This window comes from Mustela nivalis, assembly GCF_964662115.1.
Source record: "Mustela nivalis genome assembly, chromosome: 7".
NCBI classification, from domain to species: Eukaryota; Metazoa; Chordata; class Mammalia; order Carnivora; family Mustelidae; genus Mustela; species Mustela nivalis.
The window spans coordinates 11,644,510-11,716,028 of NC_139026.1; the positions used below are offsets into that span (position 1 = coordinate 11,644,510).

At 44.3% G+C, this 71,519-nt stretch overlaps 1 protein-coding gene and 1 long non-coding RNA gene across 8 annotated transcripts in view; one reads left to right on the forward strand and one right to left on the reverse strand.

Moving 5' to 3' along the window:
* Positions 1-689: 689 nt before the first annotated feature.
* Positions 690-30,840, reverse strand: HMGXB4 (HMG-box containing 4). 6 transcript variants are annotated; one of them, XM_082740354.1, is made up of 12 exons: positions 30,619-30,691; positions 25,914-26,012; positions 25,110-25,258; positions 24,787-24,865; positions 24,565-24,679; positions 23,067-24,022; positions 10,502-10,583; positions 9,443-9,507; positions 8,361-8,466; positions 7,743-7,912; positions 3,339-3,461; positions 690-2,842 (listed from the first exon to the last, which is right to left on the reverse strand). In XM_082740354.1, the coding sequence occupies exons 6-12, from the start codon at positions 23,952-23,954 to the stop codon at positions 2,798-2,800; spliced, it is 1,479 nt and encodes a 492-aa protein (XP_082596480.1). In that variant the 5' UTR covers positions 23,955-24,022; positions 24,565-24,679; positions 24,787-24,865; positions 25,110-25,258; positions 25,914-26,012; positions 30,619-30,691; the 3' UTR covers positions 690-2,797. The 6 variants fall into 6 exon arrangements, with proteins under 6 accessions (XP_082596480.1, XP_082596478.1, XP_082596479.1 ...); XM_082740352.1 differs by lacking the exon at positions 24,565-24,679 and having other exon boundaries at positions 30,619-30,695; XM_082740353.1 differs by lacking the exon at positions 24,565-24,679 and having other exon boundaries at positions 25,140-25,258; positions 30,619-30,692.
* Positions 30,841-69,036: 38,196 nt separating this feature from the next.
* Positions 69,037-71,519, forward strand: part of LOC309869377 — a 5,774-nt gene continuing 3,291 nt past the window's right edge. For both annotated transcript variants that reach the window (XR_014314141.1, XR_014314142.1), the window contains exons 1-2: positions 69,037-69,212; positions 70,911-70,969. This is a non-coding gene — a long non-coding RNA (uncharacterized lncRNA). The remainder of the gene's footprint in view (positions 69,213-70,910; positions 70,970-71,519) is intronic.

Here is a 71,519-nt window from a genome sequence, read left to right on the forward strand (position 1 = left end):
CAAATCACTCCTTCGTAGTCACTCAGCAGTCTTGGTCTCTTTCTTGTAGCCTCTCCATAGGTCAGCCTTCCCATTGATCGAATATTCCACTATTCGTGACTAGTAACACCTTGGGTTTGCATTGAAATTTGTACCTGGAGAGGTCAGATATCCATATAATAAATGTTCACAGAGTTACTAGACACTTATGTCAGGCTGGCCGGCCACAGGCTTGGGGGTGGGAGTGACCTTAACACTATTTTACTGCTGGGACTTCAGACGCCCATTAAGGACTAAGTGACTTATCCAACATCATTCATTAAGTCAGGAGAGGGCTGAAACAGCATGAAATATATCACATCTAAGCACACAGTTCACATATGACCCTTAATACACAACTGCTACTTTCTTGTGTTAGGCCAACATATGGTGTACACACAATTTCATTTATCAGTGAATAGAGCTTCTCTTATCAGAGGCACTGGTTTTTAGCTTGCAAGAGAGAAAACACGAGACTCTACAATGTAAAAGTGAATAGAGACAGAACAAGATGTATGTTATGAAAATGGCTAAGATCAGAAACTTGGCCTCTATTCCAGACAGATTTTTCTTTTTAAGTAAATCATAGTGGGACAGAGGTGGAAAATGACAGTTTTTAGAATTGCATAGCAACTTGGTCAGCAACAGGGAAAAGATACCTGAGACCGGACTACAAATATTAAAAATGTGATTTTTAATAATATAAGTACAAAATTTTATTTCTTTATACAACTGTAATGGGATTTGGATCAAACCACTAGAATTTAAAAAACAAAATAAAACAATGATATAAAAACTGCAAGAAGGTCTGAATCCAAAGTTTTTCCTCTAGTAGTACCAAATTCCACAAGGTACAGACTATTATACAAATGTGTACAAATTTAAATACAAATACAATAGGGTTGGGGTTTAAAGGAAAACAAACCAACAAAAAGTAGGTCCTCATCAGGATTTCATTAATGTGCACAAATGACAAGGGTAGGATTGACTTCTTCCGTACTAATCCAAGTCTTCAAGGCCCCTCGTTGATATACCCTGTGTCAAACAGGAAACTTCCATGGGTACAGATGAGGCGTGGCACAGGGTCTCACACAAAATCAAACCCAGATTTCTGCTCTTCTTGATTTTGGTTCCCAAACATACCCATTTCCTTGTGTTTCCCCAATTAAACTTCACAACCACTCTGAGCTGAGGGCGATCAGCAGCCAGAGTACAGTCAGGAAACAAAGCCCCGGGACCACACCAGCGGAAGAGGAAAGGGAGTAAGTTAGACGCAGGCTGGCTGCCTGGTCCTCAAAGATCTACTCTGATGCTGTCGTGCTCCGTCTAGGCCCGGGGAGGAAAGCACAGTTACCCCGGAGCTTGGTTTTGGCAGGGAATCTCACACCAGATTGAAAAACAGCTCCGAAGTGCTCAACTGTCTTCTTTGGAACTGGGAAGCAAAAGTCTAGTTCTTTGGAAAAATGGGCAGCTGCGAATGGTAACATTCCTTTTAATTATGCTTTCTTGACATTATTGAATAATAAAGCATTAGAATCCCGACATAATGATTCCTTTTTGAGGCACGATACCTTAAAATGTGGATGATTTGGAGTTTTCAGAGGAGACCAGAGGAAAGACGGAGGGAAAAATGACAAATCTGCATCTTCCACATGCTGTTGCTGGTGGAGACTTTTGTTATTAAATTATATATACAGAAATTTACAGGATAAATTAAAATCTAAGAGATTCTAAAGCGTTAAATACACATAATTAAAACACATTCACACGCACACATAAATAAACCTACATGAGAATCGAGTACTTTTTTTTTGCAATTCACTTATGTGTGGAATGCAGAACACTGGGTATCTATCTGTCCACCAGGGGAGCCAACGGGATGAACCCAAGAATCATGCTGGGCAAAGTTCATCTTCCCCAACCATCCAGCAACTAAGCAGCAAAACCTGTGAGGACTCAGTGACTAAGCTAATGCCGCCGATGGAAGATACCAGCAATTAGTTCTGCAGATGGAATATTCTGGGTCATCTCACAATATATGCAATTCAACTTGTGCAATAACAACTTTACCCTCTCCAAGGTGTTTTATGCTGCTGGGGCTCACGTAACTCCTTGGCCCCTACTGAGGCTGCTAATGGTACCAATGATTACAAGAAATTTTGAGACACGGACACCTGTGTAGCAGGAATTGGAATGAACCCCCTACGAAGTTCACCTAAGCCACTGCAGTAACTGTAAGATGGGAATGACTTCATCACTTCCTACCTAGGTCACTTCAAATTGAAAGGCTTTGTATGTTTAGTCACCTGGCATCTTCCCATAATCTTTCCTATTACATTTCCGACTGTAAGACAGGTAAGGCAAATGGTCAGTGATGGGTCTGGAGGTACAACTGAGTTTGGAAAAAAATCACATTTTAGCTGTCCATAAAGAGATGCCCTTGGCACCCAGAACAAGCCCCCAGCCCCCAAGTTACACTGATTTTTAAGGCAGATTTATCCACCACAGGAGAAATAAGAATCCCAAGCCCATATTCTTGCCAAGGTTTCTTCTTGGCTAAACCTTTGCCATTTCATAAAATTATTAAAAGCAAAGTAGTTACAGTCCTATGTATATATTGTACATTATATATATATATATACATATACATACATATATATGTATATATATAAAAATTTAAAACCTACACCCGGAGGCCAGTGAAGGGATCTGGAACAGTCCTATATACACAAACCAGCAATGGGGGAGGATAAGGTCTCTGTCCCGGGACTCCACGCTGTCACAGTCCAGGCATGATGTAAGCAATGTTGTCTAGTGTGTTTGACTGCAAAACAAAGGAAAAGGTTCAGCTGAAGAGTACTCTACCTTAGTTCCCCGAGACCTATTTCTTTGTCAGGGGAGAGAGATGAGAAGGGAACCCGAGAGTTAGAGAAAGCAGCGGGAGCGTGAAGCTGGCAGCCTGTTCTCTGCTCTGCTAGAAGCTTCTCTACTGGCTCTTTCCCATTAGTCGTTGTGGAGAAGAGGCAGAAGACTCCTGTACTTTCTTTGTGCAGAAGACCAAACAGGCCACAGAGGAGTTGAAGCCCCTCAAGGCTGGAAGGCTTCCCTCCAGAGGACTGTTTAGGGAAATGGCACGCTTTCTAGCTGCGCTGAAGGCCCGGCCTGCACTCAGCAATACGGTACCGTGTGTGTGGGCCAAGGGACAGAGGGAGCGCCATCTGCCAGGAAGCCATGTGAGCCTGTGTCCGACAGAGCTCATTAAGGCAGGGCCTCTGTGGCTCCCGAGGGGTCTGGCTGAAAAAAATCCAAGGACAACTCACCAAGACCTGTTTGGGACAGCCGTTCAGTTCAGGTAGTTGTGTGGTCAGACACGCCAAGGGGCCAAGCGCGCAGATGATGGAATCCAGAAGCACTGACAAACTGCCGGACACGGCCACCATGCCCTGAAAGGAGAGCAGGAAGGGAGAGCAGGCTGTAACTCGGGGCCCACTGCTGACGCTCCCTCCACGTTCTGGTTGCTTTCCTCATGTTGGTCTTTAAGTCCTGCCAGTTCTCTGCAATTTGCAGCAGAAATGAGAAGGTATCTGCTATGATAACTCTGCAGTTGTTTAAAAAGAAAACTTTCACAGTACGTTTCCAGGTTCCTTTCTGTATTCCTAACTCACCCTCTGTGCGACCTAAGGTCAGTCACTTAGACTAACCTACTCCAGAGAAAAGATCTATGAAGTTCATGTGTGCAAAAGTACTTTTCTTTTCTTTCTTTCTTTCTTTTTTTTTTTTTTTTAAAAGATTTTATTTATTTATTTGACAGAGAGAGACACAGCGAGAGAGGGAACACAAATAGGAGGAGTGGGAGAGGGAGAAGCAGACTCCCTGCTAAGCGGGGAGCCTGATACGGATCTGGATCCCAGGATCCTGGGATCATGACGTGAGCCAAAGGCAGACGCTTAACGACTGAGCCACCCAGGTGCCTGCAGAAGTACTTTTCTTATGAACTCCATGAATATAGCTCAAATGTGGTAACGACGAAGGTTCTATAGCCCTACACACTAACATGTGACACACACATACGTGTACTTCTCGCTTGGGTGGCTCAGTGGTTAAGCATCTGCCTTCGGCTTGGGTCATGATCCTGGGGTCCTGGGATCAAGCCCTGCATCAGGCTCCCTGCTCGGTAGGAAGCCTGCTTCTCCCTCCTCCCTTTCCCCCTGCTCTTGTTCCATCTCTCGCTGTGTCTCTCTCTGTCACATAAATAAATAAAATCTTAAAAAAAAATAATAATTAAAAAAAATATATATATTATTTATTTATTAGAGAGATGCAGAGAGAGCACAAGTAGGCAGAGCAGCAGGCAGAGGGAGAGAGAGAAACAGGCTCTCCACTGAGCAGGGAGCCCGATGCAGGGCTTGATCCCAGGATCCTGGGATTATGACCTGAGCCGAAGGCAGCTGCTTAACCAACTGAGCCACCCAGGCGCCCTAAGAAACAGACTCTTAACTATAGAGAACTGACAGTTACCAAACGGGAGGCAGGCAGGGAGATGGGTGAAATAGGGGTTCGGGAATGCATTTGTTGTGATGAGCACCAACTGATGTATGGAGTGTTGAATCACTATCCTGCACATCTAAAACGACTGTTTCAAATTAAAAATGAAATTACTGCATGGTAACTAACTGGAATTTATTTAATTTTTTTAAAAAAAGGTTTTATTTGTCAGAGAGAGAGCACAAGCAGGGGGAGCGACAAGTAGAGGAGGAAGCAGGCTCCCTGCTGAGCAAGGGGCCTGATGCGGAACTTGATCCCAGGACCCTGGGATCATGACCTGAGCCAAAGGCAGACACTTAACTGACTGAGCCACCCAGGCATCCCAACTAACTGGGATTGAAATAAAAACTTACAAGAAACCCTGGTATGGAATCTCAATATGCAAAACAGCTAGAAGATCTGGTTAAAGTGGAAGTGGGGGTCTACGGCCTCACTGGGGCTCCTCTCATCCATCTTTGTGGAAGACTCGAACGTCAAGAAATAGATGTGCACCATTTTCTGGTTTTGGAAGGTCTCTCTCCAAAGTCTCCATGAGACAAAACCCTCCAGATCCTTTCAGGCCCTGTTAGAAGAGCACTTCCCTTTGACAAAATCTCTCCTGACTCCCCCTAACTCTCTTTGTTCTCTAGCTACCCTCGCTGTATCAGTTCAGCACAGAGCAAAAGAGGGAGACAGAGTTAGGAGTAACGCATGCTGGGCTCTGCTACAGTGTGTCCACTTGTCATAGTCACTTAATTTTACTAGATTCCTAGTATCCAATCTGTAAATAAGTGACTTGTAGACATCAATGTTCCTTAAAGCATAGTATGTAATTTTAGGTAGCATATAGGCGAACACAAATTATTCTGACATATCCATTGTGATGTATTATATTAGAAAAAAATTAGAATATCAGACTTGTGATATCAAGGATATCATTGTGAAAGCATGGATAGATTCAGTAAAATAAAAATATAAGGTAAATAACTGAGTGGTGCAAGGAAACTGCAAAATTGTGAGAATGTATTCAAGTGACTGATGCCTGGGAAAAAGCAGACTGGAGAGGGACGGGAATTACTGCTAATGGGTGTGGAGTATCTTTTGGGAGTAAAGAAAATGTTCTGGAATTAGGTAGCAATGAGGCCACAATTCCATCAATATACTGAAAACCGCTAACTCCTACAGTTTGAAAAGGTAAACTTTATTGTTTGTGAATTAGATCCCGATAAGACCCTTTGTTACATAAAATAAAGTGGGCTAGGAAACTTGTGCAAGTCTTTCCCTTTTCTAGGCACATGTATGTGTAACTCTCTCCAAGCAGCTGCTCATAGAAGCTGACTTGTTTTAATGGTTGATTATGTATATGCTCTACCTTTGCAGTGAAACTGTAAGTTTCCTAATGATATCACCTGGAAACCATCAGGAAGTGAGTCAGATTTTCTTTTCTTTTTTTTTTTTTTTTTTAAAGATTTTATTTATTTATTTGACAGAGAGAGATCACAAGTAGGCAGAGAGGCAGGCAGAGAGAGAGAGGAGGAAGCAGGCTCCCTGCCGAGCAGAGAGCCCAATGCGGGACTTGATCCCAGGACCCTGAGATCATGACCCAAGCCGAAGGCAGTGGCTTAATCCACTGAGCCACCCTGGTGCCCGAGAGTCAGATTTTCTACTTCCCCAAGTTTTGGAATAATGCCTAGGTACTCAACAAATATTTGCTAAACTAAATGGAAATATCAGGGAAAGTGTGGAATATGGAAGGGGCATAAAACAAATAATTTTTACTTCTAACTTTAGGAAACTAAGAATCATAAATAAGGATCCCAGGATATTTTATTCTGGAAATATCTGTATCTATTTAAATATCTGAACCTTTATGAAAATACCCTAGTTGTTTTGAAACCTGCTAAGTTATTGAAATTAGCCACAAAACTTGGATAACCTTCATCTTTTGTGGTCTTTGGCATTTTATTTGTTGAATAATATTAACAACACAACTTTGGGGCACCTGGGTGGCTCAGTCAGTTAAGCAGTTGCCTTCAGCTTGGGTCATGATCCCAGGGTCCTGGGATCGAGCCCCACATCAGGCTCCCTGCTCAGCGGGAGTGTGCCGCTCTGCCTACTTGTGCTTGCTATTTCTCTGTCAAATAAATAAATAAATCTTAAAAAAAAAATACAACTTCCACAGAGAAGCAAGTGAATAGCTTCATATTCCAACACTGATTTCTCAGCTTAGAAATGGCTTTAGTAGCAAAGACTGACTTCCTTGCTGGAATGTCCTATTAGGGCCCAGTGGAAAACTGAAATACTACACGACTGAGTTAGCCAAGGGGGCAATATGATTAGAAACTGAATATGGTAATAGAAATGGAACATGACAGCTTTGCAGGTTAAGTGATTTTGAAATTGAAGCTTAAAGGGACAAAGATCTCCCTAGGGCACACAGTGCTGTATAATTTAACACAGAGTAATGAAGAGCTTAAGAAGCTCAATTTCCCTATTTGCTACCTATTTTCTTTCTTTTTAAGATTTATTTATTTATTTTAGAGAGCAGGAGAGAGAGCATGAGGGGGACAGGGGAGGAAAAGGGGCAGAGGGAGAAGGAGAAAGTTTTAAGCATTCAGAATCTGCATTCAGCGCAGAGCCCAATATGGGGCTCATTGTCATCACTGTGAGATCACAATCTGAGCCGAAACCAAGAGACGCTTGACCAATTGTGCCATTCAGGTGCCCCTTGCTACCCATTTTCAAAGTAGAAGCACTCTTAATCCCCTGTACAGTTTACTCTGTCTACCCAAGACCTTACTGGAAATGTGCAGAAAAATTCAAACTGTCTTCTAAGTACAAGTGATTAAAATTTCCATGGGATTTGTATTCATTTTTCCCATTGCATGAGAAAAAAAAAGATCAAAATAAGTTACAGGATCATATGTTGATTATATCTCAATAAAAACTGGGGAAAAAAAGTTATAGGAGATTGCAACTCCTTTCTGTGCCATTGTTCAATGGTGTAAGCATAAACTTTGAGAGCTAGGAGGAAGAGTCCAAATCTCTGGACAGTTCTACTGGTGTATATTTTCTTCATCATTGTCTCCTGAGCACCTGGAATAATCTAGCACACAACAGGAGTTGCTCAATGGATGCACATGGAAGGAGTAAATGGACTCATATCCTGTAAGAAACAAGTGACTGACAGTCACGTTCACCTCGGTTTCCTGCAGGCGGTGTCCAATGAGGCTTAGGGACTCCCCCAGCAGCTGCAGATGAGCAGCGACATCAATGGGCTCTGTCTCAGGGGCTTTGGCTGGAGAGGCTGGCAACAGCATGGTGGTAGGCGGGGATTTCTTTTGGGGTGACAGTACTCCTGCAGAGGAAGCTGAGAACAGAGATGAAATAGAGAGAGAACGCTTGCCTATGGCTTAGAACATCACAAAGATAGTCTTCCTGCTTTTCCCCCTTTTATGAGCTATACCAGGCATTTGGCAAAAGTAGGGACTGTGGGCCAAATCTGGCCCAAGCCTTGTTTTTGTATAGCCCGTGAGCTAAGAATAGTTTTCCATTTTTAAATGGTTGTAGAAAAAATAAAGAATATGTGACAAAGAGTGCCTATGGACCACAAGACCTAAAGTGTTTACTCTGGCCCTTTACAGAAAAAGTTTGGTGACTTCTGATTTACATTTTCTAAATTTATTTTTTGCAACCTATAATATTCGGTAATAACATCTCAGTATCAAGATCTGCTTCTGACACAGGCTGCTCTCCTGATTCCTAGTAAAGAAGCAAGATTCACAACGCTCTAAGGAACAGAGGGTCGCAGTCACTACCTTTCACTTTCACGGGAACTTCTGAGCAGGATGCTTTTCTTTTCACAGTTGTAGCTTCTGCTTTGTTCTGTTTGTGTTGCAGATACTGAGCTTTTTGCTTCCAAATCTGCAGTCAGATCAGGGCCAAAGAAATTATGATAAATGAAACAGGACAAGACACAAAAGGGAAAGCAGTTATAGGAGAGGAGAGTGAAGGAAAGAAAGGAAAGCCTGGAGGGGGGGGTGGGGGCTGAACAGCAACTCTGAAGCTGAAGGTACTGAACAGGCCTCAGATGCTGACCACCGTGCTATCTTAGTAGAGGACTCTTTAACGTTCCCCCATGCTAACAGGCAGGTCTTGGCATGGATTTTGAGATTACTTGCAGGTCGAAATGTAAAATCATGGGGTAAACATGTGGCTCAGTATGCTGTCCATGGGGTTCAATATGCCATCCTACTGGATGGCAATGCCAACCATAGGATGACAATGACCCGGAAAATGGGAACGAAAGATAACCTAACCTGGGTGACAAATACTTTCATTTCACCCAGATGAATTCCCAGATCACCTTCACATCACCTGGCTGGAGAGTGACTGGGAATGATTCCAATAGGACCAGTTTCCATTGTTTTCCTGGCTATTTGATAGTGGGATGGATTATTTGGTAATGGCCGATGAGGAGAATGACCCGGAACCGGTTCACCTAGTGAGCACAGCCCATAATTCTGATCAGCAGTAACCAGGAGGAGGTGGCCTTCCTCCATTCATATCTGGTCTTACCAGTGGCTGTTTGCAGGAAAGGGCTGATTTTAGATTCTCTTTTGACCCATAAACACTGCCCAAGTGAGGCCATCTTTTGGCTCAAATATAAGGTTGTTGGAAAACAACTAGATGAGGCTAGAAAAGACAGCCTTCCTGCAGCTGACTCCTCACTAGAGTAAACTGGCACCGGCCAGTGTTAACGCCCTCTGCCAAACCATTTTCTATTGATTTGTGATTTTTTCCCACTGTTTTCACTGTTGGCTGGATGGGCTATAGGAGAATGACACATTTTGGAAGGCATAAAGCAAGGAAAACCGTGTTTGTAAGGAAGTATACTTACCAGTTTGTCCTTTTCTGGCAATTGCTTCCACACCTCAGCCAGTTTTTTACTAAGTTCCCCAAAATCTGGCATAAAAGAGTAAAAAAAAATGTTAACACAGTAAAGGTTTGACTATAAACCAAACAGAAGATTGATAAGAGCAAAAACCAGAAAAAGGATTTTCTAAGCTCAGATTTAAATAGCACAAGGTTCTTCTATAAAACCGAACTAAAACCCCATCACTTTTCTTGACTCTTTTCTCTTGGGAGGGAAGGGGCTATTTTAGTGGTCATGAGACAGGCTCAAATTCTCACACATCTATTCTCCAGGGATTTCTCCCTTAAGCATCTTTCTGGTGTCTTTCAATTTGATCTCATTTTACAGAGCTTATCCACTTGGGCTAAGGAAAACTTAACGTTATATGGAATTTGATAAAAGCTGTTAGATTTTTAGCAAGTTTCAAAAGCAGAGAACCAAAGAATTTCCCTCGAGTGGCCCAGAAGCGCAACACTGCCCTTCCATTTGTATGGCAAGGTCAAGCTTTAATAAAGCTCTCACATCTCTTACGGCACTTCATGTGTGCCTCCTAACAACCTTGACGAGTAGGTTGGGAAGCTATGGTACACATTAGGCAAATGAGATTTGTAGAGGTGAAATGACTTGTCAAGGTCTGTGGCAGAGCGTTTTTCTCACCTCACTAACTTCTGACTCAGAGACAAATATGAGCAATGTTAAGTCCTTTTGCTGTAACTCACACCCAAGGGCCAGATTAAGGGAAGGATTAGCTAAAGGATCTTGGAGACAAACATCTGCGGCTTCACATAATGTACTTCAGAATATTTCATCTTACTCAGTTTCCCATTTTATCATTTTAAGAGCTATAAACAGAAAGCTTATCTCTTTTATGGATGGGGTGGACCGAGACAAAGTCTAAAGTGACTTCAGAACTGTGGGGAAAAATGAGATTTGTGTTATTTTAATACAACAGGAAGAAGTTGCCTGCCGACTGGCTGAATTAACCGCACAGCAGCAAAAATACAAATGAAGAGTAACAAAACTGAAGACCGGAAATGTTCTTACCTATACCTGGATGGTCAGCCACGATGGTTACGCGATACTCTTTACAGAACACTTGGTAGGCTGACATGTTCTTCTTTTTTGGCTAGTGTCACAAAAATAGAACAGAGTAAGACTTCATTAGAACACAGGTCAAGTAACCCTGAATCCACAGTTACAAAACAGAGAAGAGACCTATACTTTTTCATCAAGGGAAGAGTTCTAAACCCCTAACCAGCTTCTTAAACAGGATACTCTTTAATTATATTTAATTTGTAATTATATTTAATATTTACTTAATAAAAACCACTTGCTACATGACTAGATTTTTCAGATTGTGGCCACTATTTGATGATTACTTGTAAAGCCATTCATTCTTCCTACACACAATCCCATGTTACATGTTTCTTTGAGAACTACGTGCTGAGAAAACCTTGATCCAGTCCTGGGCTATTTTTGTCTTTGAAAAGAAGAACCATATAATTTCCCTTTACTTTGGGACCAGAAGGCCAAGAGCCAAATCTATGTTACTTTAGTTCCTCTGGTTTTGATTTCCAGTCTTTTACTAAGTTTCCTGACCTTGCTTTTCCTGTTACTTGTAGTTTATCATTATTTTATTACTCACATTCTTGTGGTACAATGTAAGAAGTAAATAATAACTGAAGACAATTCTTTGGTAGTCAGTGGAAGATGAATCCCTCTCGCTTCAACAAACTGCTTTGTGCATGAAACATGCTTATTCTTCCCTGTATCATGACACCTCCACAAACAGGGAGGGAAGAGTGACAGGATTTAGCAAGGTAATATAGCAAAATGGAAAGAGCCCAGGCTTTGGATGCCACCATGACCATACTATTTATTAGCAACACAAACTGCTTCATCCCTGAGCTTTAGTTTCCCTGTAAGTGAAACATGGATAATACTATTTGAGGAAGAGGTGGGAATTAATCAAACAGTGGCTGGCACTTCGGTAGGTACTTGGTAACATTATTACAGTATTATTTCTCTCACAGAGAGAATTCCAAGATGGCTCCCAGGATTTCCACCTGCTGGCTTACATGTCCTGTATAATGAATGCCTTCCTGGTGAGTGTGGGCAGGGCTGGTGAATACGATGGGATATCACTCCCATGATCGTTGTTATATGGCAAAAGGGACTTTGCAGACAGAGTTAAGGTCCCTAGTGAGTTGACCCCTTTTTTTTTTTTTTTAAATTAATTTATTCATTTGAGAGTGAGCACGCATGCGAGAGGGCAGGGGAAGGGACAGGGAGAGAGAGAGATCTTAAGCAGACTCCGCACTGAGTGCAGAGCCTGAATGCGGGGCTCCATCTCATGACCCTGAGATCATGACCTGAGCCAAAAATCAAGAGTTGGATGCTTAAGCGACTGAGCCACCCAGGGGCTCCATGTCCCTAGTGAGTCGAGTGTGAGTTAATCAAAAGGGAGAGCATCCTGAGTAAGCCTGACTTATCCTGGTAAGTCAGAAGAGCCCTTGAAAGAGAACAGACACAGCAGCAGACACCCTCCTGCTGGACTTGAACTTGAGGAAAACAGTTGCTGCGAGTTCTGCAACCGTAAGGAACTGAATGCTGCCGAGAGCCTGAAGAGGACAGGACGTCTCACCTCAGAAGAGAACCCCTGCTCTGGCCAGAACCAAGCAGAAAACCCAGATGAACGCTGTCTAGACTTCTGATCCAGAGAGCTGTGAGATGATAGTGGATGCTGTTTTGCACCACCAAATATGTGGTAATCGGCTAGGCTACAATGGAAAACTACTATCAGTTCTTTTCTATTCCCTCTGCATTTTTCAAAATAGAAGTTGTAGCAACCACAAAGCCAATACAAGCCTTTTTAGAAAAAAACTTAAATATGGAGTGTTGGTGAAGGATAATAAGGTAAAATCATTTGACCTCAACTGATAAAGAGAACAGCAACAAGGCTTTTACTTTAACCAATTCATCTAAATAATGACGGTTTTATTTTTGGTGTTCTGGTGAAGCTAGTTTTAAGATGCTACAGAAGTAAGTTCTGGGTGCTGCATCTTTGTTAATAGCTTGGGAGCAGCTGCATAACCACAAATGTTCCAAGGCTCAATTCCTTCAAATTCCCCTTTATCGGGCTCCAGATACAACGGGATGGCACTGCACAGAGGGCAATTCATGTAAGTTCTATATTTGGCCATTTGCACGTGTGAGAGATGGACTGATTAGTCTGGGTGATTCCATGAACCTACTTCTTGGAGCAGTGTGACAAAGAGCATGAATCTGCTTTCCCTAGATAGTTCCTATCCATCTCTTAGTGTGTGCAACTCACTACTCAAGTGTGATTCTGATATTTGTAGCTAACAACTAAAAAAGTAATAATTATGGCTCCCGAATCTATGCCAATGATTCCACCTGGTGCTGGGAAGAAACCAGCTGCACTGGGCTGGCATTCTGCTGGACGCAGAGTCTGTCAGCCTTAGCTGTGAAGCCGGCCTTCCTAGGGGATTTTCAGGGAAACCTGGACTACTTAAAATTCTCACCTTATGTGCTGACCTTAGAACTTAAACACCATGCAAAATGCAACTCCCCTCTGTGGACCGAAAGTCTGGAATTCAAACTAAAGAGTCCAACTTTCTTGAAGGCACAGAGATTGTTCTAAATGTAATTTAGTAGTTACAAATATACAAACAATGGATGATTTCTATGCATATAAAATATTTCTACATGATTCCAAAGACAAGGCCAGGAATTCCACTCTAGACTTTCCAATGCAAGAAAATACACAGTACTGCAAGTGAATCACACTGGTTACATCTGGAATAACAGGACTCCCCTTAATACAGTGGTAATATTCCAAAAACTTGGGTACTTTATCATATACTTTATTATTAGTAGCAAACGACTGCCAACAAACCCACTTACTAAATGTGACTCACAATGTTGTAATTGTACATCCAGAAGCTCCTTTTAAGTGTTTGATGACATATACCACAATATCAAGACCTTTCAAAGAGTAACTTTTTAAATTGTCAAAAGCATATTGTAAAGCAGTCATGATTAAGTCTTGGGAAATAGAACTCTTGGACAGTCTGATAAAAATCCCTCTTCAAGCCCACCCAAAACTCTAGTCTAAGAGTTTTTGAAGGATAAAACATCTGGGGCCCAAGGCAAAACATAACTTAATCTTAAATCTTAAAAAGAAAATCCTAAAAATAAACCTTGGTTTGGGGCACCTGGGTGGCTGGCTCAGTTGGTTAAGACTCTTGGTTTCAGCTCAGGTTATGATCTCAGGGTCGTGCTATCGGGCCCTGTGTCGGGCTCCATGTTCAGTGCACAGTCTACTCAAGATTCTCTCTCTCTCCTCCTCCCCCTCTCTCCCCCCACCAACCTTGCACCCATGTGCAGGAGCTGTCTCCTGCTCTAAAATAAATGAATGAATGAATGAAACCTTAAAGCAAAAACAAAAACAAGGGGTTCCTGGGTGGCTCAGTTCATTAAGCAGCCAACTCTCGATTTCAGCTCAGGTCATGATCTCAGGGTCATAAGACTGAGCCATGCATAGAGCTCCACACTGGGCGTGGAGCCTGCTAAAGATTCTCTCCCCACCCCCGGCCCCGCCCCCACTCCCAGGCAATACATAAAACAAACACAAAACAAAACAAAACAAACCACCCAAAAAATTGGCTTTCTTCTGCTGATGTCAAGAACCCAATTGCCTCATTGATAGTAATACTATGTAAGAGGCCGTATAAAAGCATTGTCTGGAGAAAGTGACTTAAACCTTACAACAACCCTAATGAGGTAAATTCCATTAGTACTGCCATTTTATTTTTTTAATTTTTAAAATTTTTAAAGTAATCTTTCTGCCCAACACAGGGCTCAAACTCATAACCCTGAGATAAGGTATTGTATGCTCTACCAACTGAGCCAGTCAGGCGCCCCATTACTGTCACTTTAAAGATGAGGAAACTGAGCTCCAGGGTCCAACAGGTAGGAGAGGCACGGCTAGCACCTGAACACAGGCAGCCTGGCTTCAGAGCCCGTACTTGTAACCATGATGTTCTTCTCAACCAATTTGACTGAGATCCCTAAATCTGATCTGGCTAAAAGAATAGGTGCCAGAGAAGTAAGGTTTTCACACCAAAACTTTTATTTGAACCATTCTGAATGGAAATCTTTCCAAAATATATTCTATATGTCTGTTAGGCCTCATAACACACCACTGTGTATAACTTAAACAACCTTTCCGCATAGTGGAAAGAACATGGATCGTGCAATCCCAAAGACCTGGGTTCAAGTTCCTGTTCTGCCCCTGAAACAGGAGGGTGCCCTGGACATGTTATTTCACTTCTTCAAGCTTATTTCTGTGAAATGGAGATGATACTGTCTTCACCTCACTGGGTTCCTATGAAAATTCACTGATATACCACAGATAAAACACTTAGTGCAATGCTTAGAACCTATTACAAACCATAGATATAGCTGTTCTCGTCATAATGTACTAATTATGACTCAGCTCCACCACCCTTTCCTAGAAGGCAGGCCTGCAGCAATTCTTCCTGTCTCTCCATGCTTACTCGAACCTTCTGCCGGCATTACCTCAGTCATGCGGACTTCCTGCGCTTCTCTGAACATCCTCTGCCTTCTGGTATCTCAGCACCTTCACACACACCTTTCATTCCTCAAATGAAATATCTACTCCTCGTTTCTACCAGATAGTTCCTGTTTGGCACTAAGATTCGGTTCAGATGATATGGCCCGCCTGAGGAAACCTTCCCTGACAGCCCAGGCTTCCCTTGTACTCCCTCGGCACTCCACACAGGCTCAACTCCTCTCTTCCTACACCGAGAGTATCCTTTGAGTTGAAAAGATGCTGGCTGGCCAGGCAACTTACTCATCTTTAATCCACAGCACCTGGCCAGTGCCTGACACAACTTAAGTGCATTAGAAATAAGCACTAGACGGATAACAAAGTCTCAGAATTGTGTGTGTGAATCCACAGGCTGGGTGCTAGTTCACCCTTCTGCAACGAACAGAACAGGGGCAGGGAGGTCATGTGACTCATCTCTGGCCAGAGTTCCTTTCCCCAGCACCCAGGAAGAGCTCTTCAGAGCTGCAGGAAACTTGTTTTTGCTCCTTGCATACCCTGTTTTCTTTCTAGATCTTCACAGTTGTCCAAAGAGGTGAGATAACTGCACAGTCGGCTTCCTACGAGGTCAATGTTATATTATAAAACAAGACAAAACAAAAACAAAACCATAAGAGCAGTCTCCTTGCTTGGTCTAATATGCAAAATGACCATATGAGAAAAAAGCTTTAAAAAGATGTTTCCAAGCACACTTTATGCTTTGGAAGACCAAAGCATAAAAAACATAAATTGTAACCACGGCTATTTACGGGGCCAGGCCCTGTGCAAAGCATGTTCTGTGTAACTGCTGTTCATCTATACCGCTGTGTTGTACAAGGGAGCCGTGAGCAAGGACCACCAAAGGACAAAGCCGGTAAGCAACAGACCAGAACAAGGACCGAGTCAGTGGTACTCAGAGCCCAAGATGTCTACACTTCCTCATACTCGGTCTCTTCAACTTAGAAACAATGTCCGTATGTCCCAGTGGGACAGATCTCAGACACTAGCACACGGCGTCTGTTTCCTTTGACCTAGAACTGACTTTTAGCTTTGATGAAGACACCTGGCACTGGACGAGCATCTCTCGAAGATTTAGAAGGCCTTGGAGTAAGCTGAAAGACTGGGCATGGGGTTAAAGACACCTCAATTAAAATTCCAGCTCTGTATCTTTTCTTCTCAGCTTCTTCCTCTGTCAAATGGGGCTACTGATACCTATCAGTGAAGACTGGAGAGATGCCAAATGCCGCGGCTGTCATATGCCTAGACACACACTAGATGGGAGCTCCTGACTTTTACCATTCAGTGCTGTTGTCACTCACCTAGGGTTTTACCAGAGGGAGAACGTGTGTAATAGCACGACAAGTCTAGCTACAGCCGAGACTTCAGGGTATCACTTGATCCACAACAATGTCTGAGGGTGCCAGACACCAGGCCACTTGGCTGGCCTCAGCTTGCTTAGAGGAAATATGAACGTTCTGGAAACACACAGATAACCGGAGGCATGCCTCTGAAGTGGCAACATCACAGACACTATTTTGAGTGGCTGTGAATGGGCTTCTATTGATTTAGTAAAACCCAAAGAAAGGTATCTTTGCAATGTTACCGGATCCTGTTCCTCCAGTACAAAGACTTCCACTATATGGGGATGACCTCAAAGGGGACATCATCAAGGTATTACCAGATGATTGCTCCCCTCCTTCCCAGAAAGCAGGATTCGACACAAACCAACACACGGGCAAACAGATAAAACCACAAAAAGCCCCCCCCACCCCGCCCCAAGACAATACTCAGCACGGAGAGTGTTATGTTTCCCCGGAGACAGAGCCCAGCCCCCTTGTCTGTATCAAGATTCTCCAGTGGGAGCTCCGCCCCTGCTGCCTTTGCCTCTCATCCCTGCATGGACTCGGCCAGGCTGGCTCCTGTTCTCCCTGCTGCATTGGAGCTCCTCAGTCTCTCTACCGGAGTCCAGTCTGTTCTCGAACAGTCTACTCCCTCACTTCTGTGACACGGGCTGTTCTCTGCTTTCTCCTCCCACACCACTGCTCCCCCTTCCTTCTCGGGTGCCCCATCGTGCGCGTTCTCCGGGATTCTGTTCTGGGCTCTCCTCCTTCTTCCCTGCTCACGGGTTTCATTTAGTGCACAGGAACACTCACTCCAGCTCTCAGCCCAGCTTCAACTGCTCCAATGAGTTCCAGGTCTCGCATTTCCATGGCTCTCTGGAACGTCTCCCGTGATGACCGTAACAATTAACTTTTACTGAATGTTCATGAATGTGCAAAGCCAGAGTCCCCGAACTCAGCTGGGTGCCCATGTGGGTTTTCATGCTGTACTGTGGCTTTTTACCATAGCCATCCCAGAAGACCAGCTTTGAAAAGACATGGCATTATCGAAAGGAATGGAACATGGTAAGATGTTGCAACCATGAACTATCTCGAGCTAGTAGATCCTGAGGTTATCTGACCGATGATGCCACACACTGCTGTTTCTCTTGAAAATTTAATATATTTAAAACATCCAGTGGTGCCCCTTTTGAGTTGGCTGTGGCCACAGAGGGCCTTGGCACACATTAGGGCCCTGGTTCAAACAAGCCTAGCAGGTAGGTCTGTTGTCATCCATGCCTTCTAGATGGAGAAGTTACACAACTTGCCCAACAGCACGGAGTTCGTAAGTGGCACAGCTAGGATTTGCACCCACGTGCTTTGGCTCCCCAGCCCACACTCTTAACTTCAGATACGCTGAATCTCCTGACACTTATATTTTAAAATCTACCCTGACTTACCTTCTCTGAAACCAACCACGTTTCTCAATTGTCTATTTTTTTTCTTTAAGGGATTTATTTATTTATTTGACAGACAGCGGGAGAGCGAACACAAGCAGGGGAAGCGGGAGAAGGAGAAGCAGGCTTCCTGCTGAGCAGGGAATCCAGTGCGGGGCTCAATCCCCAGGTCCTGAGATCATGACCTGAGCCGAAGGCAGACACTTAATGACTGAGCCACCCAGGCGCCCCCCTTGCTTGTCTATTTTCGTTCCAGTCCCGGTCATGGGACCTAAAGTAGAAAGGGCACACAGAGGCTTTCAGCGTTCCTACCAGTTGGCTTTCCCACCTCTGCTCGCTGTAGTTGGAGGAATGCTATTCCTGAAACCTTCCTTCCTATCTCCAGGTAGACTTTTAGATAGCTCTTTTTTACTGAAACAAAACCAAGAGAAGGATTTTTTTTTTTTTTTTTTTTTTTAACTCCACAGGATGGGGCACTTAGGTGGCTCAGTTGGTTAAGTGTTCGATTTTTGATTTTGGCTCAGGTCATGACCTTGGGGTCATGAGACCATGCCCCGTGCTGGAGCCTGCTTGAGATTCTCTTGCTCTGCACCAGACCCCCACTCCTGCTTGTGCATATGCATGTGTGCTCTCTCTCTAAACACTCCAAAAGCCATAAAACAAACTCCACAGGAAATTTTTATGCACAGGTCAGGTTTTAAAAAGCATGGTGTATGTTCCATAAATACTTGCTTGATGAATAAATGATTAAATTCCGAGTATGACTACCTCAGGTTCGAATAGTCATGATCAAATACTGATTCCTAATAAAATTTTTGCTATACATAAAAATACCCTTCTTGGGGCGCCTGGGTGGCTCAATGGGTTGAGCCGCTGCCTTCGGCTCAGGTCATGATCTCAGGGTCCTGGTATCGAGTCCCGCATCGGGCTCTCTGCTCAGCAGGGAACCTGCTTCTCTCTCTCTCTCTGCCTGCCTCTCTGCCTCCTTGTGATCTCTGCCTGTCAAATAAATAAATAAAATCTTTAAAAAAAAAAATACCCTTCTTCTTCTTTTTTTTTTTAACTAGCAATTGCTAGCCACATGCGTGAATTATAAATAAGTCCTACACTGGAGGATATTATAATTTTATTTTCCAAGGCACCTAGGTTCAAAACCTTAAGGGCCATTTTCATACTCATTAATGCTTCTGTGTTCCCAGACTTAAGCCTTATAGCCAGCTCTTGTCCGTTTTGCCTTCAGAACCTCTCCTGAATCTGTTTCCTCAGCTGTTTCTATCAGGCTTTTTTTTTTTTTTTTTTTAAAGATTTTATTTATTTATTTGTCAGAGAGAGAGGAGTGAGAGTGAGCACAGGCAGACAGAGTGGCAGGCAGAGGCAGAGGGAGAAGAAGACTCCCTGCCAAGCAAGGAGCCAGATGTGGAACTCGATCCCAGGACGCTGGGATCATGACCTGAGCCGAAGGCAGCTGCTTAACCAACTGAGCCACCCAGGCGTCCCTTCTATCAGGCTTTTACAGCACCTGAAGTCTCAGGCTATAATAACCTCCTGGGTGGTCTGTTACAATCCTTCCTCAGTCTCCTCCATCCGCTGCAGTGCTATCATTTAATTCCTAAATGACCGCTGAGAGTGTTTTTAAGTCCTGCTCATAAGCCCCGAGTGCCTGCTGCCAAATTCTTAATTCAAGACTCTCTACAGTTTGCTCCTGACCTACCTCTTTAGTATTTACGTTTGCATCCATACATTCATTCATTTGACATCTACCACAAAATGTCTACCGCGGACAGTGAGGAGTTGAAGGTAAGAGTAAGGTGACTACAACAGTCCCTAAGGAGCTTAGTCTTTAAGAGGGGAAACAGAATATGCACAGAAAAAGATCCAACATAAGGGACAGTAAGTGCAGTGACTTCCCAGAGGAAAGTGTATGGGGAGTCAGAAGGTAATTCTGACTGGAGGGTCAGGTTATCTTGGAAGAGGCGGCTTGTGATTAGGTCTTGAAGGCAAGGCAGAGCTTCAACTGATCCAAGAGAACAAAGATCACTACAAAAACACAAGCACAGGAGGAGCGGTAAGAGTGTAAGGGCCAAGTTTGGTTTCCACACAGCGCGTGTGATGCAGACTAAGAGGTAGAGCCGAGAAGGGAGGTTTAGGGCTAAATCCCAGACAATTATGAATGCTTGACCAAAGGTTCAGACTTTGGTATTTATTCATTCAGCAAGTATTTATGGAGTAAGAACAACAGGCCAGACTGCGGGTTCAGGGCTGGGGATGAAGTGGAGAGCATGACAGACACGATTCTGGTCCTCCCGGAGCTCACATTCTAACGTGAAGGAGATAAAGATCCATTAAAGATGCCAAACCACACGACTGTCCACATTAAAGCTGTACTTAAGAATATTCTGGCATCCGTGTGTACTAATTACATTGGGGAAGAAACAGAAAGGAGGCCATTTATGACATTAAGTACAAGGACGGATGAGGCACAAGATGGGGCAGTGGTAATAGAGGACATAAAGGCGTGGAAGTTATGAAGGAGAAAGAGTATCAGGCTCAATGCTTGAGTGGACGTAGTCAGAGGAGAGGGAAAGCAGGGAAGAGGGAGATGGAAAAATGAGCTCTAAGACTGGAAAAAAATCAGGAACAGTGAAGACTGACTGGAAGGGGTATGAGAATGCTATTTCTGATGATGGTAATGTCCATATCCTGACAGAGGTTTGGTCACACAGGTATGTGCAATTGTCAGAACTCACCCAACGGTATACTAAACGTGTATACATGTGAGCACAAGTAAATTCCACCAAAAAAAAAAAAAAGCCCTGGAAAAAAATACTGCACTTAAGTTAATGACATGCAAGCTCAAGTGTTTGGGTCGGGGGGGAGTGTATGGTAGCTATAATTTCCTTCAAAATACATTATAAAAGATGGATTGACGTACAGACAGATGTGTGATAAAGCAAATAGCAAAATGGTAACTTAAGAATTTCACTGGGTGGCATATGGTGTCCACTTCGATTTCAAAGCCTTTTTTTTTTTTTAAAGATTTTATTTATTTATTTGACAGAGATCACAAGCAGGGAGAGAGAGAGAAGGGGAAGCTGGTTCCCCGCCGAGCAGAAAGCCCGATGCAGGGCTCGATCCCAGGATCCTGAGATCATGACCTGAGCTGAAGGCAGAGGCCTTAACCCACTGAGCCACCCAGGAGCCCCCGGTTTCAAAGCTTTTTGTTTGAAAAATTTTATAATGAAGTATTGAGAAAAATTATTCTAAGCATACAATTTTGAGTATGGGTGACCAGAAGGACACAGGGGACACAGAAGCAGATGGTGCAGGAGATGCAGGTTTGGGAGGCTGGATGATGAGCTAATCAGGGGCACAGAGGTCTGAGGAACCCATGGCATCCAGATGGAAGTATTTATCAGGCAGTTAGAAACGCAGGACTAGAGTTCACTTGTCCTGCTGTGCGACTGCCTACACATCTTTTTGCCTTCTTGCATTCCCTTCCACTGAAATCCGTTTTCTTTGGTAAGCTTTCTCTGACCACCCTGCCATCTTGCATTCAGCACTGTAAGATTAGTTTATGGCATTATTCATGTATTACTAGAATGGGAGTTCTCAGGATAAGCAGAATCTTACACAGACTATACATGATTTCATGAAGCAATTTTCAAATAAACAAATGCGCAACACCTGACCTAGTATCCAACTATCTAGTTCTTTACGCTCCCACTCATTCTTGGCTCAGAAGGTACAGTTCCGTTTTTAATTTCTGAGAAATACATAGTTAAAAGGCACTCTTTGGGGCACCTGGGTAGCTCAGTCAGTTAAGCTTCTGCCTCTTGGTTTTGGCTCAGGTCAGGTTCAGGGTCGTTGAGATCAAGCCCCTCATCAGTCAGAAGGAGCACAGAGCCTGCTTAGGCTTTCTTTCTCCTCCTACTTCTATCACCGACCCTATGTGTGCACAGGTACACATATGTGTGCCCTCTCCCAAATAAATAAATCTTTAAAAAAAAAAAAAAAAAAGGTACTCTTTGTAGTGGAAAACACAACTTACACCTCAATTACAGACCGAAGTGAAACTACCATTCCCAAATTCTTAATAGACTTGACTTTCTCCTTAGTAGCTCCTCTTTCAGACTTTATCTGACATTTTATTTTGCAAGGACTCTAAAAAAGGGAAGAAAATGATTGTCCTTACGTGGTGAAACGGACCTTTCTGACCTTTTTCCTTCTCCGACTCTGAATTTCTAATTTTTTTTTTTTTAAAGATTTTATTTATTTATTTGACAGGCAGAGATCACAAGTAGGTAGAGATGCAGGCAGAGAGAGGGTAGGAAGCAGGTTCCCCGCTGAGCAGAGAGCCCGATGCGGGGCTCGATGCCAGGACCCTGAGATCATGACCTGAGCCGAAGGCAGAGGATTTAACCACTGAGCCACCCAGGCGCCCCATGAATTTCTAAATTTTTATAAAATTAATATATTACTTTGATAATAAAGGGGTAGCTTATTTTTTACAGAAAACCTTTAATGACATGGTCACCAGTCCCTAAGTACAGCTGCTAGAAGATTTCTCAAGTTGCAGGAAAGAAGTTAAACCAAGGTGGCTGGTTTCTCTTTCTTATCGCCTCAGCAATCAGTGCGATCCCTGAGGTCAGGAGCTATGTCCTGCCCAGCTCTGCACCTCTCTCCATCCACTGCAACACTGGGCCCAGCAAACAGGAAGCACTCACATAGTGAAAGAACATGCATTTGACACTTGGAAGAATACCAGTAAGTGACCCACGGAGGTTAGTGCAAAGCCACTAACTTGTCCCATGAACTTGGTCATTATTTCCCTCATTTTGAAGATGTGTTTCTCAGAATGAACTCAGAAAATACCTCTTCATCTCTCTCAATTGCCCCAGGCAGACAGCGCTGCTCAGTGAAAGAAACCAAGTTTGGCTCCTTCTGTGAATTCCAAGTTCAACAGGATCCCTAAACCTACGCTTAGCATGATGGGAGAACAACTCTATTAAGAAAACCCAGGAAAAATTAAGGTTGCTCCTGTCTTTGCACCAGAGAAACTCGGCGACTGGCCCTATTTTACATCTCATGTCATTCCATCAGATTGGCCTCGCCACGCTCCCTGCTGTTCACCTCAGCTGCCTAATTCCAAGTCTGTTTACTACTATCATCTCTTAACCACCACACTTAAAAAAATGGTTTACCTTTTCTCCTCTGTCTCTTTCTCTGTCTTTTTCCTCTTTTTTCTTTTTTTTCTCACCATGCCCGTCTGTGTGGAGGCTGGGCAGTGGCTGGGGAGGGGCAGCGGCTCCAGGGTGGGGGATGCTGGGAGGAGGGCCAGGTGTCACTGCGACCTCTCCCACGGTGGCTGCTGCAAGGCCTGAACTTCTCTTGGACTTGGAGTGCCGCCTCTCTTTATGCTTCTCCTTGTCCTTCTTCTTTTTGCTCTTCTTGGACTTCTTTTTCTTCTTGATTTCCCGGTAAGAGTCGTCGATGACTAACTCCCCAGCCTCTAGCTCCCCACCAGAGGACGAGTCCGATTCTACTAGAATAGGTTCCAGTCCTGAAAGATCAAGGTTAGCACTGTGGGATTCTGGGAACTGGGAGCCATCCACCCCACAGCCTTCGGGGCCGGGAGAGGAACGCGGGTCTGAGGAGGACTTGTGCTTCTTCCGGGCTGTTTTCAGAAAGCTCTGTAACTCGTGTCCTAGGAGTAAAGCACCTTGCTCATCCCGAGCTGATTTCTTAGAGGATTTTTTCACAGTCGCTTGTTGAGAGGGGTACTGAAAAGGCTCCTCATCAACTGAGCTGCTTCCCTTCTCCTTTGGTGAGAGAATCAGTTTCATCTTCAAGCCATCGGGCTCTCGAAGGGTCAGTGTCTCTGTGTTCACATAGAGCGGTTTCATTTTTTTGGATTTGTGGGAACCACCATCCTCCAGGGACAGCTCCCCACTGCTTCCACTTACTTTCTTCCTGTGGTGTTCCTTTTTACTCTCTGAATGACTTGAAGAACTAGAGGATTTCTCCCCCGTCTTTTTGGAGGGCTTGGAGCCTGTTGCCAGCGGGGAAGTGATGGCTTTCAACAGGTCCATGGCTGTATCGGCAGACTGCGGGCTGGACTTTTTCTTTTTCTTCTGTGACGACTCCAAAGACGAAAGGTCTGGAAATAATCAAAGAGAGTAATGTCCACACGACAAACCAACTTCCACCAAATTTCCTCTCTCACCAAAAAAACTCAACTAACAAGAGGAAGAGGCTAAGAGAAATGATTTGAGGGAGGCCCTTCCACTGATTCCTGATGACGCCCATGTCCTTCTTGGCTCAGTAGATGTTGCCTGACCCTGGACACAGTTCTTGCCACTGAGTTCGCTTCACTGAGTCTTCACAGCAGCCAGAGAGGGGAGACCCAGAAGAATGGACTAAGCTGCGGGATTACGAGCAGTTACAATTTAGGTTACACTGCAGACAGAGTGTCATTTGCTTCCACGTTCAGGACAAGCCCGTTCTAGTAAAGGGTTAGTCTCATCAGCTGTGCGCATAAGAGAGCTAAGAAAAACTGGTCTTCTGAGTGGATAGGCACTGGACTGAGAGGTAACCCACAGGTGCAGGCCAGAGGGCCCAGGACTACATATGGCAAAAGGGATGCTAGGTAACAATGGGCAGAAGATAAGTGGATGATTGGGGGGAGAAGGAACCTGGTACCTGGTGTATCACAAATGAAGACTGTTCTTCTATGCTGAATCCTCCAAAATACCAGCCCTCCACCTCTCTCCTCCTTCACACTGGTTTATCGGCACTCAGAACAAGAACCACTGTCCTGTTAAATAGGCCACTGAGTCAGCAACATCTGGATCCCTTTCCCCTACCCCGACTCCAAGAACCAGTGATGTGCTCATCCCACCTGCTGCCCCTTCCCCTCCTTACCTCCATAGTAGTAATCATCAGAGGAGTGCTTCCTCTTCTTCTTGTGTGTGTCCGTCCCCAAGAAATAAAGCTCACTATCCTGGAATTGAAGAGGAAGAAGAATTGACCACTGAGTAAGATGATGAGGCAACAGCAGTTTGGAACCAATTTTGTTCTTTGATTTCTGACTTTGGAAAACAAAGTAAAACACAGGAAAACTTAAAAGTAGACAGCGAACGATGTTTCTCTTTTAAAGTTTTAAAAACACGCTTCTTTCTTCCAGTACTAGGAAACAGGACGTGAGATGGTTAAAAACTCTCCTAACTCCTATGTTTAGAATTTACCTTTAACTTCTTCTTGGAAGAATTTCTGACCTGAGCAGCGATTTCTTCCTCTTCCCTTAAAAAATCTTTGTAAGAACGTTTCTTTTCTCGTTGGCTTCGGCCAGCGGCTAGTCCCGTGTCCTCAGAGCTGTGATCACCATCAAAGCAATCTGAAAGCCAGATTCATTTGGGGAAGGAAAGGAGAAAGGCAATTAAGTGACAACCAGATCACCACGTATGTAATGCAACAGTCCCTCCATTTCCAAGTTAAAAATCACATCTCAACAAGTCCACTGGAATACTTGGCTAGGATCCAGGGGGACAAGACTATTTCTTGATGACCTGGCTGCAAATACAAGAACCAAACCTGAAGAAACAATGCTTCCACGCTATGCAAAGGCCCCGTGTGCATCCTCAGACATGGTTTCTTAGTTGTGATTTGGCAGGTGGACACAGACTTGCAGAGGTAAGGCTGAAAAGAATAAGGATTCACGTGCTGTGCTGCTCTGTGGGAGTCCAAAATGTGATTCCTATCCCCAGACTCCTGCACACTGGAGCTGGCAAGGACCACGAGTGCTGCAGGGGATCGCCCCAATAGACTACAGAGACTTATAGTTCAGACTCTCAGGTTGGAACCCTGTCCTGGTTTTCGCTTCCATGGGCCCAGTCTGGGGGATGATGTGGAGGCTGGGTGTCAGAATACTGCTCTGGACCATCACTTGGGAGTCCAGGCTGTGGTGGCCAGTCCTGGTCTCTATGTCCATGGGCTGCAAGGATTGAAGAGGAAACCCTCTTTGGAATGCTGCTCAGATTAAGGGGTCATACCTTCTTTCTTCACGGAGTCATCATAAGCCATGGCGGTCCTGCAGGGCCTTTGTGAATGTGTCACTGTGTCCAGGATCCTTCCGGTCTACAGGACCAGGTCTGAGAAACAAAGAAGGAAAACCCTCCTGTAATGCGAAATCACTGTGGAGAAGCAACCTTCCAGATGGAAATGCGTAGTGATCCAAGGGCAGCAAGATACAGGGAGTGTCTTGTCACCTCCTCATTCTGTTTGTAAATATACTGGGGTTGAAACTGCAGGAAGTGGTACTGGGCTTAATTTGATTTGATTTATGAGTTACAGTTATGATTTGGTGAAGTATATAGAATACCTCCCATGTAATAAAAAATAACTCAAAATGAGAATTCCTGAAATGCCAACAGGACTGACAACAGTGAGATGGCAAATACTGACATTAAGTCAGAGGGACGGGTTCAATATGGTGACAAAATGCACAGATAAAGCAGGATGCAGAGGAAGACAGATTACAGCAAACATTCCAGACCATAAAGTCCTACCATGTGGATCGGTGACAGGCTAAAATCTATTGTATTACAGTTTAAACAGAAGTGATGATAACATCATAGGGATAGTAAAGACATTTAGAGTGTAATTTTTTGGTATGCATTTTGTTGGCCTGTATGAATTTGCTTAAAACTGTAGACATGTAAAAGCAAGGACACTTTTTCCATTAGTTGGTCACATGACAGCTTTCAAGGCTGTCAGGCCTTTTTTAAAGGTTAGGTGAAAATAAGAATTATCATTTGACCATTGGTGGTGAAATTTTTATGATTATTAAGGTTTTCATTGATTTGAAGAATTCTTGTAATTTAAATGTTCTAAATATTATTTTGAATTTGTTAAAAACAGTTTTTTGGACATTCAAGTTTATATGTCACTTTGACTTTGACAATGACAAGCCACAGACTTGTCACAGCCATAGAGTACACAGACTGTACTCTAAGGTAAAGTTCTTCAGGTACTTTAAGGACAGACAATGTTACAAATCCTACAGGAAATCTTTACAGGAAATTTAAGAATGATATTCTAAATATATTGAAAATGTTCTCATCCGGTTAGTGAAATGCTTACAAGGTGATCAGATTGCTTATTTATTTACATTTTATTTTACCTTCATCACTACATGGAGAATCTAGAAATGCTGAAGGGCTCTTCAGTGAGACATTGCCAGTCCCTTCATGTGGGTATGGTTAATATTGAAGTATGTAACTCTTGTGAAAGAAAATCTGATTAACAAGAGAAACTCTCCTAAGAGTTACATTTAAAATAAACGAAAGGAAAAAAGATTTAATTGCACAAGTCAGATAAAATCCAGTGCGCAGACATGCCTAAGTTGAACAAACAAAGAGAAAAAGCAATTACCAAGAATGTTTTATAAGGAACGTTAAGAAAAGTAACATAAAAAAGCATTTCTCCACTTCCCTGAGAAGGAGAAGGAAGAATGGACTTGGTCAAAGCTAAGAATCTAGAGTGAAGCAAAGAAACCAAAGGGATTGAATTATTTTAGTGATAAACCAGAGAACTGCTTGCTCTGAGGGCTTTTCATAGGAAATGAAGGGGATTTAAGGTCAGAGCTCATGTAGAAATATGAGGCAACGTACATCATGTAGCTAGTTTTTCATGCCCCAGCATTCTCAACTTTCTCAAACAGAAATTACTGCCCTCCCTTTTCCACACAAGTGGTGCTGACTCCAAAAGTGGTGAAGGAAGGGGGAATGTCATAGGGAATCATGTGTATTCATTTGAAAATCTTATGCCCTCTCACTGGCACAATATACTGACTTTATTAGAAAAATGTATATAGGTCCCATTAGTTTTCGTAGGCTGGTAATGCCAAGAAATGCCACAACTTGAGACCTGAAGTTAAATGTTTTCATGCCAAGTAAATTTTGGCTACAAATGTTTGATAAGGAAATACTCTTAAACATTCAATGTCATAAATATGGCCACTAACCTGTCGTCAACAACAAGAAAATGCACTTCTAAATGAAGCAAAGGCAGGCCCTGAGACTTACAGGCCAGCTTTCTTTTTAGTAACATCAAAACTGATATAAAACAGAGTCGAACAATCTAACAGTCAGAGCAGGAATAAGCATTTCTGAAGACAGTATGAGAAAGAAAACCATGATGTGACCTCTGAACCACAAAAAAATGTTCATGGTTTCTTAACTGACTGCTCTGAAAAACCACCAGTGGATTTAAAAAGTTGTGAAAAGGAACAGGAAATCAGGAGTTGATCTTCAGAGGCACAGGCAACAGAGAAAACACGTGCTGAGCACTATGTATTGGAATTATGCCTGCTGCTGTTGAAATTGTCATTAAAACACTGAAAAGCATTTTAGAAATTACAGGATTAAATTACCTGTAGAGAAAAAAAAAAAGAGCGGGGCCTGAAGGCAAGGCTGGTTCCCTAAAGAACTGGAGCAGTCAAGAATTTAAAGAACTGAAATTGAATGCAATGGACTACACCACTCACAGCTTGGGCAGGCTGATGGGCCTTGAATTTTTAGGTTCTTTAAAATCAAGATATTATTGCAGCTCAGGGGTTAGTTTTGGTTACTGACTCATAAAGGAAAGATGAAACCAGATAAAGAAGTCTCAAGCAATAGTTTGGAAGAAAGGCAGAGTTAGGACAACATTTATATTGGATCAAATGACCCCCTGATATTCTTTCCAGGTCTTGAATATTCTCCATGGTAAGTTCAGAGTTTAGGGTTAGGCAGCGCATTCTGGGATTAACGAAAGTGAAAAACATTAGGTTTGCTTTTCACATTAGAAAGCAGAGGCCATAATTACATTAAATGTTGGCAAAAGTAAAATAGGTATTAAAACCCATTCTCCTGAATTCCATCATTTTGGAGTGTATAGAATTTAATGTTGTCAACTTCAAGAGGCAGGGATAGTTTTACGATTATGTTCCTCTTAGTGTGCTAAGAAATGACAACATTCGTGAAAATTCATTATTTAATGTTGGGTATGGAGGCCAGAAACATGCCATCACAAAAAACGTGTACTCATGCAATGTGCAAATTGTTGAATGGCTCTTCTGGGACTCTTCTTCAGGATCTGAAAAAGGGGAGGCGGAGCTGCTGTTCCACGTGTAGAGAAGCATTTTGTTCAGGCACAGCTTTCGGGATTACCAACGTGATGAATGAAAATGCGAAAATCATCAGGCATAGTACTTTCTTATCTTGCAGATCCAAATGATAATTATTGGGAAAAAAAAAAAAAAAAGAGTTTCAGAAGGTGATTTGTTTGAGGTAATCTGAGCCCCAGCAATCGCTAACAAGCTTCTTCATTCCGGAATGTAAATGAGTGTTGAAAAAGAGGGAACATATTAAGCCCCTGATCTGAGCAGTAAGCAAAGTCCTGAATTCCGGGTCTAGTCCAGGAATGAGAGCCTTGTTCAAGAGTCGGGGTTCTCTTCCAGCACTCCCTCCACGAACTCCCATTGCCTGGCCATGTAGAAAAAGGAAGGAAGGTGCACATCCAGCTGTTGCCAGTTTCCAAATTGTTGCTGTTACTGTTTACTTCTGGGAGAGCGCAGGTGCTGTCCTGTCATTTTTGTAGAGATCTCCTCCAATCTCAGAACACCGAGACTCCGAATTCCTGCCACTCCCTTCTCCAGGAACCTACCTCTGCAGCACTCACAGCCCCTGCCAGCTCTGGAAACTGCGGAGATCCCGACAGCCTGGGACGGGGATTGAATCCTATCAGTGCAAGGCAGCTAAGCGGAACCACGACCACCGCACAGATCGGCTGGCAACACACATTTCCAAAAAACCCACCAATACAAATTTTGACAAGCTTTTGTCCAATCAACAGGCTTTCCTTTGAGGTTTTTTTTTTTTTTTTTTTTTTTTAAATTTGTTCTGCTATAAGGGAATATAATCAGCCACCTGCTTAACCGGCAAAGAGAGGGGGGAGATGGTGCTCCTCTGATGCATAATATAAAGTAAATCTACAAGTAATAGCTGTTGGGGGAAACGGGCCTGTACGGAGATCGCACTACGAAGGCACGTTCCAACTGGGTCGCCCGCAAAAAGGACACACAACACCGGGTTATTTATACAGAGAGCCCCCAGGACCACCGCTTGTGCGGTCCTCACGCAAACCAATGGGATTCTCCCGGCCGTTTTGCAGCAACAGCTAGTTCAACAAAGCTCTGTGAAGAGGAAAAGAAGAAAGCTCCTCGCATCCTCTCCAGCCAGCCGAGGGCCCGGCCCTCCCGCCGCACCGACCCCGTGGCCCTTTCGCCTTGACAGCCCGGGGACCCCGCGCCTCGGGTCCCGAGCCGCACCGCGGCCCCGACCCGGTCCCCGCGTCCCCGGCGGCCTCCCGGCGCCCCCGAGGGCGGAGACGGCCCCGGCAGGGGGAGGGGCGGCCCGTGCCCGCAGGCCCCCGGGGCGGCCGCACGCCCCCTCCCGGCCCCGCAGCTTTCCCGCCTTCTCCATTTGAACAGCTCCCGCCCGCCTTCCTTCGGCGGCCCGCTCCAGCCCCTTCCCGGGGGCGGACTGCGGCCGCTACTCCAGTCCCCGGCTCGGCCTCTGGGGTAGGCCGCACCGGGCCTGAAGCGCCCCAGCGGCGGTGTCGCGGGCCCAAGCGGCGGGTGGAGGCGGGGCGGGGCCGCTGCCGCCTCGGGGAGGGGGCCCAGGCCGGCCTCGTGGGGGCTCCGCTCGCCGCTACCTTCACTCGGCTCGCCCGGATCCCGCCTCAGCGCCGCCGACCGCCGCCATCTTGGAGAAGGAGAGAAAAGCGCGAGCGGCCAGGGAGCCTCAGTCGATCCCAGAGCGCAGACTCCGGCTGGGGAAGGGGAATCCCGCTCCTGACAGAGTGCCGAGTGCATCGAAAGAAGCGCGCCGCTGGCTGAGCCAGGGAACCCGAGTTGACTGAGAATTTTCCAGCTTGGGCTGGAAGCTTTCTGAACATTATAGCGTTTAATCCTCATGGCATCCCTGTGAGGTAGGTTTGGTCACATTTTGCAGATGAGAAACAGGCTCAGAGAGGTTAAGTGACTTGCCCAACCGCACACAGGTAGTCTTCTGATTCTTAATGGACGCTCTTTCCACAAGACCCTGCTGTTTCCTTCGGGATATTTTTGTACCTAAATTCTCTCTCTGCGAAACCTAGATCATGCAGATTAATAGCAGCGGTGCTTGTTTGGAATTTGGCATTTATGTTTGGGTGGTTGGCATACTTCGGGTGAGGTGGAAGGACATATTTTTCTAACAACGCATCATAAAATAACTTCCATGGCGAATCCTCTGCATTTCTCCTCACAAATTATTTGCATTTAAAAGTTAGAAACTGTTTTTAGGCAAATGAAGAGATGCCACACACAGGAGAAAGAGGGGTTTTTGTGACTGGCTCTGGAAATTACTGTGCGAAGATCCTGGTTCTCTGTGAAGACAAACTTATTTTTCTAGAGCAGTTTATTCTTCTTTGGCTACTTTGTAAGGTAGCGAGATCCCCATTGCTAAAGGAATTCAAGAAGAGGCTAGGGCCTTGGTTATTGGAGAATGGAGAGGTTGGAGATCTAGATTGGTTCCTAGCATTATGAACCCCATGAAACTGTGCAAAATTAGGGGTTTGTGCACATGGGTGTTTTTCAGGGGTTAGAGCCTATCAAAGATTAGGAATCCCTATCTTAGAAGGCTTTCCAGTCCAGAATTGCATGGGTGCTTGAAGGGGATGTAGTAATGCTGCTCAATTTGCAGATTTAGAAATTAAGACCGAGAGAAGCAGATGATTTGACTTAGAACACACTGCTTGTTAGCGATGGGATAAGGATTAGAAGCCTTGGACTCTTCGTTCAGTGCTCTTTTCACCATGTAAAGCTTTCTCTCCCTCTGCGCTGAGTAGAATATTGGATTCTGTTTAATCATTGCTTTTCAGTTGTGAGATGTTGAGATGTTCAAAGAAACATTCAGAGTGGCTGAATTTATTCCCGAAAGGTAGCTGTGAATAGTAAATAAAGGTTCCATCCCACTCACCGGAAAGATAGTCAATAAGTTTCACCAAAACATATGGGATTGCTGTTCTGGGACACCTTGCCTGACATTAGGCTTCCCTCTGATGTACTGAAGAACCATGAGAACGTATTTCGCCCCTTGTTCTTCAGTATCGGTCAGGATGTTTTCAGTTGCGAGTGATGTAATCCCAATTTAAAATAACACACCAGCAAAGGAGAATCTATTGGCTAACATGACTGAAATGTCTAGTACCTGGGGGCATGGTTGGGTCCAGGGAGGACTCAAGTCTCTTGACAGAGGTGCTTTCCTTTGAGTTGGCTTTATTCTCAGGTTCCAGGTGATGATTCCGCCTCTGGGTTTGGCCATCCTTCCAACCACCCGTGTCCCTGGACAGGAAGTTTCTTCTACCCGTTTGTTTTGGGAGGCTCTCGTTGCCTGAATTGCACCCTCAATCACTATGAGCAAAGGTGTGGGGCATGCTGATGAGCTAAATCAGGTCGCAGGCACACCCCTGCCAAAGCAGGATGAACTCAAGGAAAATCAGAGGTTATCATCAGATGGGGAAAAGAGTGCTAGGTAGGGAAGTACAATAGGTGTCCACCCAGCTCTACCAGTAGCGGGGACACTGCCTGCCTCAGTGTCCCGTTTGTCCAGTTCCTTCTTTTATCCCACCTGAGGTTGGGCATATCAAGTTATTGCCCATCTTAACCTCCTGAAGACCTGAAGTCCATCTTTCCTCAGTCCGTTGCCTTCCTCGAGTCTTGTATCACTGTGTGTACGTTCATTCATTTAACTAATACCGATTGGAAGCATGGCCTGCTTCAGGCACTGTCCTGGGTGTTCAGAAGAGAACAATGAACAAAACGGAGAGTCTTTGACCCCCCCCCCAGCCCCCCTCCCCCCTGAGCTTACATTCTAATTAGGGTGGGGGGCAGAAAATAAATAAATAGGGACCATGTTAGGTGGTGATCAAAGGTAGAGATCAAAATGCCAGGTAGGGTAAGGGATACCAGGAGGGAGTGGAGGTGGGGATTGTTATTAAAACGTGATCTTCTGGGACGCCTGGGTGGCTCAGTTGGTTAAGCAGCTGCCTTCAGTTCAGGTCATGATCCCAACGTCCTGGGATCGAGTCCCACGTTGGGCTCCTTGCTCAGCGGGGAGCCTGCTTCTCCCTCTGCCTCTGCCTGCTATTCTATCTGCCTGTGCTCGCTCTCTCCCTCTCTCTCTCTCTGATAAATAAATAAAATCTTTAAAAAAATGTTAAAAAAAACAACAACAAAAACAAACAAACAAAAAAAAAACAACGTGATCCTCTGATGAGGTGCCCACCGGGGACTGGAGGCTGAGGCTGGTGGCTTAGTCAGTAGTCAGCTGGCCTGCTAGTGGTGAGGGCTGGGAGGCCGAAGCTTCTGGAATGGATGCAAGGCCTTCCTCTGAGCCCTGATGGACTCAGCCTCTCGACTGAGTATCCTGCCATGGTTCTTTTGTTTCTGCAACTTGCAAAGGGAGAAAGGAAGATGGCTTGGTAGCCCGAGGTGGGGAGGGGCCTGGTCATGGGGGGCTTTGTGAGGAAGAGCACCTTGTCCTGTGAGGACATGAGGCTGGCATCTGAGATGGATGAGGATCGGGTGCTCCCTGGGGGCTGGGGCTGTTCTGTGACCGGCTGGACTTCAGTAAGCTGCCCAGCGCCTGGTGGAAGAAGGTGGCCTTCAAGTTGTGCTTGGTTGGGATGTTTTCTTCTTCGGATTGTTTTCCTGTGCTTTGCCCTCTCCAGTTGTGTTTGGAGAAGCTTTGTTGTATCAGGCCCAATGGATATGCACAGGACAGGGCCCTTTTGGCTGAGTGATGGGACCTAATTAAAACTACCAGAAGCAACAAGAAGTTAATGGCTCATGTGAAAAAGCATTAAGAGCCAGAGAGAAGCTGACTGGCCTGGCCTCCAGGTCTGGGGATTAAGATCCCTCCCTCCCAGCTCTGTTCTCTCAAGTTGGCCATCCTCATGGGCCTGGAGTCACGGCCGCAGGTGGCCCAGGCTTCTTTGCTTCCAGTCTCCTGACCAGAGAGGGAAGAGGGCTTCCCCACACCCGCTCTGTGGGAAAGAATCGTAGGGAAGAACGATTGGTTGGCTTGGGGTCACGTGGTCATTCTGTGATGCGCTGGACTGTTCTTGGCCAAACCCGTTAAGTTGGAACAGGGTGAGAGTCGCTCCACGAAAGGCCAGAGGAATCTCTTCTGGGATGACAAATAGTAAAACCTCTGCGATGAGGCAATGATGCTCAGTTCCTGCTTTTGAGCAGCTCCGGTCTTGTGTGCCGCCTTGATTCGGCCCCTCCCTAGATCCCTGCCCCAGCCACACTGACCTCCCAGTTCCCCAAGCAGGCTGTGCCCTATTGTGCATCCACGCCATAGTGCACACATGTCGTTGTGTGTACTGTGTCCCTCCACTCCACTGCTTTTGCCAGCTCAGCGTCTAGAAAGCTCCTATGTATTCTTCAAGATGTAGCTTGAATGCCCCCTCTCCAATCAGGCTCTATGTTCCCACACACATGATTACATGCAGCTCCCACCCCGCACTGCAGTCATCCTTTGACACACGTCCTTTCCCAGTGCCTCAAGGATATGATCTTCGTCCCTCCAGCCACACGGTAGGTACTCACTGAGTCCTTTTGATTAGCTGTTGTTGAATGAAGAGTGGGGCAGACCATTGTTCCGGGGACTCAGGGCGATGGAGATGAAAGCTGCTTGGGAGAGTGACAGAAACTGTGGCAGCAATGGGTTTGGTTTGCCCACTCCCTTGCTTGTCTTCTGTAGCAGATGTCAGTGTCCAGACCTCAGAAATGGCCATGGAACCCCAGCCTGGTAATCATAACCAGCAGCTTGAGCTTTCCCAGTGCTGGATCAGGCTGTCCGCTGCCCCTTCATGCTTTACCATGTGAGCCAGGGATTCCCCCCCCCCCCCAGACCCTTGTTGTGAGCTGGCTGGGGGCTTCCCTGTCCCCTGGAGCCCAGAAGAGCTCCCTAGTCCCTGGGCTCCAAGAAGGAAGAAGCCCTTGAGCTGGTCTGTGTCTGTAGAGTATGGTTGGTGGGATAGGGTGGGAAGGCATTCTGGGTGGAAGAAACTGGGTAAAAGGAGGCAGGGAGGCTCAGGGCTGCATCACATCTTCAGGATGACAAGCAGTGGGGTCAGTACTGGGCGTGCTGGGGAGGGTAGGGCCACACAGAGAGTTCATACTTAGTCTGGAAGGGCTGGGGCCAGCACCCGCCCTCTCCTTCCCACTTGGCTGTCTCTCCCCCACTGCACATTTCTAGCTGATGGTGGTGACCCTCTGTTTCTTCTTTCCTTCCCCCCAACCCCTGCAGGAAAATAATTTTAAACTTATAAGTTCAAAGTGCAAATATTCGTGTACCCATGAATTCCTGTACTCCCAGATTAAACAAATATTAATATTATATATAATATATATGTGCATATATATAATTTTTAAAATATTATATTTATTTGAGAGAGAGAGAGTGCGCAAGAGAGCAGGGGGAGGGAGAAGCAGACTCCCTGCTGAGCAGGGATTCCCACCGTGGGGCTTGATTCCAGGACCCTGAGATCATGACCTGAGCAGAAGGCAGAGATGCTTAATGAGCTGAGCCACCCAGGCTCCCCTATTCTACTTATATTGGCTTGTTTTAAAATTTTATTTAATTTAAAAATATTTTAGGAAAGAAAACATGAATACAGTTTGAGTCGCATCTCTGTCTCCAGTCCCAATAGCTCATTCCCTTTCCTCTCTTCTCAGAGGAATTTAGATTGGTGCGTGTCCTTCCTCTCCATGCTCTGATCACGTATATGAGAGGTGAGAGTAGCCTAATTAATGGTTCAGGGCATTAATTCAGGAGCCAGACTTACTGGGTTAAAGTCTAACCCCATTTCGCTTCCTAGCAGTGTGAACTTGAACAAGTTCTAGATATCTCTGGGCCCTTATGTCTATCTTCTCAAAATTGAAATAAGGAAAACAAAACCCTTACACATTAGTGCCTGATACCTGGAAGGGGCTGTAGGTATTAGTTACTATTATGCACAAATAACACATGGTGTTATGTTGGATTGCACTGTACCATCATTGTTTCACAAAGCTGGGTAAGTGTTATAGAACCATTTGGTAGCAATTTGTGTTTTTCATTCAATGTACCACATTTGGGAGACTTTGCTTCTAGCCAAATTGGAATAACAAGGACCAGATTTCTCTTACTGCCTGAAACAATCGACAAAAATATCCAGACAAAATATAGGAGGTAAGGGTTTTCAGACCTTGAATATCATGCAGCACAGGACAGCGATCCCTGGGATGTGGAAGACAGACAAAGTTAGCCCTGTGTTTGCACTGGTTTACTGCCTAAATGTCCAGACCTCAGCGTGGGGAAGGGAAGTATAACATCAGGTAAGCCTAATGGTCTCCCCGAGTTGCGGAGATGGAGCTGGGAGTTTGGAGAGGTCAGGGAGCCTGGGATTTTCAGGCAGAGCGTGAATGAGGGGAGCCCTGCCCAAAGAGAGCTTTTGGGCACTATAGGGAGCCCCTCTTGAGTCTTCTGCTGAGGATCAATCAGTGCATGTGTGTGAGGAAATTATCTAAAGCTAGGGAAAGAACTCAAAAGGATTAGAGAGAGTGATTCCTTTAGATCATGCAGGGCTGGGAATAGTTCAGATTCTCATCAGCCAGAACTGAAAAACCTTGTAATTCATGGGATGTTTTGCAGAACACTCAGTTTTGGGGAAAAGGTAGCCCAGAATAAAAGGCTGCTTTGATCCCACCTAGCAAAACTTAGAAGCAAACCTTGGGAGGATCAAACTGTTTCTGAGTAACTTAATTGTATCACAGAACAAACCCCTGGACTATCTATAGGGATACAAAATACCCATTGCATGTCATGCTAAAATTCACAATCTCTGGCAGTCAATAAACATCACCAGGCATGCAAACAAGCAATAAACTATGACCCATACGAGGAGAAAAATCAATCAATATAAACAGACCCATAAAAGACACAAATGATAGAATTAGTAGACAAGGACATTAAAACAGTAATTATAACTATTTTCCATATGTTCAAGAGGAGAACAAAGATCAAACATGCAAAACAGGGACACGGAAGATATAAAAAGGATTCGGGAAGTCCCCCAGGTCTGGGCAGATCCTCCCACTAAGTACAACTAAAATCCCTAAAAACAGGGCTGCCTGGGTGGCTCAGTCTGTTGGGTGTCTGCCTTTGGCTCAGGTCATGATCTTGGGGTCCTGAGAGCCAGCCCTGGATTCAGGCTCTTTGCTCAGTGGGGAGTCTGCTTCTCCCTCTGCCCTTTCCCCTGCTCACGCTCTCTCTGTCTTTCTCTCCAATGAGTGAATAAAATCTTACAAAACAGCAACAAACAAGTGTAAGAAGACACTGAAAGGTGGGGAGAAGAATGTAGATTTCAGGGCCCAAACAATGTGTCCTTCCTTTATCTTATACAAAAATCAACTCAAAATATATTAAAGACTTAACTGGAAGGCTTGAAACTATAAAACTGCTAGAGGAAAGAAAATACAGGGGAAGAGCTCCTCGACATTGGTCTTGGCAAGAATTTTGGGGGATAGGACACTAAAAGAAAAGGCAACAAACGCAAAAATAAACAAGTAGGACTCCAAACTAAAAAGTTTCTGCACAGTAGAACAAAGTCAACAAAATGGAAAGGTATCCTATGGCATGGGAGAAAATAATTGGAAATCATATACACACACAAACACACATACACACACATATTTGAGGGGGAAGGGGCAGAGGATGAGAGAAAAAGAGAGTCTTAAATAGGTTCCATATCCAGAATGGAGACTATTGCAGGGTCTCACAACCGTGAGATCATGACTTGTGCTGAAATCAAGAGTCCGACACTTAACCGACTGAACCACCCAGGCACCCCTGCAAATCATATACTGGGTAGGTGTTTAATGTTCAAAATACACAAAGAATGCATGCAAGTCAGTAACATAAGAACAGATAACCCGATTAAAAAAATGGGCAAAGGACCTCAATAGATGTTTTTTCAAAGAAGACCCATGGGTGGCCAACAGAAGCATGAAATCTTGCTCGGTGTCACTAATCACCAGCGAAATTCGAATCAAAACCACACTGAGGGATCACCTCACACCCATCGGAGATGGCTATCATCAGAAAGTCAAAAGATAACCAGTGTTGGGAGGACATGGAGAAGAAGGAACCCCTGTGCTCTGTCGGTACAAATGTTAACTGGTGTAGCCAGTGGAAAACAGTGTTCCTCAGAAAATTAAAAATAGAACTACCATGGGCCCCAGAAATCCACTTCTGAGTATATTCCCGAAAGAAATCAAGTCATAGACACCATCTCAAAGAGATACCTGCATTTTCATGTCCACTTCTGTATTATTCACTATAGCTAAGATATGGAAACAGCATTGGTGTCTGTTGACAGTTGAACAGATAAATGAAGTATACCTACCAGTCTGTCTGTCTGTCTATCTATCTATCTATCTATCTCCAAGGACATTATCTGAAATGAAATAAGCCAGAAACATTTATATGTGGAAACAAACAAACAAAAAAACAACAAAAGAAAAAAAAGAAAAACCAATACCCCTTCCCCCAAACTCAAACTCCTCAAACTTAGAGTAATAGTGGAATGGTGGTTAGCAGAGGCTGGAAGTGGGTGAGGAAAAAGGAGGGATATTGATCAAAGGGTACAGACTTCCAATTAAAAGTGGCTGAGTTCTGGAGACCTAGTGTAAGGCATGGTTACTGTAGTTGGTAACAGTGTATTATGTACCTGAAATTTGCTAAGAGAGTTCTTAAGTGTAAGGACACACACACACACACACACACACACACACACACACATTGACTATAGGAAGTAATGGATGTCTGAATTAGTTTCATTGTATTCATTGTTTCACAGTGTATACATATATCAAAACATCATGTTGTATACCTTAAATATATGTAATTTTTTTTACTCTGTCAAAAAAAGAGAGAAAGTCATAAACTTGCAAACATATGTAGAGTTGTTCTTAATATTTCCTTATTCTTTTGGTGTCTGCAGGGTCTCTGGTGATACCCCATTTCATTCCTGGTCGTGGCATTTTGTTTTCTCTTTCCCTGTGTCAGTTTTATTTTTATTTATTTATTTATTTTTAAAAAGATTTTATTTATTTATTTGACAGACAGAGATCACAGTAGGCAGAGAGACAGACAGAGAAAGAGGAGTGAAGCAGGCTCCCCACCAAGTAGAGAGCCCGATGCGGGGCTCTATCCCAGGACCCTGGGGTCATGACCTGAGCTGAAGGCAGAGGCTTTAACCCACTGAGCCACCCAGGCATCCCTATGTGTCAGTTTTATTGATCTTTGTTTCGCTGATCTTCATTGTCTTTCTCTTTTCGATTTCATTGATTTCTGCTCTTTATTGTTTCCTTCTTTCTGTTGCCTTTGGGTTTGAATATCTCTAATTTTTCTAGGTTCTTTAGGCAGAAGCTTCCATGACTTATTTGAGACAGACCCTTTTTTCTGATGTGCACATTTAGTGCTGTCAGTGTTCTTAGCCCTGCTTAGCTGTGGTTCCGTGAATTTTGATTCATCATAATTGCATTCTGTTCAACGCTTTTGTGCATTTCTTTGAAACTTCCTCTGTAACTCAAGGATTATTTAGAAGTGTGTTGCTGAGTTTTCAAACATGTGGAGATCTTTCCGTTATCTTTCTGTCCTTGATTTCTAGTCTGATTCCACTGTGGTCTACCAACACAATGGGTGGTATTTCATTACCTAGAGTGTGGTGACCATTTCTCTGGCATTTGCCTATGTCAAAACCCCATCAAGTATCACCCTTAAATATGCACAGTTTAAAACATGTCAGTTACACTGACATAAAGGTGTCAAAAATGTAAAAAAAAAAAAGACTCAGAATTTCTGGAAGTGAAATCTACAACATTTGGGATGAAGAATGGGCGATATGGGATTGATGACCAATTAGATACTCAGGAAGGGAAGGTGAATGAACTTTGAAGACAGAGTGAGGTGAACAACCCCAAATGAATCATGGGCAAAAACGACCCCCAAAATGAAGAGGATCAGGGAACTGTGGGAAAACTGGAAGCTTAATAGAAGTGCATTTGGAGCCCCTGAAAGAGGAGAGAATGTATTAAAAAAAAAATATATATATATATATATTCCTCTCATTATTTCTTCATTCATATATATATGAATGAAATATATGAATATATATATGAATGAAGAAATAATGAGAGGAATATATATATTTTTAAATATATTCATATATAAATATATATAAATATTCTCATATATATGAATGAAGAAATAATGAGAGGAATATATATATATGAATGAAATATATGAATATATATATGAATGAAGAAATAATGAGAGGAATATATATATATGAATGAAATATATGAATATATATTCAATGAAGAAATAATGAGAGGAATATATATTTTAAAATATATTCATATATAAATATATATAAATATTCTCATATATATATGAATGAAGAAATAATGAGAGGAATATATATATGTGAATGAAATATATGAATATATATATCAATGAAGAAATAATGAGAGGAATATATATATATATATATATATATATGAATGAAGAAATAATGAGAGGAAAAATTATGAATTTACAAACTTACAAACTTACAAACATAAAGAAAATGACACCAGTACACATCACAATCTATTTGCTTCAAACCAGGGATAGAGAAAAAAACCTTAAAAGCATCCATAGAGGGGCACCTGAGTGGCTCAGCCGGTTAAGCATCTGACTTTGGCTCAGGTCGTGATCCCAAGGTCCTGGGATTGGATCCTGTACTGGGCTCCCTGCTCAGTGGGGAACCTGCTTCTCTCTCTCTCTCTATCTGCCACTTGCCTTGCTTGTGCTCTCTCTCTGTCTCACTTTCTCAGATAAATAAATAAAATCTTTTTAAAAAAAGCATCCATAGAAAAAGAAGACATTATGTGCACATAAAGCTCACTTCCGGGGGCCCAAGGCTACTATCCCTAGAAAAGTCTACAAGTGAATTTGGCCTTTGGCTGGTGTCTGGGAACGTGGCTTTGGGGCAAAGTGGGGAAGGAGGGTGAGGGGGGCTTCTCAAATACGATGAGCTCCATCCCAGGACCCCAGGATCATGACCTGAGGCAGACGCTTAACGGACTGAGCCAGCCAGGCGCCCTGATCAAGGTATTTTATGTTTTCTCTTCTTTTTCCTGATCAGTCCAACTAGAAATTCATCAGCTGTATTAGTCTTCTCAAAGGATGACCTTTTTAAAATAAGCCTTTTATTTGGAATTGTTTTATCTTTTTAAAAGATTTTATTTATTTGACAGAGAAAGAGTGTGAGAGATCACAAGCAGGGGGAGAGGCAGAGGGAGAGGGAGAAGCAGGCTCAGTCCGTTAAGCCTCTGTTTTTGCAATGTGCCATATTTGATTTATTCGTTGTCATCATGAGGGGCATTTACATTGTATCTGTTTAAATCATTATTATAAGCAGTAGCACAATAATCTTGTTCAAGTCCCTTGTGCAGTTGTATGAGAATTTCTTTGAGGAGACTCCCAGGAATAGAAATGCTGTATCCTAGGGCATATATTTACCTTTGCCAGAGATTGTCAAGTTGCTTTCCAAAGTGGTTGAGTGGATTTCTGCATTTTTTGCTACCCTTGGCTTCCTGAGGTCTGTTCCGTCTGATTTGTGGGCTTCCATCTCTCTCTCCCTGTGCTCCATTCCTCTTATCCAGGATAGGGCTGATGGAGGTTGATCCTGGGTGATGGAAACAATGTTTCCCCCCTCTTGCAGACCTGAAATAAACTTACTTACCTCTTCAATTTCACTCTTCCAAAACATTCTCAAAGCTGCAATTTCCTGGTCAAGTCCAGCATAAGAGAAATCAGTGTGGTGTATGTATTTGCCCATTCTGCGCCCCCCACTCTGCCCCGCAGGAAACTGAAGATCACATTCACAGATACCAGTTCGTCTACTTGGTAGTTCAAGATACATATCTTATTCCCTTAAGAACTCCTTTTGGAACCTGGCTGGTCTCATCATTTTGGCTTCTTAGATGAGGAGGGTGACATTCGGAAAGGTTAAGTGATATATCTACAGTCACATGATAAATTGATGGCACGATAAATTTTTGATGTTCTTGCTAAAGATGCTTAACCTGAATCTAATTATGAGCAAACCTCAAATTCAAAACGAAGGACATTCCATAATACAGCTAACCTGTATTCTTAAAAAATGTCTGTGCCAGTGGATATGAGGGAAATCTGTACCTCTTTCTCAGTTTTGTTGTTGACCTAAATTTGCTGTAGAAATAGTCTTAAAAAATGTCCTAAAGCATGCATGTATGGATATGTGTCTATACACACAGGCGCACACACACAGCTGAGGAACTGTTGCAGGTTGACAGAGAATAAAAAGACATAACAATTGAACACAATCATGATCCTGGATTTTCTTTTGCACAGAAGACGTTATTGGGACAGTGGCTGATATCTGAATGAGGTTCCTGCAGTAGATGTTAGCATTGCATTTATGTTAATTGCCTTATTTTGATAATTGGGCTGTGATTGTGTAAGGGAATGTCCTTGCTGAGAAACACGCACTGAAGACTTGGGGGCAAAGGAGGATGACACTTGCAACTTTCTCCAGATGGTTCGGGGACAAAACAGATGCCCATCTACCAAGAGGGAGGGACGGAGAAAGGGAGGAGGTATACGTGGTGTTAGGGCACGTGTGGGGAATTTGAGGGGAGGGCACGTGAGAATTCTTTGTGCTACATTCTTGCAACTTTTTTCTCAATCTGAAATTATGTCAAAATATGTCAAAAAAGAAAATGCTCCCTTCGCCCCATCCATCTCACATTGTGTAGGGGGGTCTCCAGGCATCCGTACACTTTTTCTTTTTTAAATAAATATTTTATTTATTTGACACAGAGATACAGCACAAGCAGGGGGGAGTAGCAGGGAGAGGGAGAAACAGGCTCCCCGCCCTGAGCAGGGAGCCTGACATGGGACTCAATCCCAGGACCGCTGGATCATGACCTGAGCCAAAGGCAGATGCTTAACTGCTTAACAGACTGAGCCACCCAGGCACCCCAATCAGTGTTTTTTTCTAAAGCCTGTGATGGCCAGGGAGACAGGGAAATGCTGGTGGGGGGGGTACTCTGGAGAAGAGTCAACGCCTCCTCACTCTTCTGGGGTCTGCAGAGTGGTGCATGAGGTGGGCACAGGCCCTCTCTAACCTGCTTGGTGTCACTGGGGCCTTGGGCGGGTTTTCTGGAGTGCGTGTACAGGCGATTTTTAAGTGTTGATGGAGACGCAGAAAATACACCAATGTCAGTATGTTTTCCTTAAAATGTAACTCACATGTCCAAATGCCCTTTGTATCAGGCAGCGCTTATATGTGAGTCATCTTGTTGAATTCTTAGAACCACCCTCTTAATTAGTTACATCTTAGTTACGGGAAAAGACACCGAAGCTCAGAGGGTAGTTAATTGCTTCAAATCAAGGCACAAGTAACTGTAAATCTCGAAGCTGATCTCCGAGCCTCTGATGATGATTATACAGCTCTGGGGCTGGGGGAAGGGGTGACAGGCTGGTGGGGAACATGGAGGAAGCTGATGGCCAGATTGACCCTGACTTTCCTGTGCAGGTGTTGGTGTCAGGTTCTGGCCTCCGTAAGGCTTTCCTCCGTGTGCCCACGAGAGGGTGCTGCTGGCCCAGTTCAGAAATGCTTTCCCCTGGACCTTTGCTGTGGTCAGAGGAGGATTTGCTCTGTAAGCAGGTAAAGCTGATGCTTTTGGGTCCTTCACCTGCACAGACCCCTTCTACTTCTGCACCCAATTTTGCATTCATAATGGACTATGTTCTATAAGAGGGCTCTCTGAATAAGCTTCAGGTTCTCTAAATCTGTATTCTCCTGCTTCATGCAAATGCTTCAGTAGCTCAAGCTTGGGAGGCTGGATGCCTGATGCTTTTCAGCCACATGGATAGTAGATTTCCATGGTCTCAGTTGCTAAGGATTACAGGTAGGGCGATGCTGGACAGAAGTCACCTGTAAAGTTCCTTCCAGCCAGATATTTACTCTAGATTCCCTCCATGTCCTTTCTTCTTTTTCTGCTCTGCCACCTTTCACAGAGTCTCCTTAGTTCTGCTAACGGCTTCGGGGGAGGTCTTGAGTCCTCATGGGGTGGGTTGTTCTGTTTCTGTGCCTGAGAAATCAGGGATAACCCTGGGTGAACACAGTGGGCAGGGCGAGAGGGGGAGACGAGTCAACATTTTCTCTACTATCCAGGAAGCACCAGGGAGGACTCCCTCCTCATTGATCTCAGCTCTAATCTTGATGATTTCCCTTCTTATGTGTGGAGTTGGTTTGATTTGTTGTTGATTCTCCAGTTCTTTAAGGTGTAGAGACAGCTGCTGTGTTCTGGATTTTTTAATTTTTTTGAGGGAGGCTTGGATGGCTATGTATTTCCCCCTTAAGACCGTCTTTGCTGTATCCCATAGGTTTTGGACAGAAGTGTCTTCATTCTCATTGGTTTCCATGAATTGTTTCAGTTCTTCTTTGATCTTCTGGTTGATCCAAGCATTCTTAAGCAAGGTGGTCTTTAGCTTCCAGGTGTTTGAGTTCCTTCGGAACTTTTCCTTGTGATTGAGCTCCAGTTTCAAAGCATTGTGATCTGAGAATGTGCAGGGAATAATCTCAGTCTTTTGGTATCGGTTGAGTCCTGATTTGTGACCCAGTATGTGGTCTATTCTGGAGAAGGTTCCATGTGCACTTGAGAAGAATGAGTATTCTGTTGTTTTAGGGTGGAATGTTCTGTATATATCTATGAGGTCCATCTGGTCCAATGTGTCATTCAATGCTCTTGTTTCTTTGTTGATTTTCTGCTTTGATGATCTATTTCTGAGAGAGGTGTGTTAAGATCTCCTACTATTAATGTATTCATATCAATATGACTCTTTATCTTGATTAACAGTTTTTTTAATGTAATTGGCTTCTCCCATATTGGGGGCATAGATATTTACAATTGTTAGATCATCTTGGTGGATAGTCCCTTTAAGAATTATGTAGTGTCCTTCTGGATCTCTGACTACAGTCTTTAGTTTAGAACTAATTTATCTGATATAAGAATCGCTACCCCGGCCTTCTTTTGAGGCCCATTGGCATGAAAGATGCTTCTCCATACCTTCACTTTCAGTCTGGGTGTATCTTTAGGTTCAAAATGGGTCTCCTGTAGACAACATATGGATAGGTCCTGTCATTTTATCCAATCTGCAACCCTGTGCCATTTTATGGGCACATTTAGGCCATTCACATTGAGAGTGATTATTGATAGATTTGGTTTTATTGACATTGTGTTACATTTGAAGTCTTCCTCGCAGCCTCCACTGGCTTTTCTTACCTTCTATTCTGTAACTCTGGCTTCCAGAGCCAGCGCAGCCAGGGAGAAGTCAAGAACCTACACGGTGGCCTTCTGCTCACTTCTTGGACAATGTTCCCGATTTCCCTTCCGCTGCTCTGATAGCTCTTTTGCAATCTTCTTCCTGAGCTGTCCCTACCTCTTGAGGCTCTGTGAGGTTGCACCCTCCCTCTTTGGCCCTCCTTGCTCTGTCCATTCTTCCTAGGTAACCTTTTCGACCACCATGGACATCCCGATGACCTTGTACATCTCTCTGCACTCCAGGTGTTTCCTCTGGGCTCCGGACCCATCTTCACCATCATATCCCACTGCCTTCAACTCAAGGTGGTCCAACATTTTCTCCGCTTTATCGAGGTATAATTTGTATACAATGTGATTGACTATTGCAGGTGGGCACTTTTAAGTTTGGACACAAGTATTCAGTAACGCTACAGAACATTTCTATCACTCCCCCACCCCAGTTTCCTTGTGCCTTCTTGCCTCCCTCATTTCTGGGGCCCTGACCATCACCGATCTGTCTTCTGTCACTGTGTTTTGCCTTTTATAGAATGTATATAAACGGAACCCATCAGAAGTAGTCTTTTGTGTGTGGCTTACTTTCACTTGCCACGTTTTCAAGATTCATCCATGTTCTGATATATCAAGTAGTCCATTCCATTTTTATTACTGAGTAGTATTCTCTTGTATGTGTGAACCGTAATTGGTCCAGATGGACCTACCAGTCAGTGACCGACGCATCCAAAATTAATCTGCAAGTTGGACAGAGCCACCTGGTTTTGAGTCTAGCCACCTGGGTTTGAGTCTAGACCCTGCCATGTATATATGATCCCGAGCAAACTGTGTTACTTCTCCAGGCCTCACAGCTCTCAGCTTGCTGTGGGGACAGTAATACCTTCCTTGGAATGTTGCAAGGAGGAGTACACGAGCTCACCTGGGGGAAGCCCCTGGCTTCTGTGTCTGGTCATCATATGGATGTGACCTTATCAATCAGGTGGGGACACAGTGTGCAACCCCCCGCCCCCCATCACCACTGCAGGCAGGTCCTAAAACTCTGTGGTTATTTGCCATTGAGAACCTCAGTTCCATGTTCCACATAATGCTCTCCTCTCTAGTTCGGCTGGACCTGCTGCTCTAGGGACCTGCCCTGGGAGGGGGATGGAGAAGGTTGAGAGCAAAGGGGCCCCTGTGCGGGTTCCTCAGAGGGCCCCACACGGACGTGCTCGCTGTCCTGCCCTCTGACCAGCCTCACCTACTTTGCTGGCCGTGGCAGTGCCCTGCCCTTCCATGCTCTCCCCACTTCTGCTCTTCCCTCCTTGGTTAGACCTATAGGAGAGGTAGGAAAGTCTGTGGCTTTGACACAGACTCAGTTTCCTTCCTCTCAGGTGCTGGGAGCAGAGGCTGGGGTGCCCTGCCTTTCTTGACTAGAGTGCTCACTGGCTGCCCTCTCAGGCAGCTCCTGCCTCTCTTGGCTCCGGAGCTTTCTATGGGCTCCTGGGCAGGGGTGGCAGAGGAAGTGTGGGGAATCAGCCCCCAGCAGCAGCCCCCATCTCATGACCAATGAGTGTTGTAGGTTCCCTTCGCCCTTCAGGGGGTGGCTCTGGGCCTGCCGTTCCCGCTGGCTCCCAGCAGTCCGACTCAGGGTGGATCTCTGGCTGCTCCTGGGGCCATTTGCCCAATGACCACACCCTTGTCACTGCCTCCCTCCTTTCACTTTTAACTCCCATTCTGGTGTTTTCTGGGGTCATCTCACAAATCCACCTCTCGTCCTCGAATCCTTGCGTCAGAGGCTCCTTCTGGGGGGAATCTAGGCTGAGACAAAGCCCTAATCTTCGTCAGAGGCTTTCCTGTGCTGGGCTGGGGTGAGGTGGGGAAAGGGGCAGAGGAAGGGGAGAGAGAGAATCTCAAGCAGATTCTGCATTGAGTGCAGAGCCTGATGCAGGACTTGATCCCACCACCCTGGGGATCATGACCTGAGCTGAAATCAAGAGTCAGATGCTCAACCGACTGAACCACTCAGGGCTCCCTGCTCCGACTCCACTGTTCTTTCTTGTGGGAAAGACACTCTTCAACCCTGATTCCCTCCTTTCATATCCAATCAGACAGCAGGTCTTATCAGTTCTACCTCCTAAGTGTCCCCACGTTTTCCCCTGTCCCTCCACAGCCTCTCTAGGTCAGCCTTCTTCATGCATATTGGTGAGGAACAAGAACCAGACAGCTCTGCTGTGGTGGCTTAAAAAGGCAAAGCATATATTTATCACATGCAAGAAGCAATGTGGGGCAAGCCGGCCAGAGGTGGGACAGAAGCCCAACGACATCAGCTGGGACTTTGGCTCCACCTTTCTTGGACCTCATGGTCACAAAATAGCTGCTGCTTCTCTGAGCATTGTTTCCCTGTACTGGGCCATAACTCCCAGCTGAGAGCCTTTGTCTTTTCAGTGGGGAAGAACGCCTCTCTAGGGTCTTCCCTCTGCATCCCTTTGGCCAGAACAGTGTCACCTGACTTCACAAGGCTGAACAGGTGAGTGTTTCCCTTTCCAGCCTCAAAGCAGAGGGTGGCAGGGGCAAGCAAGGTGCAGATGGCTTTTGGTGGCCAGTCCCGGTGTATGCCCCGTCAACCCTGCCAGCAGCAGGCTTCTGTCTGAGCTTTCAGTTTCCATTCTCGCTGGGGCCTTCCTGCTGACGACACCGCTGACTTAGTGGCGTAAGAAACTGCTAATTGGAGCAGATCAACTGCAATATAAATGGTAGTAATAATGCTAGTGGCAGATGTGTATTGGGTGTGTAACTTGCATGTTGAACATCCGGGATTTGGAGGGTATAATCCCCAAAGCCACTTAATTGTTGTCTCCCCTGCTCTCTTCATCACTCTAATCCTGGCTCTGGGAGAGCTGTCTCCTCCCTGGCCCTGGGTTGAAACTCAGGGGCCCCTGTGGCTCTAATGGTCAACTGAGGGAGAGAAAGTTCTATGGTCACTTCAAGGTACAAAACAGAACCGAGGTTCGGAAACTGGAATGTCCAGTCTTTGGTGTTTTGCTGGGTAGTCTGCCTCCATCCCCTCTCCAGTAGGGACCGCTGCAGACAGGGTGCTGGCTTTGGGAAGGGGGATAGTTCTCTCTTTCCACTGAGGACTGCTATTTCTGACCCTTCTAGAGATGTGGAGCGCTGGGTAAGGATGATGTGAGGGGAAAAGAGAGAAGGGATCAGGAAAGTTCTTATTTGTCTAGTAATATTGTCATCTGGCTTCTTGAACGTGGGTCTGGCAGATTGGAGCTGATTTGCTGGAGACCCTCCTGCTGTCCTCAGATCCCATCCTAGGTCCCTGGATACTTGCTGTCCCATCGGTTCCTGGACTCACACATCCTGTCTCAGTTGGTGAAGGTCTCCTGACTGCAAACCCTGCGTCCTTTCCAGAGGCAGACCCTGAGATGAACATTCGTGTCCAAATCCTTTATTAAGTTGGTGCTCCCAGGAAACACCTGTAAGAGAATTGGGGGGGAGAAGGACAGGGAAAGGAAAGGAAAGGAAAGAAGTCAAGCAAATTCTCGGCTTTAGGTGAGGCCCCAGCATCAGCCTGACTCCATGGGATGCTCTGGAGTGTAGGTTAGACCTCAGAGCCTGTCCCTACTCTAAGCAAGGTCGCTGGGCTTTCACAGTCTCATGCCAGACCAGAGCTGCCCCCAGGGGTTTGCAAAGCTCCAAGCCACTCCAGTAGCCCCCGGCCAAGCTTCCACAGAGTTTGCCAGTGTAGCCTTTAGAAGCAAAGCACTGAGAAGGTGAGAGGTGGGCACATGACTGAGAAGAGCTCCCGAGGGAATATGAACAGGGCACTGACAGTGTCCCTAGTACCATCCTTCTTGGCTGGTTTTATTTTATTTCCCAAGTTGGGTTTTCTTGGGATCAGCCCCCTTGTTTATCCTCATGGCTTTGATCTTCCTGGAGTTTCATTGCTAAAACTCCACTTGGAGAGGCTGCCCCCGTTGCCTGGGGAGGGAGGGCAGGCAGCGGAATGTCTGGGCCTGAGGCCACCCCATCGCCCCGCCATCCTCCCACCATCCATCATAGCTCGCCACCATTCGGGTAGCTTGAACACACTCTTTGTGTATTTCCATAATGTTGTCAGCTGCCCATATAGCATCGAGAATATATTTCCCCATTTTAGAGTGCTGGTAACTCAATTTATAGCAATTTATTCCACAAAAGCAGACAGTAACTCAACTGGCGAGAGGAAAAAAAAATCCTACCAACCCACCACTGTCTCTGTGCGCTGGAAATCAAAATGGTAATGCATGGAATAGATTTCTGCAAGTAATAGGCTTGGTCGGCAGACGTGTGAGCTGAGTTAAATGCCTTTTAAGTAAATCTCAGCGTGAGTTATCTGTTCACTCAGACGTGCATGCATGGAAACGGGAGGCTGTGTGGACAGACGGCACACGCTGTCACTTTCATTATCCCACACTGAGATGGGTTGTTAATAACCACAGTCCAGGGGACTGCAGAATTTCCCATCACTGACATGTGGCCACCAGTGTGACTTTGAGGCATTCATTCATTCATTCATTCATTCCCCAAGCTTTTGTGAGACCCAAGGTGCACCAGGCATTGGAGGGGCAGAGACTCAGAGACAGAGCAGACGAAGCCCCAACCCCAAAGAGTTCCCAGTAAGCTAAGGGGAGACAGAGGGACAGACAGGTTAGGTGATAAACTATTAGCTGCTGTGAGAGTGGGCAAGGTCGAGGGCTCTGGAGTCAGAATCTCAAGATTTGAATCTGGGCCCTGTCACTTACTTGGGCGAGGTGCCCAGCCTCAGTTTCTTCACTTGTAAGATGGGGCTAGAAATTGTGCCTCCATAAGAGTGGATGGGAGGAGTAAGTGATAGATGCATACCTCAGTGCATGATTATAGGATGTGCTCAGTGAACTGCTGTTGCTGTCATGGTTACTGACGTCTATCTCTATAGGGCCTCATGGAAGGAGGGTCAGGAAGATTTTTTTTTTAAAGATTTTTTAAGTTATTTGAGAGAGAGGCAGAGAGAGAGAGAGAGAGAGAGAGCACCAGTGGAGGGGGGAAGTGTGCAGAGGGGAAGAGGGAGAGGGAGAAGCAGATTGAGTATGCTCAGTATGGATTCTGACACGGAGCTCGATCCCAGGACCCTCAGATCATGACCTGAGCCAAAGGCAGACTCTTAACCAACTGAGCCACCCAGGAGCCCCGGACCAGAAGATTTGATGGAGGAAGTGATGCATCTCCTGAAATTTGATGTTGTTGGCACATGTAAGCCAGGGAAGGGCCTGAGTGAGGGGAAGGTGCTGGGGTTTGTATGGATCTGCTCAGGCTTCCAGAACAAAGTACTACAGACTGGTGGCTTCAACAACAGACATTTGTTTTCTCACAGTTCTGAAGCTAGAAGTCCATGGTCACAGTTCCAGTGGATCTAATAACTGGTGAGAGCTCTCTTTCCGGCCTGCAGATGGCCCCTTCCACTCTGTGTCCTCACGTGGACTTTTCTTTGTAGGGGTGCAGAGAAAGAGACAGAGACAGAGAGATCTCTTGTGTCTCTTCCTCTTACAAGGACACCAGCCCTACTGGATGAAGGCCCCCACCCTTATGACCCCATTGAACCTTAATTACCTCCCCCAAGGCCAATCTCCGACTATAGCCAATCTTCAACATATGATTTTTGGAGGGACACAAACATTCAGGCCAAAACAGAGTGGTTGGAATACAATCTTAGGCTTCTGTTTCCCTCCTTATTAGCTGCATGACTGGGATTGGTAATACTGGGTCAATAATATTTGGCTAACTCTGGGAGACTTTTACATGGATTAATTCAGGTAACACTTGGTGTTGGAGAGACAGGAAGTGTTGAAGGCTATGGTATTTAGTGCAGTGGAGCAGATGTGAGTTGTGGCAGCAGGAAGAGGCAATTAAAAGGCAAGAGCGTTTTGGTGTCCACCGGCAGAGAGGTCGTCCAATCCAGTGGCTCACTGACACCTTCCCCACCCCCTGGAGAAGTCAGTGCTCAGTTGTGTGCAGTGGTTCTAACTCTGTTGGCACAACCGTCTGAGACTTCCTGTCCTCCTGCTTTGGATGACCCACATTGCAAGAGCGATTATGAGATGATGCACCTGTCACTGACCAATCAAAACCATGCAACAGACCTTCTCATTGATCCTTTCTCATCAGTGCATCTGGCCTCTGTCCTCAGCAGTGGTACGAATGAAGCACACAAAGGAAAACTGGACAAGCTAACAGGACTAGACACTGACTGTAAATCAGTGAACCTTAGGAATGCCCTTTAGCAGCTCAGGTATGCAATATGGCAAGCTAATTCTATGGAATAATCATCTTGGCAAGACTGGTGTGTCTTGCAGATATCCCTGCCAATGGACGAATATTAGGGTCTCCTACGATGTTAAAAAAAATAAATCACACTTGGTAACTCATAGGCCATCTTGTGTCTTGTCTATGCCTGAATCTCATACAAAGAATTATCAGTCCAGAATCCAAAAGTAACTAAAAAGGTAATTACTTTTTTATTTGCAATCCCTTTGTGAAATTGACAAAGGGAATGGACATTAAAAGGCACAGCAGGACTTTTTGGAATCCCTTTACCCTTATTTTTTGTACTCTTCCTGTCCCTCAAATACATAGTGTCCCTCTGCTATATGACCACCCAGGTGCAACGTCCCTTTGTTTTTGTCCCCTGCCATCCACTTCAGTTACTCATTTATTCAAATTTGAATTGAGTCTCTTGTGTGCCAAGCTCTCTGACTGTAGCAGCAGACCAGACACCAATGGATCTTGCTTCCTCAAGTTTACATTCCTTTGCCCATTAAACTGGTTGAGATATGACTAAGTTTAAATTCTTTGACAATGGACATCATCTGTACCTGCCCTAGAAGATTCCTAGAAACCACTTGTCCCACATGAAATTGATAATTAAAGTATCATTAGGGCAAGAAAAACAGATCTTATATCTGGAAGGCACTTAAGGGATTATCTTATCCAGTGTCTAGGGGTCTAGATTGAGGGGACCCCCTCTGTAGTGCTTTTGGAATCACCTGGCATGACCTTGACTTATCCAGCATATTGTCTCAAGACGTTATGTCTTGTCTTAGACATAGTTAGAACCACTGCACACACCTGAGTCTCAAGACAAGAAAGAGATAGTTCTCTTTCTATATTGTTCACTGTAGCAACCTAGCCACCTGGAACAGTAGGTGCTCAATAAATAATTGTTGACTTTTGGATGAATGGTGAACTCCTGGTTCTATGAGGCAGCCTTTCCCATGACTGGAGAACTCTAAATTTTAAAGAAAATTCTTGATATTGACCCTTCTTATCACAGATTCTCATTCTGAGTTCTGCCTGCACAGAATGGCAGCTGTCAATAAAGCTATCCTCAGGCCAAGTCTAAGACAATTTCTGCAGCATCTCTTTAGGAACTGTTTCTTGGTGCCTGTTGCTGAGTCACACAAGGGAATTGTGCTTGGTGCTTTGTCTTAAAATCAGTGTCCTAGAGACTTTTCTGTATTGGGATTTGCAGCACTCCCCATATTTAGACCAAGGAGACTCGGCTGTCTGGAGGTGGGGGAGGAGGCTTGTCTGGGTTGTGGAAATCATTAAGCTGAAGCTCTCATGAGACTCATCACGATCTGATCAATACATTGAAACTGGGTGTCTAGATATTGTTGCTATGTGCTAGATATTTTCACTTATTTGTCTATTCATAAGACAACCATTCATTTATTTATTTGACAAACATTTATTGAGCACTTACCATGTGCTAAGCCCTGTGTTAATCACTATGGAATCTGGGAAGAATGAGAAACCTGTTTCTCAGGAAGCTCAGTCTGGTGGGGGAATCAGGCCTGAAGATAAATAATTGCAATATATTGTGATACGTTCTATAATAATCATCTGTATAAGGCACAATGGGAGCTCCAGAGATGAAGGGTCCATTCTATGTAGCAGATGGGGTCAGGAAATTCCTCCTTGAAGAAATGACACTTGAGCTGAGTTTTGGAGGTGGACCAGATTGATGGCATTGAGGGAGGTGTTGGAAGAAATCCCAAGGTAAAGGTGCAGACAATGCAAATGCTTGGAGGTGGCACAGAGTAGCACCATGTGTTTGGGGAGCTGGACATGTTTTTGGATGGCAGGGATAGGGCACGTGGGTAGGAGAGCAGCAGACTGGAGAAGGAGGAAGGGACCTTCAAAGACGATCCCATGATCAGCTCAGAGCCACTTGTGTCTGAACATACTTTCTCTCAATCCTCTGTGTTTCATGTGGAGTTCTTTTTATTTAGAGAGATCATAAAAGCCTAGCCAGATTTTAAAAAATCATTAAAAAATTTGAACATGCTTGAAAGTTGAGATATACTGCAAGGAATTCTCATATATTCATCACTCAGATTCAATAATTACCATGTTTTTGCACATTAGCTCTGTTCTTTTTTTTTTCTTTTTCCTGGATGAAATATTTGAAAGCAAACTTCAGACATCGTGGCATTTCATCTCAACATACTGTATTATGTATTTCTAAAAACCAGTCTATTTCTTATGTAATCACAATGCCATTAGCACACTTAACAAAATTAACGTGCTTTTCATCTGATATATAGTTTATATTAAAAATTTTCCCAGTGCCTCAGAAGTACTTTTTAGAAGGTGGTTTGTTTGACCCAGGATCCAGGCAAAGTTAGGTGGGAGGATTTTAATTTCAAGAATTTGCTCAATAGATATTATCAGTAAGGGTATTGGTGAGCAGGTTATAGGGCAGCTACTGTAATAATTCCCACCTCTCGGAACACATGTGAGTGGGTGGGACCTATGAGTGCATCTAAGCAATGGAGTATGGTAAAGGAGAAGGCATGTCACCACTGTGAATACATTCTGGAAGATTCTTCCTTTCATTGTACAGAAAGAGTTTGTCTTGCTAGTTTAATGCAGCAGCTGCTGGGCTGTGAGCTGTCCCGTGGAGCAGCCCTATTGGCAGGGAACTGAGGGTGGCTTTCAGCCAGCAGCCAGCAAGGACCCCAAATGTGAGTCCTTTCAGACAAGATCCCAGGCTCAGTGGATACCTTGACCACAGTCTCTTGAGAGATCCTGAAGCAAAAGACCCAGCTGTTGTGCCTAGCTTCCTGGCCTCCAAAAACTGAGGTAATAAGTGTGTCTTTTTAAAAAAAATTTTAATTTTTAAATAAATATATAATGTATTTTTATCCCCAGGGGTACAGGTCTGTGAATCGCCAGGTTTACACACTTCATAGCACTCACCATAGCACATTCTCTCTCCAATGTCCATAACCCCACCACCATCTCCCAACCCCCCTCCCCCCAGCAACCCTCAATTTGTTTTGTGAGATTAAGAGTCTCTTATGGTTTGTCTCCCTCCCAATCCCATCTTGTTTCATTTATTCTTTCCCTACCTCCCAAACTCCCAACGTTGCATCTCCACTTTCTCATTTCAGGGAGATCATATGATAGTTGTCTTTCTCCGATTGACTTATTTTGCTAAGCATAATACCCTCTAGTTCCATCCATGTCATCGCAAATGGCAAAATTTCATTTCTTTTGATGGCTGCATAGTGTTCCTATATCTATATCTATATCTATATCTATATATAGCAGCAATGTCCACAATAGCCAAACTATGGAAAGAACCTAGATGTCCATCAACAGATGAATGGATAAAGAAGAAGTGGTATATCTATATCTATATCTATATCTATATCTATATCTATATTAGCAGCAATGTCCACAATAGCCAAACTATGGAAAGAACCTAGATGTCCATCAACAGATGAATGGATAAAGAAGAAGTGGTATATCTATATCTATATCTATATCTATATCTATATCTATCTAGATGTGCACATTCGGGTGCACATGCCCCTTCGGATCACTACGTCTGTATCTTTAGGGTAAATACCCAGCTCTATTTTCAACTTTTTGAGGAACCTCCATGCTGTTTTCCAGAGTAGTTGCACCAGCTTACATTCCCACCAACAGTGTAGGAAGGTTCCCCTTTCTCTGCACCCTCACCAGCATCTGTCATTTCCTGACTTGTTAATTTTAGCTATTCTGACTGGTGTGAGGTGGTATCTCATTGTGGTTTTGATTTGTATTTTCCTGATGCCGAGTGATGTGGAGCATTTTTTCATGTGTCTGTTGGCCATCTGGATGTCTTCTTTGCAGAAATTTCTGTTCATGTCCTCTGCCCATTTCTTGATTGGATTATATGTTCTTTGGGTGTTGAGTTTGCTAAACTCTTTATAGATGTTGGATACTAGCCCTTTATCTGATATGTCATTTGCAAACATCTTCTCCTATTCTGTCAGTTTTGTTTTTGTTAACTGTTTCCTTTGCTGTGCAAAAGCTTTTGATCTTGATGAAATCCCAATAGTTCATTTTTGGCCTTGTTTTCCTTGCCTTTGGCGATGTTCCTAGGAAGAAGTTGCTGCGGCTGAGGTTGAAGAGGTTGCTGCCTGTGTTCTCCTCAAGGATTTTGATGGATTCCTTTCTCACATTGAGGTCCTTCATTTATTTTGAGTCTATTTTCATGTGTGGTATAAGGAAATGGTCCAATTTCATTTTTATGCATGTGGCTGTCCAATTTTCCCAACACCATTTGTTGAAGAGGCTGTCTTTTTTCCATTGGACATTCTTGCCTGCTTTGTTGAAGATTAGTTGACCATAGAATTGAGGGTCTATTTCTGGGCTCTCTATTCTGTTCCATTGATCTATCTGTCTGTTTTTGTGCCAGTACCATACTGTCTTGATGATGACAGCTTTGTAATAGAGCTTGAAGTCTGGAGTTGTGATGCCACTAACTTTGGCTGTCTTTTTCAATATTCCTTTGGCTATTTGAGGTCTTTTCTTGTTCCATATAAATTTTAGGATTATTTGTTCCATTTCTTTGAAAAAAAAAAAAAAAGGACGGGATTTTGATAGGAATTGCATTATATGTGTATACTGCTTTAGGTAGCATAGACATTTTCACAATATTTGTTCTTCCAATCCAGGAGCATGGAACCTTTTTCCATTTCTTTGTGTCTTCCTCAATTTCTTTCATGAGTACTTTATAGTTTTCTGAGTATAGATTCTTTGCCTCTTTGGTTAGGTTTATTCCTAGGTATCTTATGGATTGGGGTGCAATTGTAAATGGGATTGACTCTTTAATTTCTCTTTCTTCTGTCTTATTGTTGGTATACAGAAATGTAACTGATTTCTGTGCATTGATTTTATATCCTGACACTTTACTGAATTCCTGTACAAGTTCTAGCAGTTTTGGAGTGGAGTCTTTTGGGTTTTCCACAGGTAGTATCATAGCATCTGCAAAGAGTGATAGTTTGACTTCTTCTTTGATGATTTGGATGCCTTTAATTTCTTTTTGTTGTCTGACTGCTGAGGCTAGGACTTCTAGTACTATGTTGAATAGCAGTGGTGATAATGGACATCCCTGCCGTGTTCCTGACCTTAGCGGAAAAGCTTTCAGTTTTTCTCCATTGAGAATGATATTTGCAGTGGGTTTTTCATAGATGGCTTTGATAATATTGAGGTATGTACCCTCTCTCCCTACGCTTTGAAGAGTTTTGATCAGGAAGGGATGCTGCACTTTGTCAAATGCTTTTTCAGCATCTATTGAGAGTATCATATGGTTCTTGTTCTTTCTTTTATTAATGTGTTGTATCACACTGATTGATTTGCAGATGTTGAACCAACCTTGCAGTCCTGGAATAAATCCCACTTGGTCGTGTTGAATAATCCTTTTAATGTACTGTGGAATCCTATTGGCTAGTATTTTGGTGAGAATTTTCACATCTGTGTTCATCAAGAATATTGGTCTGTAATTCTCTTTTTTGATGGGATCCTTGTCTGGTTTTGGGATCAAGGTGGTGCTGGCCTCATAAAATGAGTTTGGAAGTTTTCCTTCCATTTTTATTTTTTGGAACAGTTTCAGGAGAATAGGAATTAATTCTTCTTTAATCGTTTGGTAGAATTCCCCTGGGAAGCCATCTGGCTCTGGGCTTTTGTTTGTTTGGAGATTTTTGATGACTGTTCAATCTCCTTACTGGTTATGGGTCTGTTCAGGTTTTCTATTTCTTCCTGGTTCAGTTGTGGTAGTTTATATGTCTCTAGGAATGCATCCATTTCTTCCAGATTGTCAAATTTGTTGGTGTAGAGTTGCTCATAGTATGTTCTTATAATTGTTTGTATTTCTTTTCTTTTCTTTTTTTTTTTTAAAGATTTTATTTATTTATTTGACAGAGATCACAAGTAGGCAGAGAGGCAGACAGAGAGAGAGAGGAGGAAGCAGGCTCCCTTCTGAGCAGAGAGCCCGATGCGGGACTCGATCCCAGGACCCCAAGATCATGACCTGAGCCGAAGGCAGCGGCTTAACCCACTGAGCCACCCAGGTGCCCCATTGTTTGTATTTCTTTGGTGTTGGTTGTGATCTCTCCTCTTTCATTCATGGTTTTATTTATTTGGGTCCTTTCTCTTTTCTTTTTGATAAGTCTGGCCAGGGATTTGTCAATCTTATTAATTCTTTCAAAGAACCAGCTCCTAGTTTCTTTGATTTGTTCTATTGTATTTTTGGTTTCTATTTCATTGATTTATGCTCTGATCTTTATTTCTCTTCTCCTGCTGGGTTTAGGCTTTCTTTGTTGTTCTTTCTCCAGCTCCTTTAGGTGTAGGGTTAGGTTGTGTATTTGAGACCTTTCTTCTTTCTTTCTTAATTTTTTAAAAAAGATGTTATTTATTTATTTATTTGACACAGAGAGATCATAGTAGGCAGAGAGGCAGGCAGAGAGAGAGAGAGAGAGAGAGAGAGAGAGAGAGAGAGAAGGAAGCAGGCTCCCTGCTGAGCAGAGAGCCTGATTCGGGGCTCGATCCCAGGACCCTGGGATCATGATCTGAGCCAAAGGCAGAGGCTTAACCCACTGAGCCACCCAGGCGCCCCCCTTTCTTGTTTCTTGAGGAAGGCTTGTATTGCTATATATTTTCCTCTCAGGACTGCCTTTGCTTTGTCCCACAGATTTTGAACCATTGTGTTTTCATTATCATTTATTTCCATGAATTTTTTCAATTCTTCTTTAATTTCCTGATTGAGCCATTCATTCTTTAGACCCATTCATTCTTTATTTTGGTTCTTTTCAAATTTTTTCTTGTGATTGAGTTCTAGCTTCAGATCATTGTGGTCTGAAAATATTCAGGGAATGATACCAATCTTTTGATACCATTTGAGACCTAATTTATGACCCAGGATGTGATCTATTCTGGAGATGTTCCATGTGCACTAGAGAAGAATATGTATTCTGTTGCTTTGGGATGGAATGTTCTGAATATATCTGTGATGTCCATCTGGTCCAGTGTGTCATTTAAGGCCTTAATTTCCTTGTTGATCTTTTGCTTGGATGATCTGTCCATTTCAGTGAGGGGAGTGTTAAAGTCCTCTACTATTATTGTAGTATTGTATTATTGTATATGTGTTTCTTTGATTTTGTTATTAATTATAGTTGGCTGCTCCCACATTAGGGGCATAGATATTTAAAATTGTTAGATCTTCTTGTTGGACAGACCATTTGAGTATGATGTAGTGTCCTTCCTCATCTCTTATTATAGTCTTTGGGTTAAAATCTAATTGATCTGCTATAAGGATTGCCACCCAATCTTTCTTCTGATGTCCATTAGCATGGTAAATTGTTTTCCATCCCCTCACTTTAAATCTGGGAGTGTCTTCGGGTCTAAAATGAGTTTCTTGTAGGCAGCATATTGATGGGTTTTGTTTTTTTTATCCATTCTTATACCTTTTGTCTTTTTATTGGGGCATTTAGCCCATTTACATTCAGGGTAACTATTGAAAGATATGGATTTAGTGCCATTGTATTGCCTGTAAGGTGACTGTTACTGTATATTGTCTCTGTTCCTTTCTGATCTACTACTTTTAGTCTCTCTTTGCTTAGAGGACCCCTTTCAATATCTCCTGTAGAGCTGGTTTGGTGTTTGCAAATTCTTTCGGTTTTTGTTTGTCCTGGAAGCTTTTTATCTCTCCTTCTATTTTCAATGATAGCCTAGCTGGATATAGTATTCCTAATTGCATGTTTTTCTCTTTTAGTGCTCTGAATATATCATGACAGTTATTTCTGGCCTGCCAGGTCTCTGTGGATAAGTCTGCGCCAATCTAATATTTTTACCATTGTATGTTACAAACTTATTTTCCCAGACTGCTTTCAGGATTTTCTCTTTGTCTCTAAGACTTGTAAATTTTACTATTTGGTGATGGGGTGTGGACCTATTCTTATTGATTTTGAGGGGGGTTCTCTGCACCTCCTAGATTTTGATGCTTGTTCCCTTTGCTATATTACAGAAATTCTCTACAATAATTCTCTCCAATATAACTTCTGCTCCCACCTCTCTCTCTTCTTCTGGAATCCCAATTATTCTAATGTTGTTTCATCTTATGGTGTCACTTATCTCTCCAATTCTCCCCTCGTGGTCCAGTATTTGTTTGTCTCTCTTTCGCTCAGCATCTTTATTCTCTGTTATTTGGTCTTCTATATCACTAATTCTTTCTTTTGCCTCATTTATCCTAGCAGTAAGAGCCTCCATTTTTTATTGCACCTCATTAATAGCTTTTTTAAAATTTCAACCTGGTTAGATTTTAGTTCTTTTATTTCTCCAGAAAGGGCTTTTATCTCTCTAGAGAGGGTTTCTCTAATATCTTCCATTCCTTTTTCAAGCTTGGCTAGAACCTTGAGAATCATCATTCTGAACTCTAGATCTGACAATTAAAAAAATTTTTTTTCATCTTTATAGGCATATTCCATCCCTTCATTGTGTTTACCCTTATATATGTTTTTCATTCTTTAAAATTTGGGGAGGTCGTTTCTTCTAAGAGACCATAATACTCCCAAAATTAAGTGGGTAACCCTGTTCTAGTCACCAGTCTAATATATACATATATTTTTTTCTTTTTTATATTTTTTCTTTATTTGTTTTCTTTTTTTAAATTTTTTTTGAACTTCTTTTTATCCCCTTTCTCCCTCCCACGATTTGGGGTCTCCTGATTTGGTTAAAGCACATTTTCCTGGGGTCTTTGCCGCCCTTTTTTTTTTTTTTAAAGATTTTATTTATTTATTTGACAGATAGAGATCACAAGTAGGCAGAAAGGCAGGCAGAGAGAGAGGGGGAAGCAGGCTCCCTGCGGAGCAGAGAGCCCGATGTGGGGCCCGAACCCAGGACCCTGAGATTACAAACCGAGCCAAAGGCAGAGGCTTAACCCACTGAGCCAGCCAGGGTCCCTTTGCCGCCCTTTTAGTATTTTATTTCCTCCTTCATATGTTCTTATCTGGACAAAATGACAGGGTGGAAAAACTCACCACAAGAAAAAAAAAAAAAAGAAACAAAAACAAACAAAAAAAAACCCCAAAAAACCAAGAGGCAGTACTGAAGGCTAGGGACCTAATCAATACAGACATTGGTAATTTCCTCAAGCTGGAGAATAGAACAAGCCCGGAGCTAGATTTAGGGTATATTTTGATCTATTAGAAGAAGATTGTACCCTAACTTTTTTAGAAGAAAAAACCCTATGTGTATATAAAAAATAAAATTAGATACAATGAAGGATAAAATATGACTATAATAATGAAGTTTCAAAAAAGATTATTTTTTAATGAAAGGTATTTTTATGATAAACTAGTTAAAAACGTTAAAAGAGGAAAGGGTAAAGGTTAAAAAGAATTTAGCAGAAAAAAATAAAATTAAAAAAATTAATTAACTGCAAGACTAAAGGATCATGGGGAGAAAGCCATGAATTCCATGCTTTGCTTTCTCCTCCTCTGGAATTCCACTGTTCTCCTTGGTAAGTGAACTTGGTCTTGGCTGGATTTCTTGTTGATCTTCTGGGGGAGGGGCCTGTTGTAGTGATTCTCAAGTGTCTTTGCCCAAGGCAGAATTGCCCTGCCCTTATCAGGGGTCGGGCTAAGTAATCCGCTTGGGTTTGGGTTGGCTTTCGGGAGCTTGCTTTCCGTAGAGTTCTGGAGGACAGGAATGAAAATGGCAGCCTCCCAGTCTCTAGCCTGGAGGAGCCGAGAGCTTGGGGCCTGACTCCTCAGTGCACCCTTAGAGAAAAACTCTCAATCACTCCTCTCTCCCTGGCCTGCGGCTGCGCTCCTAGCTCACCCACCCTGTGACTGGTTCAAGGTAACCCTGAGTTCAGAGCTCACTCCTTGGCTCTGTCTCTGTAGCCAGCTTCCCCGCTCTAATGCCTGCAAGCTCTGCAACACTCAGACACCCCCCTTCTGTGACCCTGCGGGACCTGGGGCCACGCTGACTGCGCATGGGCTTCATCCCGCTTTAGCCTCTGGAACGATGTCCCTCAGTGGAGCAGACCCTTAAAAGTCCTGATTTTGTGGTCCATCTTCCGCCGCTTGCTGGGAGCCGGCCCCTCCCACCGCGGTCTATCTTCCCGTCACTTTGGATTCACTTCTCCACCGGTCCTACCTTTCAGAAAGTGGTCGATTTTCTGTTTCTAGAATTGTTGTTCTTCTTCTCTTTGATCTGTTGGATTTGTAGGTGTTCGCGACAGTCTGATAAGCTATTTAGCTGATCACCTGCTACCTGATGTCATCTCAGCCTGCTACTTCTCTGCCATCTTGACTCCTCCTCCAAATGTGTCTTTTTAAAAAAAAGATTTTATTTACTTATTTGACAGAGAGAGAGATCAGAAGTAGGGAGAGAGGCAGGCAGAAAGAGAGGGGGAAGCAGGCTCCCTGCTGAGCAGAGAGCCTGATTTGGAGCTTGATCCCAGGACCCTGAGTCCATGACTTGATGCTTAACCCACTGAGCCACCCAGGTGCCCCAATAAATGTGTCTTATTTTAAATGGTTAAGTTTGTTTTAATTTCATGCAGCAATAGATGACTAAGACAGATGCATTGGGCTGTTAATAATAGAAAGCTGAACTACTGGTAGCTTAAAGTAAAAGAAGGTTAATTGTTTATGTAACAGGAAATTAGGTAGTTACAGGACAGTTTCAACAACTCAGTGCTGTGGTCAGGGACCCAGATCTTTCTGTCTTCCCACTCTGTCATTCTCAGTGTGTTAGGTGATGTCTCCTAGCATGATTGAAGTATGGTTGTTCCAGCTTTGAGCATCATATCCTCCCTGCCAATGATCAGACAGTAAGAGAGAGTGTGTCCCTCACTTATTAGGGAGACATAGCTTTCCTAGAAGCACCTCGTAGACCTCCCCCAACATGTTAATTTCCAGAACTGTGTTGATTGCCCATACATGGACCTAGTGCCTAGCAAAGGGAAATAAGACTCTGTGACTAGTTTGAATGAATCAAATATGGTTCATCTCTTGAGCTGGGTACTTTGTGAGTAAACTGATGTTTTACTCACAGGGGATAAGGGAGGAATAGCACCCAGACGGGCTAGAGCAACACTGTACCCCAATGGGGGAAAAATGTATGACCTTTCCACACATTGAAACTGCACACTGGGCCTCATCCCTCAGCCTGGCAGGAGCTAGGTGGAACTTTCTCTCTTGGTTGACAGCCACAACCATTACTGGGCTCCTGTCTCTGTCTTCTGGTGGATCTGATGATCATAGGAATCCAGCCATCAAGGCTGGGGCCCTTTGGAACATGTGTCTATTTGTTTCCTGAACTCAAGTGAAAAAAAATGCCCATGCATTTTTGAGGACCAAGCATCACAATCTACTGTACAGTACATGTCAGACTCTGTCAAACTGCTGTCATTATCTGTACTGTTAAATTGGGAAAATAAGTTCCATGAGCTTCCATTGCCAGTCTATAAAATGGGGATGATCATGTCCACCACACTGAGTTTTGAGGAATAATGCTAAGTGCCTAGCACAGTATCTGTGCTGTAAGAAGTACCTCCTACCTTGGTCACTCCATCTGCCCATCAGGTGTCTGCTGAGATGATGATGGGTAACAAGTAGCTCCAGGCTCGCTGACATGCAGCACCAAGTGTTTGGTCCTGTGACTCAGCTGTGGTTCTGCTGGGCTTTCCTGGGCTTTCCTGGGCTTGGCTCCAGGTTCAGGGCTGCTCTGCATAACTCCATGCTGGGACCAGCATCTCCCAAGGGCAAGCTCTTCCTGGGGCAGTGATGGAGCACAGGAAACCAAGCCACACTATGTAAGCATATTCAAAATCTCTGCCCACTTCAATCTTCTCCTGTCCCTGTGGCTAAGGCAAGTCATGTGATCGAGCCCAACATCAACGGAGTGGAGAAATCTAAAAAATCTACTGGGAGGTGCTGGAAAATCACATGGCAAAGGGCGTGCATTTCTGTAACATAGAGGAAGTGAAAAATTGAGAATAATACAACCCACCTCGGTAGAATGCCTGGAATACAAAGAATAAGTGCTTGTGTTAAGATGCTGAGTGTTGGAGGTAATTATGTGGCTTTATGGCTGTAGAGACATAGACAATATATGTCCTTTCCTCCTCCCTGGGGTATTAAGAGAACTTTGCATCCCTTATTTTCTTTGCTTGAGCCCCACCAAGGGGGTGCTGCACCTTGGGTCCAGCTGAGGGATCCCGGTTCACAGTGGCCCCTCACCAAGATGCTTTGCCTGGTGGTGCTTCCCTACAATAACCAGTTGCATGTAATCAAAACAGAATTAAAACCACTTCAAACAAAAAGGGTATGCTTTGGCTCAAATGATCATGGGGAGGGGCACAGCTGTACTTTAGGGACAATAGGAATGGGGTCTTGAATGTTGCAAAGACTCTCTCCCCATCCACCTTTGCTTTATTTGGATGTTGGCTTCATTCTTCCAGGCTGGCTTTGCCCCATATTGGGAAATGTGCCAACACTCCTCTCTTCATGTAGCTCATACTCCCCACGAGAGAAAGACTGAGGTTCATTTTTCCTGCCCTGATATCCCAGGGAACTTGCCCAGATGGAATCAGGGCTTCTTTCTGAGCCCATCACCGATGGCCAGCAGCACAGAGGCTGTGGAAGGTGGCAGCTCCCATGGTTGGTGGAGTTGAAACGTCCTCCTGGAGATAGCTGTGACTCTAAAGTAAGGGGAATGTGGTTCTTGAGATAAAATAATATATATCCACCCAATACGTCTTGAAGTCCCCAAGCTAAAGAGTATGTGCAGAAAGGGTGGGACTAATTTATTTAGAAGAGTAGTTTTAGGGGAAGGTACAAACATTTCCCATACATCCCCTGCCCCCACCTAATCTCCCCCATTACCAGCGTTCCCCCAACAAGGAGGTACATTTGTGACAACGGCACTGAAGCTCACACACTGTACCCACCAAAGTTCATGGTTTACATCCAGGTTCACTCCTGGTGCTTTATGGATTTGGACAAATCCATAATGACATGAAAGAATGGTTTTTAGTTTTTGATTTGCCAGCACGCCCATATGACTTTTTAAGCCCTGGGTGTTAAATGCACCTGATAAATTATTGAACACTACATCTGAAACTGATGATGTCCTTTATGTTGGTTAATGGAATTTAAACAAAATAAATAAATAAACTCTTCTGAAGCCAAGTTTTGAGGTTTTCTAAAGGACTCTGCAAGTGTTTTACCTGAGGACTCCCGTGGACTCTAATGGGGGTCTGTGGCCAAGGGCCTGTGCACTGCATTTAGAAACGGAGGCCTGACAACCCTCTTCCTGTTGTCAGTAATTCTTTTCCTTCCTTCCAAGAAGGACATTCCACGTGTTTTTTTTTTTTTTTTCAGGAGCACATCTGGTATGTGGCTTCATGCCATGGTTCAGAGACAATGTCACCATTGTCTCTCTCAATGGGTTGGGGGGCCGGATGGCTTTTTAGCAAATTCAGTCTAGATGAGGCTTAGCTGAGAAGGGATGGGGATGTCCATTTTTGTACTGTGAATGTGTGCGCCAAATCTCACATATCCAAATGAGTGGAAACTCCTCCAGAATGCTCCCCTGAGGAAGGGCATGGCTCAGGACCTCCTGGACTGTCTTGTTTAATTAGAGCAGCTGATAAACCAGAAGCCTGGAAGCAAAGCCCTGCTAAAGTAAAGGGTGTACTTGATGGAAGGTCTGGCACAGCTGCAGGTGCTGGGAGGACGTCCAGGAGACCAGCAATTCTCAAATGCCCAGTGGAACCATTTGGCAAGTTTAGAAAAATCTGGATGCCCAGGCTGAACCCCATACCAGTTACATTAGAATCTCTAAGAGTAGAATCAGTAGCATTTAAGTCTCCAGGTAATCCCAACGTACAGCCAAATTTGAAAACCAGTGGTCATTCTGCAAACTTTTTTTGGTAAAGTACCAGAGAGTAAATATTTTGGCTTTGCAGGCCATGTGGTCTCTATTGCAACCACTCAACTCTGATGCTGAAAAAACAGCAATAGCCTATGTGTAAATAAATGAATGGGGTGGTGTTCTAATAAAACTTTATTTACAAAAACAGGCAGTGGCCTGGATTTGGCCCACAGGCCCTGGTTTGCTAAGCTCTGCTCTACATTCTGCTGTGTAGTTTGGGCTGCAAGCATCACCTGGCATCTTGTTGGAAATGAAACTCCTGGGCCCCTACACCTGCATCTACATTTTTTAAAATTTATTTTTAATTTATTTTCAGCATAACAGCATTCATTATTTTTGCACCACACCCAGTGCTCCATGCAATCCGTGCCCTCTGTAATACCCACCACCTGGTACCCCAACCTCCCAGCCCCTGCCCCTTCAAACCCCTCAGATTGTTTTTCAGCATCCATAGTCTCTCATGGTTCATCTCCCCTTCCAATTTCCCCCAACTTCCTTCTCCTCTCTAACTCCCCATGTCCTCCATGCTATTTGTTATGCTCCACAAATAAGTGAAACCATATGATAATTGACTACATTTTAACAAGATTCTCCAAGTGAGTCATATGTACATTGAATTTAAAAAGCACTAATCTAGACCAGTGGTTCTCTAGCTGTGATCCCTGGATCAGTACCGTCAGCATCCCCTGCGAACTTGCTAGAAATGCAAACTCTCAGGCCCCGCCCCAGATGTCCTGAATCAGAAACTCTAGAGGCAGTTCTGATGTACCTTAAAAGTTGAGAAATGCTGGTATAGATAAGTGGTTCCCAGACATCAGCTCATCTCAGGAGATTTAAATAATCCTCAGGTTCAGATCTCTAGGATGGAGAACGGGCATCAGTATTTCAAAATAAATGCACCAAGCAATTCCAAGATGCACATGAATTTGAGAACCAGTGTTACAGATGGATATTGAGAATGTGGCCATTGGCTTGGGTGATGCTTTAGTTAGGCTGTGGTGGGAAGGCCCACCCTGGGAAGCAGATGTATGGCGGACACTGTTGATTGATCTGCCAAAAGCTTCCCCTACCTTGTTTCCTTGCTCAGAAAAACTATGTGCTTCATTAAATCCTGGGCCCTTTCTCAGCCCCAGGGAGGAGATAATGATTGGCCTAACCAGTGAACAGTTCAGTCATGGGTGTATGGTCCAATCTTGGCCCAGGGGACTGAGAGCAAGTTGGTTATTTGTTTTTCTGGAAATCTTAAAAAGAAAAAAAAAATGGTAGGAAACTCCTTTTTCTCTGAATGTGTTATGTGATGCCTGGAAGTGCTGAAGCCTTCTTGGGCCTATGAGGCATGCTAAAGATAGCAGAATAGAAAGCAAGCAAAGCACCTAGGGCCTTGAAGGTGGTATTGAACCATTGAATTGACCACTCTTGGAGTTTTTTTGGATTTCTTGTTATGTGAGGTAATAAATTCCTCATCATCTAAGCCACTTTCCATTAGGGGTTTTATTACCCGTAGCTTGGAGTATCCTAACAAATTTAGGGAAGCGATTGCTGAGTCATGATGTCAGGATCATAGAGGCTTGTCTGCAGGTTTACACAGTCATCCATGGAGGAGCATGGGAGTAGAGCTAACATTTATTGAACACCTATCTTGGGCCAATGGCTTTTTATTCTGTGGTCCATGAAATACTCCTAAAAATCCTGCTTTGGAGGGTTCTTGCTTTCACGTCACAGGTAGGACTTGGAGAGTTTGCAGTTTACTTCAAGTTAAATAGTGGATTCGGGATTCAAACCCATGCCTTTCTAATTCCAAAATCTATCTGGAATCTATAGACCTACAGGATCATACTTTCTCTTCTGACAAGACTGCAAAATTTTAGACTGGGGTTCCCATTGGAGAGCTTGGGGCCAGTAGGCAGGGATCCCCTCCTAAAACAGTTACAGGGAAGAATGCTAGTAACAAGGGATACAGTTATCAAAGTGGAATGTAGGTAGGACTCTCTTGGAGGCAAGGCAAACTCTAGAAGTGAAGCATGTGGGAGGGGTCAGGCTAGGAGCCTGGGCGACCACAAGCTGTATCCTAAAAGAAGGCTTGAGGCTTCTGTCACTCTGGTGAGACCCCTGGGCATCTCGTCAAAATGCAGATTTGGACTCAGTCAATCTAGAGTGGGGCCTGGGATTCTGCATTTCTTTTTTAAAAAAGTGTTTCATCTATTTAAAAAAGTTTTTTTTTTATCTTTTTCTTCCAATTTTTTATTTAAATTGTGGTTAGTTAACATATAGTGTAATATTGGTTTCAGGAGTAGGATTTAGTGATTTATCACTTACATATAATAACCAGTGTTCATCATAACACGTGCCCTCCATAATACACATCATCTGGTTAGCCCATCCCCCGCCCACCTCCCTCCATCAACCCTCAGTTTGTTCTCTATCCTTAGGAGTTCCTTATGGTTTGCCTCCCCCTTTCTCCTTCTCTCTCTTTCTCTTTTTTCCCCTTCCCACATGTTCATCTATGTTGTTTCCTAAATTCCACACATGAGTGAAATCATATGATATTTGTCATTCTCTGACTAACTTATTTTGCTTAGCATAATATGATCTAGCTCCATCTATGTCGCTACAAATGGCAAGATTTCTTTTTGATGGCTGAGTAATAGTCCACCCTAGATACATCACATTTTCTTTATCCATTCATCAGTTGGGGATTCTGCATTTCTAACAAGCTCCCAGGTGATGCTGATGTCATGTGTCTGGGGTCCCCACTCTGAGTGGTAAGAGCTTAAATCCATCCTCCCGAGATTCTGTCCTCGCTCTGTGTCTGACCAACCGCAGGGACAGGGTTGCTAAACGGCATTGGCTGTGGGGGAGAGGAGGGTTCTAGGGATCGAGGTCTGGGAGGGACCTGTTGTAGGGCTTTTCGGCGAGTCTAGTGCCATTTTCAAAATAGTTTCTGGAATTCTGTCAGAGAATCAACCACCTTCAATCCAGTTCTGCTATCTTAGCAAGGGGAGCAATGATGTGAGAAGGACACGCAGAAGAGAGGTCTTTGGGGGAAGTTCTTAGCAGAAGCATTTGCCCTGGGGTCAGGGTGATGTGGCCAAACATGTAAGGGTTTGGAGTTACTCATTTGCAGCGCTTGAAATGGAGGCCTCCCCAGCGGTCATTTCCTTCCCGCCTCCACTCTTCCCATGGAATCCAGGCTCGGATTGGCTGCGCAGCGCTCCCCAGCTTGGGGGTGGTGCTGAATGCTGATTGGTGTAACGGAACACGTTCTCCCGTTCTCCTGCGGGCCAGTGACAGGAGGTGGGACAATCACGTGACGCAAATTGCCCAATGAGGCTGCTGAGGGCTTCTGGGAAACTTTTCCTCCTCCTTTAAAAGGAGTGGGCTGTGGGGGGAAGGACTCGCTCCTTCCTGTCTTTGGGAGTTGAGGTGTGAGGTTGTGGTGGGAGCTGTGCTGCCGGCAGGATGGGAAAGCCGGGAGAACCGCCGAGAAACTCGCTGGGTCTGTCACGTCATGGAGTTGCCGGTGTGCATCCAACCCAGGGGCAGTTTGGGTCTCTGCATTTTGTGATGTTAAAATCAGAGCCTCGCATTCGTGTTGGGTCAGGGGAGAGGGAGGTAGCGTCTTGCCAGGAGCCCGTGTGCTCCTCTTTACGTGTCTGTGAGGATGTGTCCACGGAGGCAGGGGTGTTGATGAGACCGTGCAGATCTCCTGAGCTTCCTCTTGACTCCCAAAGGCACCTCAAGTGACACTGCGTCCGCACGGGAGGTGTCCCTGCGTCCTCCACCTCGGAGCTGGGTGTGGCCTGGCCGTGGGCCTGCTGTGGACTGTGAGGGGAGGCTCGCGGGGCCGCCATCTTTGGCCGGAGAATCCGCACCCCGAAGGCTGGAAGTGGTAGCCCTGAACCAGAACTCTAGAACTCGTCAGTCCGGTGTGCTGGGGTTTTCTCTTCTGGGAAGCCGTGGCTGTCATCCGAAGGCAATTCTCTAGGAGAGGAGAGCCCTAGAGGGGGGCTGTGAGGCTCGAGGTCTCCCTCTCTGCTCCGCATCGCTGCCCAAACTGAGCCTGAGAAGAGCCACAGAAGAGGTTGATCTGGGCTGTTAGTCAACTCCAGCCGTGACACAGCTCTTCCGACACCCTTACCTTCCAAAATCCGCTCACGATGCCCCTCCCGGGCTACTGCTGACAAGGCTCACTCCAGAGTTGGCCAAGCCGGGTCAGCACGGACTAGTTTTCTGGACTCTTCCGTACCGGAAGGGCTTATACAGAAGAGCTCCGAAGGCGAGGAGCCTCCCAGAGGCTTTTGCCAGGGCACGCTCCTGCACAGGAGGGCATCATGGCGAGAGTGTTACCCAGAGTGAGTGCTCTGTTCTGATTCGACCTCCAGCTGGTCACTTCAGATCGCCTAATGTCTGGGAGACTCACTTATCTCCTCTGTGAAAGAGGAGGACTCCCTAGGGTTGCCAGGGGAATAAGGATAAGCAAGATAAAGGATGGGTAGAGGATGAATCAATATTGGGTTGTGCTGAGAACCTGGGCTCTTGGTAAGACTCTGGGGTTGTACACCAGCTCCTCCAATTCATAGCTTTATAAAGTTGGACAAGGACATATCTTGAGGTCTCAGTTGACTCATCTGTGTTTTAAATAATTTAAAAAATCACGTTATGTTAGTCAGCATACAGTACATCATTCGTTTTTGGTGTAGTGTACCATGATTCATCGTTTGCATATAATACCCAGTGCTCCAGGCAATATGTGCCCTCCTTAATACCCACCACCGGGCATCTACTGAATGGGTTATTATTAACACCTACATTATGGGATTGTTAGGATTTGAAAAGACATAGATGAAGCTTTTAGCAAAGTGTCTGGTGCGTAGTAAATTTTGTGGAGTGTTCAACACTATTGCTACTACTTTTAGTTTAGATCGTGTATCCTGGATATACCCAAACTCTTGGGAAGTCAGGAGTATGAACAAGGAAAGGGAGCCCCAAAGTCTTGATCCTCCAGTCGCTCTGATCTCCCATGGCCATAATTCTTTTCCTCTTAGACCAGACTCTAGGACCGCCAGCGCTTGGGGTTACAGTTTTCGAGTGGAACAAGGAGCTGGGGATTATAGCCTGTTGCTACTTTATGTACCAGCCCCGGCTATTTCTGTAGAAGTCATAAACTGACTCATGTCAGAGCTATAGATCATCTGGTTCAGTTTTTCACATTTTATAGATGGGGAAGCTGAGTTCATAGACACAGGTATGAGAAGATCTTGATCATCTGACTTCCAGGTTAGTGCTCTTTCTACTACCCTGCACTGTTAGCTGGTTTATCCAGCACCTCCTCCCAACATTTTCTCTCATCAGGACTAGTCCAGAGTACAGCTAGGTGCATGGGCATGATCCTATTTTAGCCAGTGAGATGTAAGTGTAAGTCTGCTGGGGGTGGGGTTGAGGTTTTTGAGAAAGCATTTGCTCTTTTGGTAAAAGGGCTAGGTAGAGCTGTCCTTATTCTCCTCTGTCTTTCATCCTGCCTGGAATTGGGGGCATGATGCCTGGAGTGGTTGCAGCCATTTTATAACTATGAGGGAAAGGACAAGAGAATGGCACAGACACTGCCCTCACATCACTGAGCCACTGAATCAATTCTGGCAGCCTGTTGTTTGTTCTTTTCTCAGGTGTTCTGTTACCAGCAGCAGAAAGCATCATTAACTGATAGAGCTCCTTCGCCTTTCCCCCTGTTGAGCTGCTCTTCTAAGTGAGGGCTCCGAGACCTTTAGACAGGAGGGAGGGCTCGTGGACTCACCCTTTGGTCTATCCATTTTTAGAAGCAGCTTTTGAA

Bases quoted from the DNA above. Each gene is read 5' to 3' on its own strand.
- HMGXB4 (XM_082740350.1), bottom strand. From the start codon at position 30,778: ATGCACTCGGCACTCTGTCAGGAGCGGGATTCCCCTTCCCCAGCCGGA. The intron at 24,866-25,109 runs GTAAATTCTAAA...CTTCAATTCCAG, and splicing joins CTTCCAAGAAGAAGTTAAAG to GATAGTGAGCTTTATTTCTT. The intron at 9,508-10,501 runs GTAAGAACATTT...CTTTTATGCCAG, and splicing joins GGCTGACCATCCAGGTATAG to ATTTTGGGGAACTTAGTAAA.